This window comes from Lissotriton vulgaris, chromosome 6 (assembly GCF_964263255.1).
Source record: "Lissotriton vulgaris chromosome 6, aLisVul1.2, whole genome shotgun sequence".
Classification (NCBI taxonomy): Eukaryota; Metazoa; Chordata; class Amphibia; order Caudata; family Salamandridae; genus Lissotriton; species Lissotriton vulgaris.
In genome coordinates this window covers 640,496,336-640,568,424 of record NC_141694.1, presented here as the reverse complement: position 1 = coordinate 640,568,424, position 72,089 = coordinate 640,496,336, and the positions used below count along the sequence as shown (strand labels likewise).

The following is a 72,089-nucleotide window of genomic DNA, read 5'->3' as shown; positions in this document are numbered from 1 at the left end:
TCCACTTGAATTGCGCCCACTCTTGCAGTGCAGCGATAGGCGGCTGCCACAGGACTCTCAAAATGGCGGCCGGCTCTTCGGATTTAGGCCTGGCCCACTAAAAAGGCCCTGGGATACCTTGGAACTCGGACACTTGACTGCTAGGGCATGGACCCCATTCCCAAAAGCGTCCCCTCAGCCTTGAAGATTCTACAAAAGTCACCGGGGCCCCCGACTCCCGCAGACTTCCGGTGGTGAGTGACTGCCATGATTGCTCGCGGAATGGCCACGACGTAGCCACGGGGTGCTCTCATGCTGACGCCAGCTTCAATCTGAAACATCCAGAAACACTGTAGACTACCAATTCGATCAGTTCCGGTGGAGCCCCAACGTGACCCGGTAGAAAAGAACTTGCCCTCCCCTTTTTTGAGTGATGGTTCTTGTTTCCTGTCCCTTCTGTTGTCATTTTACAGAACTTTTTGGACTACTGAAAGGGGTTGTGTTCCGACCGCTGGTTGGTGGAGACATTTTGACTATATTCTGGACCTACATTGTCGCGTAATGCGTCATATGACGCGTCGCGTTAGCGCACCTGGAAGTGCTCCGGTGCGCGAGGTACAGCTTCCCGGAAGCGATCCAGAGCGCGGCGCGTAACGTAAGCATAACAGGTCATGTGACTTGTTAATAAAACTTTTCATTGGTTCATTTTACTTTTGTTATTCTAATGATGAAAGGCTTGGTCATATGACCTAAAAATAACGCTTTTCATTGCTTTCGAACATTTTTTTTTCCCAAATGATGAAAGCCCCACCTTTTTTTTTCTCACTCTGACTTGTAAAGCAAAGAACCCAGATGCATTTACAGTTTATCACTAACAATGTTCCAGGCTAATGTATTTTTCCGGGAAATTTACAACTGTCCTGCAAGTAAAATATTCCTTTTTCGAGAAAAAGGGCGTTTCTTCGTCCCATGAGGGAACCGTTGAGCAAAAGAGGCTCGGCCTGCTGTCTTAGTCGCTGATAGGCATGAATATCAGATTCTTATCGATCACTTTATGTTGCAAGAGTAGAAAACACAACAGCCCTTGACCATTTATCTTTACTGCGTTCCTGCGTATTATACCTTTTAACCGTCATGTAATTGGACTGCTTTATTTCACTTGCCTTTTACTGATTCGAAAACAGTGGCTATTATTCAAAACTTTACCAATGTAAGTACTACTACCATGTTTTGTTTTAAAAACCTTTATTGTGAAAATGTCAGTATACAAATACGGGCCTATAACCACGTGGGCCGGCCACGGAGCAAACTGGAATCGTATATGATGAGGGAACATTTACACTGTAGAAGAACGTAACGGGCGGGCCATTAGGTTGCAAGAACTAAGGTGTCTAACAGTTGCGGAATCGATGGACGTACATTTTATAATTAAAATACGACAAGCCAGTTACAATAAAATTATCTAGATATACATTTGCGGGCAAGTACCATGGGTGACGTTAATTCGAACTTTCAATAGTACAGTAATAAATAACACATCAGAACTTAATATCAATAGGGATGTCGAAATGTTCAATCAATTCTCGTCCCCGCCCGCCATGTGCTTCAAAACTGCATACGTATCTCGTGATATCAAGGTTGGGCAACCAGTACACAACAAGGAGTTACGAGTCCCATTTATACCGGCGCCATTTTGGGCGAGGCCGAGCAGGTCCAGGATATAGTCAAAATGTCTCCACCAACCATCGACTATGATGATGTTCATAAGCTCTATTGATTAGACTAACACTCCTCTCTCCACATGAAATTAATTTGCCGCAAGTTAAACATGTCATTTTCATTTGTCCAAAGTTCTTCTGAAGATTTAGAACCGTTTCCCTTGCCTCTGATGCTGTCACTGCCACTTCATTGGTGGATGTACTGGCAGGTCGGGGGTTATCCACCAAATCTCGAATTTGGGCAGCACTATAATTAATCGGGTGCCACCTCTCCATATGACGATGCATGGTATAATTACCATAACTATATATTTTTTTGGTTCCTCTGGAGAGTACATCGTGGCAGATGAGGCAGATAACGTACCGGGCATTTACCTTTTTTGCATGTGGAGGAAAGGAAAAAAATTCGAGCGTCCGAGTTCCAAGGTGTCCCAGGGCCATTTTAGTGGACCAGGCCCAAATCCAAAGAACAGGCCGCCATTTTGAGAGTCCTGTTGCAGCCGCCTATCGCTGTAGCAGCAAGAGCGGGCAAAACTCAGCTAGACGGCGCCCCACTGCAGATGAAGTGCCTCCACCTGGAGAGGCGGGAGAGGCTCATTTGCGCCACCTCCCCCCCCCGCAGCATTGTAGGATGGCCACACCAGTACGGCAACTTGCTGGACACCACCTCGGTGCCATCCAGATCTCGGCGCGTTGTGCTGCCTTCGGCCTACTGTAGCCGCAAGTGCGGACGCAACTCAGCTGGATAGCGAGTGAAACACCAAGGGGCGCCCCACTGCAGCCGAGGAGCCTCCATCTTGGGGGCGAGGCACCGCATCACATTGCTTTCCAATGCAGTCAGATCCTCAAACAGCCCCCACTTACTGACGCCACCTCACAGGCCAACAGGGCACCCCACGGCAACTTTCGGCGCAGCATTGTAGGATGGCCACACCAGTGCGGCAACTTGCTGGACACCACCTCGGTGCCATCTGGATCTCGGTGCATTGTGCTGCCTTCGGCCTATTCGCACATCGGTCCGCTACTGACGCCGCCTCACGGGCCAACGGATTTTTTTGGCTTTTTATAGCCCAAAGCCGCATAACAGGTCAAGTGACTTGTTTTTAAAACTTTTCATTGGTTCATTTTACTTTTGCTTTCCTAATGATGGAAGGCTTGATCATATGACCTAAAAATAACACTTTTCATTGGATTAAAACATTTTTTTTCCCAAACGATGAAAACCCCACCTTTCTTTTTCTCACTCGGCAATCCAAAAAGGTTCTGTTAGATGACAACAGAGGGGACAGGCAACAACAACCATCACTCAAAAAAGGGGAGGGCAAGTTCTTCCCTACCGGGTCACGTTGGGGCTCCACCGGAACTCATCGAATTGATAGTCTACAGTGTTTCTGGATGTTTCAGACTGAAGCTGGCGTCAGCATGAGAGCACCACTATCTCGTAGCTCCGTCGTGGCCATTCCGCAAGCAATCATGACAGCCGCTCCCCACCGGAAGCCTGCGGGAGTCGGGGGCCCCCAAGACTTTTGTAGAATCTTCAAGGCTGAGGGGACGCTTTCGAGAATGGGGCCCAAGCCCTAGCAGACAAGCGTCCGAGTTCCAAGGTGTCCCAGGGCCATTTTAGTGGACCAGGCCCAAATCCGAAGAGCCTGCTGCCATTTTGAGAGTCCTGTGGCAGCCGCCTATCGCTGCACCGCAAGAGTGGGCGCAACTCAGCTGAATGGCGGATTTTGGCACAGTGTACCAAAAGCGGGCGGAATGGCAACTGAAACAGTAAAGGGGCGCCCCACTACAGCAGACGAGCCTCCACCTGGGGAGGCCCGTTCACGCCGCCTCCCCCCCCCCCCCTCCCCGGGGCGCCCCACGCCGTTTTTCGGAGCAGCATTGTAGGATACCAAAACCAGTGCGGCAACTTACTGGACATCACCTGGATGCCATCCACATCTCAGCGCGTTCTGCTGCCTTGGGACTATTTGCACAACAGACCGCTACTGACGAGGCCTCCCCCCCCCCTCCCCGGGGCGCCCCACGCCGTTTTTCGGAGCAGCATTGTAGGATACCAAAAACCAGTGCGGCACCCAGGTGACATCACCTGGGTGCCGTCCAGAACTCAACACGTTGTGCTGCCTTGGGACTATTCGCACAAAAGACAGCTACTGACCATTGTTGCTTCTTTTTTCAATTTTTTTTTTAAATGTGTTTACTGTTTTTGTTGCGTTGTATATATTTATAAGTTATTAAAGTTTTATAATCCTACTACTTTGTTGGAGTGCTATATATTTTTAATGTGACACATAATTGTAAAAACTTTGATGTACAAAGAGGCATCCCTGGAATCTTCCGCTTCAGGCTCAGTCCCACACACCCTCACAGTGAGAATCCCCTCCCCAATCACAATACAGGATGGTTATCAGATAGTAGGAACGCGTGTGCTGTGCCGGATCTCATGAGGTGGGGGCCTTGATCTACTGTAACTCCTTTGAACAGGGGTGATTCTTTAAAGTTGGGGCCATAAACTACATCCGCACGGCCAGGTGATAGCCTAGGACCGGCCTGAACAATTAGACACAGAGGAAGAGCAGTGTCAGAGGGTGCGGTAGTGAATAGGGTGAAAGGGTGGTGTCGGGCGGGCACAGGGTGTGATTCTCAGGGAAGAACAGCGCAGATGGGGGGAGGTTTATGGCCCATGCATGAGAGAGAGAGCGGGGGTGACCAGTGCGTGGGGGAGATGCTTGCGAGGGTGGGGAGCCATGCTGAGGATCGGCGACGTGCAGAGAGTGGGTCTGGTCAAGGCATCTAAAATGGCTGCCGTGCACGACAAAATTGTGGCATTGGAAAAAAGGCAAGATGGCGCAGACAATGTTTATCAATACGGATTAATTTATAACAATTATTTTTAACAAAATATTTACTCGCAGTGACAAAATGGCGGTCAACACTTCCTGATTTCCTTCGAATCGAACGTTAACAGACGTCACGCAGCAAAAAAAAAAAACGCTCACGCGCAGCCGCTGGAAGACATGTATCAACATATATGAGCCTCCTCAGCCACCCTCAGAAAACATAAAGGGTCAGGATATGTCTCCCGTACCCCCTTATACCCTGTAATTTAATTAAAACGAAATACAAAATGGCGAATTCCCGTTTCGCTACCTGTTCGCGAACCGGGGAGCGCTTCTACCGTGAAAAATCAAAAAAAAAATGTTTTTCCCACGGGACCCTTTATTAACCCCAACATCATTCCTAGTGGGTCAAGAGGGGTCAACTTTCCCCCCTTACATTAAATTCCCCCTTCGTTTTTCTCCTCCTCTTTTCTCTCGATCCTACCGAGAGACAAGATGGCGGCCGCGCCGGACTGTTTAGAATGTTGACAGACACCGGAGAGCCAATCAGCTTCGCTTCGCAACGCTCCGTTACGCGACAAGTACGCGAACTGGAGCGCTATCCGGGACGCTGTCACAGATATATAATTTTTTTTAAACGTTAATTTCTCAAAATCCACTGGAGCACATATATTGAGACCCAGCAAAGGCACATCGGGCTAACAGTCCCTACAATTTTGCCAAGTTTTGTGTAAATCCATTCAGCCGTTCGAGCTAAAAGTGAGGCCAAACGCCCTATGGAAAAATGAATGGGAAAAACGCGTTTTGGGACCCCCCTTTTTTCTCGGCCCCCCCTTGACGAACCCCCCCCACATTTTCAGGGGCTGATCAGAAACAAAATGTGCCATTTTCCAGAAAATTTCAGCCGATTCCGTCCACAAACGCCAAAGTTATTAGACATAGAATTTTCAAAAGTTCCATTGGGAAAAAATCCTAACTATATATACCTACTGGCGACCGCCAGTAGGTAATATACACACACACACATATACATATTTACATGTGCTTATATGTACACATCAACTAACTTTTCATATAAGTGTACAATTTCTAGTCAGAATGCAGTCTCAGTTGTGTTTGTCTCCTATTGTTCATGCTTACATGATTTTTTCATCATATATTTCTAGAAATCAAAAATTAAAAAATGTAGTTTATGTAAAAACATGATTTGCCATAGGAACGGTCAACATATTGCTTCAGTATAGAAAAGTATTGTGTCTGACTGCAAGTGCAAAATAGTAGGCATTTACCTATGCATAATAAATGCATGTATCTTTTATCCATTTATTTGTTGTAATCCACTTTCACAGAACCTAAAATTAATATCACTGGAGCTTCTGGTGACGTTTTTTTTATAGTTCATTTCAGGTATGAACATTATTTTTTTAACTCAGGGAAATATAAACATGGATCCACTACCACAATAATCACACATTACATCAAGAAGCGGTGCACTGTATAATATTACCTATTAAACTAAGACAACTGTCAAAAGTGTCATGACATGCATCAAGGATAGCTATCTATTGATCTGATTAAGAATGAGGTGGTAAATTTCGATCCCTTGTTTGGACACAATTGAAAGTCTAAGATTTGACGTAAACGCTGAATTCCAAGGTTTTCCCTGATGAATTTCAGCCAGTTAGACCTTGTGTCATACTCCACTACATGTGGAATTCGGAGAAGAAAACTCAAATTCCACTTATAATTCCTAGATTTCAGACAAAAATGTGACATATGAGATATGTATCATACTCAATGCAATAAATACTTCATCCCATTCGGGTACACCCATAATCAGGTATTACACATTTGAAATTCGACTTCTAGATCCACAGGAGACTAAAGCTATATTTATCACAACAATGTTTTACAAATAATACAATATAAATATACAAAAAAATATGGTATGTGCCTACATGTACACAAAAAAATTATAAGGGATTTATTAAAACATGCATTTTCCTGAATCAAATTAAGTTACTTGTTATGCTTTAATTTACATTTTTAAATAGCACTCTCAATGGGGTAACCTGTAAATAGGCTCGAGGAGCAAGGTTACTCAGCAGGTCATTCTGAAACTAAGGAACACTCTACATTACATTTTTTCCATAAAAACAACTAACAAGAAATGTCAAATAGAAAGGGCGTTGGCTACACAATTAGGATCCAGCCATGGGTAATCTCCACTATCGGCAAGATGTACAGGTATTTCTATAAACCTTCAGCAGGAACAGATCTCCATAATGGAGAAAATTAGGGAGGATACCAAGAAATCTTGAAGTCGATATATAAGGATCTAGTACTATGTAACTAGTTTTGAGTCAACATCAGCATATTGAACTCCACTCGCACCTATGCTGGCTAACAGTTTAAAGCTTTTCTCGGGTTGGAGTATTATAGTGAGCTGAAATGCAGCATTATAGATGCTCTGAGGACCAGTTAATTGATGATGGAGGATGCTAGTAAAATGGGTGCTGTTATTGTCCTGTTTGGAGTTGTTAAACCTGGCTCTTATTGCAGGGTCTCCCCCAGATTTCTGGCTCCTGCTGCTTAATTTGTTTATTGCTGACATTAGTACTATGTGCACTTTACCACTGCTACCCAGGGCTTGTAACTTCATTGCTACTAGTGGACCAACAGCACTTATTGTGCCATCCACCAAAGTAGCCTTCTACAACATGTCTCAGGCCTGTCACTGCAGCCTGAAGTTTAGTTTTAAAAATGCCATTTCCACGTAGAAAAATAAACATTTTGCCAGGATAAACCTTTATTTTTAATACATATAAGCCACATCTAATGAATGACCTAAATGCTTGTCAGGCATGTTGCATTGCTTTTAAAAAGAAAGATATGTGTATTTAATGTTACTTGTCCTGACAATGAAAAACTCATAAAGTTGTTTTTCAGTGTTGCATGGCCTATCTCACCCTCTGACTAACACTAGGTCCCCTTATTATATTAAAAATTGATAGCATTAGATTGGGAGCAGAGAGAGAAAATATCTTTAAACTAAAAATAATTGTAATTTAAAATTCTCCTTAATGGTAAAGTCTGATTTTAGGACAAAATTCTAAAAATGCCACTTTTTGAAAGCTGGCATTTTCGTGTCCTAAACATTTGTGAATTCTGCTAGTGTTATGGGTCGCATGCCTATGATGGGTTTTGCTGTTGGAGATTGGATATTGCTTCCTGACAGTGACATAATTAAAAACTAGGTGTGGACAAGATGGGCCATCCTGGCAGGATGGCTGGAGGCAGAGCTGTGCCTTGCCTCACTTACTTTTCAAAGGGATTTCCTCCAGCACACACAAATGAACTTGACACTAGTCTTTTGTCACCCCAAACATCTTGGAGCCTTGACAAGGGAAGGGAAGACCTTTCCGGAACCAAATGTAGGAGTATTATAGGGAATCCACCCTCTTCAAAAGCTATCAGAAGATATAAATATTGGAGCCACTCTTCAGTACACTCCTGGACCTGTGGACATTACCTTGCCCTCTTCTCGAGAGGACTGTCCTGCCGCTACCGCTACCAGAGGACTGCCTTGCTGCTTGAGGACTGCCTTGCTTTCTGAGAAGGACGACTGGACTTGCTCCCTTCATTTGAGGCTAACCTGAGCAACTCCGAAGGTCAATTTGCTGACCTATTGTTTGAGCTACAGGGACTAAACAAGCTTCAAAGGCCTCCCTTCAACTGCCCAGGTGACCTGATGCACTGAACCTGCCTGGACTTGCAAGTGGACCTGCCGCCTGAGCCCATGTAGCCTCTACTGGAGTGCATTCCTGATTCCTTAGATGTTCCTCCACAGGTCCTGGATGTTTTGCTGGCATCAGTTGAGTTCCTACTATTAAGCAACTCAAACCCTGAAGTTTGATTACCTAGTCACCAAAAATGGACCTGTATGCCCCAAGACCTTACCACCCATGACATCCACCAACGTGAATCTCCGAGGAACCTGATCTTTGTAATGCAATAACTACCAGTGATGACTGGCACCTCTGGGCTACAGCAACAACAACCCATGGATACAGCCAACATGAAGCTCCATCAATGACCATCCATTATGCCCAAATGGCTTTTCTCACTCCAGTGGTCACAGTCTCCACTGCCCCACCTGTTCTATCCATGACACTCTCCCTGCTCCTTACGGCTTCCTCTACCGGGAACGGAACTCTTTGTACTGCAGTTTCAGAAGATAACTTTTCGGCAGGACTAGCCTGGCCCCTATATCCATCCTGCACTCTATCGCGGTGGGCCTGAATATATTATGTTTTCCCATAACCCATACTGGAAGCACAAGTGATGTATGAGGCTGGAGAGAGAGGAGAGAGTGAAGCAGCAGAGAGGTGGAATGGCTAGTGCAGCAGCAGCAGACCTAGTGGACCTCAGACTTCAGACCACGTCGTAGCTGTGAGCCACAAGCCACAGCCCAGCTACAGCCACGTGTCTGTCATGAGTCAACCGCACGTCAACGTGAGTTAATGAGTACAAACAGCAAGCTGTGGTAAGCGGTGAAGTGCTGTGCTACTTCCAACTCCCACCTGCCACCCAAGAACTGAGTCAGGGAGGGGTGACGGGGCAGGGCTCGGAAGGTGAATGCGGCAGCTGTAGTTAGCTGCTGCCTAGTGTGAGCCCCTAGAAGACCCACGGTGGTGGCCTGCCTAGCACTGGGTGTGGCGTGTGGGTGGCTTCTAGGCATGCCCCACTCGCCATCTGGACCTTCCATCCATTCTTGGCACACCCAAACCCCTTGGGCTCAGGTGCCATTGAACCCCGCACCTCTGCGCAAAAAGCTCCTGTGTCTGCGCACCAGGAGTCACTGTAGCCCTACTCCTTAGCTTGGCTAGATGGGATGTGACCCCCTGTTTTTTGGGACCCGTTTCTCCCCCCCTATGGCGCTACTGTTGAGATAGCAGTGAGGTAGTGCGTGGAGCCCCATAGGAGGTGCTGGGTCGCTGGGCCCCAACATAGGCCTTGGATTGGGGTACCTGACCAGATCAGATAGGGTGGGGTTGCAAGCCCCCACCCTCTTCTATCACATTAGTCGGGGAAGTTTTAGTGGAGCTGGGACCCTGGAGTAAGGCAACCCTTTGAAGCCCTAGGAAGGATATACAGCAGAGAAGTGGTGAGGTATTTTACCTTCAAGGGGACCCAATTAATTAAAGGAATGAGATCCGAGAAGGCCCTTGCAACCTCAAAGCAAAAATATCTGAGGTCAAGATCATCAGGACAGGATGGCAATACAGCAACCTCCCTTAAACAACTCTTGGATATGTCCATTTTACATTCATTATTCTCTCACACACATGCTCCTGCATATTCTTTTTTCCAATAATTTTGTTATTGGCTTTTTCTTGTTTTAGAGCACATAACCAGTACAGCGTGAATGATTCAGCTCAGTACAAAATGCGTACAAAATATATGCTCAAGAGAATTGAAAACAAAACCAGTACAACATTATGAGTACAGGCGGTCCAAGCATGTGGACCACCTATGCGTGGGTGACAGTATGAGAAATTAATTGTGTCAACAATTGAGGAGGCAAGAAACATGTCGCTGTTGAGGTCATTTGCATTGAATAAACGGTCCCAAGAACAATATAGGGTGTTAATAGGAAAAAGCAGCTACAAACAACAACTAAACTGGGTAAAAAGCATAAGGAAGGTAAATGAAGGCAAAAAAATTATAGAATTCAGAAACAGTGCGTGAACTTGTTCATTGTGATAATGTAGCAGAACACAAATCCCACAGAGACAGCAAGGGTTAGTGGGGGGAAAAGAGGAGAAACAAAATAGAGCGGAGTCTAAGTCCAAGTAGGGGAGAAGTGAGGCAGTGGCAGCACATTTCTCACCAGGAAACCAGCATGGCATTACTGAAGTTGGGAAGCCCAGTAGTAGTGCTCTAAATTGGGGATATTGAGCCTGCCACTGTCCGTTGGAAGACAGAGATTAAGCAATGCTATTCTGAGACGTGTATTGTGCCAAATGAGATCACCCATCATGCACTCCAGGGAGAGGTAAAAAGGTTGGTGTATAAAGAGTGGGGTTTGTGAAGTAATACAGTAGCCGCAGCAGAACTACTATTTTTGTCAGTGCCACGCATCCCGCTAATGACAGTGGTAGATGCTGATCCGTCTGGAGTCTTGACATAATCACTGCCACGATACAGTATACATAACGGGTTACCTTACCCGTGGCCTTAATATGGGCTGTTGGGTCTTTGAACTTTGCTAACGTGGGATTTAATGGAATCACTGTCTATGAACATTTCTCCTGCCTTATTGTGCATATACAGTATTTTAAGAGAAATTTGAACATTCCATCAAATTATATGTGAATAAAGCCCTGATGAAGTTCAAGTGCAAACTGAGTAAAATGTGGTGGCTGGTTGTTGTGCGTTGGATTTGGATTGAACAAATAAAACAAAGATTAAAAGGATCACTTGACTTTATGCATATTCCTATTGACTGTGGACAACAAGCTTGATGGTGCACCATTCCAAGATTCAATAATGACAGTGGTAGTGACTGCCAAAAGGACATCCGTGCATGTATCCCAGAGCCCTCAGGAATCAAGTTGCCTTCTAGAAGGACTTCCAGTTTGTGATATATGCGGATCCCCAAGAAGCAAAATGTTGCAGTCTACCATTCAAGTTCAATGCCAATCATTGTACATATGAGGTTTAGAGTGTACATATTGAAAGGAAAGAGGCAAGATTTGGTCCGACAAACCCTGAGTCTAGGGATGGCGGTAAAGTCAGTGAGTAGTTATGCAATAGTGGAAGGTATTGCTCTAACATCTCTAAGATAGAGGATCATGCCATCTGCAGAAAGCAATACTGAGTGTGTGTCATCTCCTACGGGCATCCCCCAGTGTTGGCCCTGTGCATGTAGGTGGTGTGCCCAGTTTTCAAGTGCCAAAAAGAAAGAGAAGGGGAAATAATGGACATCCCTGGTAGGTTCCTCATTGTATTGTGATGGGGTCCGATATGCAGCAGACAATTCGCACCCTAGCTTTGGAGTTGGTATATAACAGTTTAACCAGTCAGAGGAAACGGGCCCAAAGTCTGTATCTGTGTAGCACTTCAAATAGAAAGGGCAGTGCGAGGGAATCGAAAACCTTGTGTGGGTCAAGGGCAGGAGCACCCTGAGTTGGGAAGTTTTTGTGGGGCATAAGTGAATATTGGAAAGAAATATTGGAGATTCAGTGAGGTATATCAAGCTGGCATGAAGGCATTCTGGTCAAGGTGGACTAACTGTGGCACTAAAGGGGCCAGGCAGTCCGCCAATATTTTTGCAAGGATCTTGTAGTCTGTGCTCAACAGCACAAGTGATCTGTAAGACACCAGATCCAGGGCGTCTCTGCCTGATTTGGGTAATGAAATAAGTAAGGCAAAACTCATTGTGGGTGATAATGTTACTGAAGTAAAAGCAGCATCATATAGCATTTGTAGAGGGGGTGCCAGCAGTGTGGCATACACTGTATAGAGTTTGGCCGGTAGGCTATCCGGCACTGGGGGTTTGCGGGTGGCCAATGCACATATCTCTTCTTTCACCTCCAAGGGGGTGATTTCTCTGTTGATCTTCTCCTGGGATTCCAGTGAGATCTGTGGGAGCGTGATATCAGATGGGAAATCACAAATGGCTCCTGGGGCAGGTACAGACATGTATAGTTGTGTGTAGTGATGTGTAATGGCAGAGTGTATGTCTCTCTGTGTATAGAGGAAATGGCCTGAATCAGAGTCAAACTCAGGATTGGGAATAAGTCTGCTTCATATTTTATCAGCCAGGCCAGTAAATTGCTTGGACGGTCTGAATCTGTCTGTGTGGCTTTGGTGTGTTCTGCATAGTTAAAGCATTGGAGTAGTTCTAGTACCAGAAGGTGGTCACGTCGGGATTGAAGTAACTTCTACCAGGCAGCGGCAGAAGAGCAGGCAAATTCTTCAAATCTCAACAGTTGACCCTCTAGGTGAGTGATGGCAATGGTGAGACGGCGGTTCATGTTGAGTGCGGTACCCATGCAGTGTCCTCTAACAATAACTTTAAATGCATCCAACTGTATTAGGGGTGAGAAGGCTGAAACAGTTGTAAAAATATTCTGCTATAGTAGTGCGATGGAGGCAAGGAATGGGGAATCCTGTAGTGTGCAGGCCTGTAGTCGTCAGGTGGGTATGGATGGCGGGAAGTGTTCCCAACAGAGTTGTAATTGTAGTGGATTATGGTCCAAATGTGTGTGGCCAAGGTAATCAGTGTCTGTGACATGTGGGATGATATCTAGGGTGCATGCAAGTTATCTCTGTGGATGTGTAGTTTATGCACATAGAAGTAGGGAGAATATACTTTAGAGTGGGGATTACCAAGTGGTGTAGGCAACGGTGTAGCCGAGTGGTGAGAGTGAGTTCATTGGACATAGGCAGGAAAGAGCAGTCAAGTCCCATATTCAAGACACTTTTGAAGTCTCTGCCTGGTACCCAGGGAATATCACTCCAGTGGGTTAGGAGTGTGGTGAGGGAGTGGAGAAAGGGAACTGGTCCACATTGGGCACGTATATCGCCTCAAGGAGCAGACATCTGCCATCCAGGCAGCCTTACACAAATTGATACCAAATTGATAGTCAACAACGGTTTGAGTGACATCGAAGGAAACCAGCACAGAGTCCAAACTGATATTCTCTAAGCATAGTCAGAATAATTGTTAGAGAACATATGACCTCGCCACCTCTTTTGAAGTCTGGAAGCTTCTAATTTTGCGATATGGGATTCCTGAATGCACGCTATGTTTTTTTGTCCACGGCGGAGGTAGGAATAAACTGCATATCGTCAAGATGGAGTACAAATTCCTCTCACTTGACGATGTTACTGGTGGCCATGAGTGGGCATGAAGTGGTGTGTGTGTGAGGAAGGGGGTCACAGCTCCCTGTGGCATGGATACATGTATTGTAAAAAATTGTTGCAGGAAGAACGAGTGCGTACCATTATAATAAACATACAGAAAGAAAGCAGTGTGGTAACAAACAGAGAATACCACTCAGAGCAGGAGTATAACAAATTCCTGCTCAAGCAAGTTGAATTAAAGAAAAACAGTAAGAAGGAGTTAGTCTAGAGGGTAGGCAAGAGGTGCAAGTTGTTGAACATGTGCCACTTACCATTGTGAACAGCAAGCAGTTTATTGGTCTGCGCAGCCATACATGCCCCCTTGAAAGTGTAAGCGCCTGGCCCAGAGATCACAACAGGCAGCTCCCAGGACTGTGAGGAGATTGCAAGGGGAGAGAAAAAACAGTTGGGATAATTATTTTCCCCACCCAAATCCGGAAGCAGTGCACAATAAACTGTCAGAGGAGCAACACAGCAGTTAAGAACAAGGCATAAGTATACAGACTCGCAACTGGGCAAAGAATATCACTTGAGGTTTGAGGAGTCACAGTCAGCATCCCATCAGTGCTCATGGGGGAATTTTGTCAGATGTGAGAGAGTCACTGTCATCTGAGGATCCAGATTCTTTGTCATCTGCTGTAGCATGGCACTGGATCTCTGAAGTCAGCTGCCACCTGCAGTGCCCAGCAACGTTCTTGGAAAAGTTCCTTTAAGTTGGGGGATCTGTGTAACCGAGAGGCCTCAAGACCCAATCTTCAGGTGCGTTTCCTGGTCTCCGTCCTCGGTGATGGTGGTTGCTTGTGAGTGTCCAAAGAGGGGTCTGCACCAGCCATTCCTTTTTGTTTCAGTCATGACCAAATGTCTGAAGGGTCAATGAAGAAAGAAGTCTTACCATTGAGATGGACACAGAGAAGCGCTGGGAAGAGTAAATTGTATTAGATATAGTGTTCCCACAATCTACACTTCACCTCCAGGAATGTGTGTCATTGGCATTGGACAGCTAGTGTGTAGTATGGGAACACCATTATCCGGACATCGACCCTGAAGTCATCCTGTTTGCGTGCTTTTTTCAGCCCAATATCTCTACCTTGATAGTTCATCATGCATGCAACCAATGGGAGGAATGGGGCACCTGTTGGGGGCTGCCATGTGGGGACCCTGTTTGCTCGCTCAACAGAAAAGAACGGAGATAAAAGATCTGTAGGGATGAAACTGTGAATTCAAGTGTCTAAGTTCGACTCTGCATTATTGCCCTCTGTGGCACCAGGAAGGCCACTGCTCGAATGTTGTTCCACCTGGATCTCCCTTCAGCATTCTCCGACTATTGTTCCAAGACATGTACCTTGTCCTGGAGGGTAGTGAGATGGATCTGCAGGTTCAATGATTACGGCTGAAGGATTGTTACTATTTGTTCCAACAAGTGCACCTTATACGAGAGCTACCGGTGGTCGTCTCGTAACAGAGTGAGGTCTGTGGCAACAACCGATTTATTAATCCATGGATGTGCATGTTCGTTCCATCGCTCCATGTGCATCAAATTTATCGGTTAAGGTCACTGCAGCCTTTACATGGCCGGGGGGGGGGGTTTAGTGATGTGTTGTGAGACTGGGGGGGCGTAGATGGGTGGGAGCGTGCAGCTGCAGCGCCAGGTCTAGGACGCACCATCTTGATAAAACTCAGATCTAATTGTTCAGTATTCCGATGTAAGGGCGCAGTAGGTGCAGGCCTGCTTGTGAGCATCAGGGTGGATCTTGATCTCTCACAGCACGAGCAGCCTGATACAGGAGCCCAACAGAGGTGGAAGAAAGATTTCTGAACAACCATTCAACAGTAAGTAATTGGTGGGGTTAATATTGCAGCACATGGTAGACAAGATCAGTTCAGGTGGGTCTTTGGATGGTATGTCCTTGCAGTAGAACATGGCAGTGTGGAGAATCAACAGAGAAGCAGGGGGCAACGCTGCAGTGAAATCATGTAGTGCGAAGCGGCAGGTGGTAGGGTTCACATTCGAAGAGAGCCCGCCTCCTCCAAAAGAATGGTGCCTTCTAGTCCGCAAGAGAAGGAGGTGGGTGTGTCATGGTCCATGAAGGAGCTGTGTCCCTGGGTAGCTTGGGTCAGGAAAGTCTGCGGACTGTAGCGGTTAGTGAATGACCCTGTGGTGTTTGGCATGTAGCCTCATTTTGACAGTGGCTGTATGCAGTTGTTCGATGCCCAGGACTTGTTAGGCTACTGCATGTGTACAGGTTGGTGTACGGGGCTGTTAGTGGTGACAGTCACCAGTGTCTGCGGAGATCTCTTGACATCCCAGGGGGGTAAACGGGCGGTGGACGAGGAGGGGTGTACCAGTGGAATCTTCAAGGCCCCAGGGGGTATGCAGAAAAAATGAGGTGTTGGCTGGATATTTTTAAGTCTCTCCACTGTGTGCTCATAGATGGCGAAGGTAGAGTACTTGATACTATGGCCTCCCTGGGCCCTTACTTCTAGAGCTGTCTTGTGCCCCTTCAGCCATGTCGCTCATGTCTAGTGGAGCAGATGTATAATATGACAGGCTCTTATGACATTTCGTCAATGCTGGAGGAGGCAGGGTGGATTACAATATTAGGCAGCTTCCTGGCAGCCTGATGAGGCTGGCGGCTCCCCAGCTCACGCCACTCACTGAAGGCTTGAATGTGCCACCCAATGTCAGAGGGCCCAGTGTGCATGGGGCACAGTCCCTCTTCCCGTATCCGGTGCTCAGGCAGAGACAGCACCAGGAATTATTACCCACCCTGACCCCTCTGCAGCAGCCACAAGAGTATGAGATCACCCAGCTGCATCAACGAAGGCCCGATGAGCAGGTCCCAGTAATTTAGGCATCAGCCGGGCAGCGTACGGGAGCCGCACACAGGGGACAGACAGTGCCAAAGCCCTCCGAGTGTGATGTGGTCAGAGCCAGCACGCTTTTAACTCACTGCCTGCACAAGTTGCAGGCACAGTGGATGAAAGCCCCAGTTGCAAGACGGTGATGGAAGGCATGGTCCAGGTGCGTCAGCTCTGCGTGGCCACCCAAGGGCCCAGCAATCGACTTGCTTGACAGTGGGTAGCAATTTATTCTGGTCATTATGGGCTCTCTATATCTCCCTTAGTGTGGGCAAAGAGTCTGGGAGCCAGATGGGCACCCACTGCAACAGGAAGCCAGAGATAATGCAGAAAGCGTCACGGAGCTCTCTCATCTCACATCCACCACCTTGGCCTCCTAGGCCGTGCCCAACCTTCAGCCTCAACTTGTGACTTTCTCCGTGGTCTAGCAAGATGGAATGACATGGTGCTGGAATTGGTGCTATATTGTCCTCTATGGATATATTCACATCCTAAAAGTTCAGCAGAACTTTACATTTGAAGTAAGACAGTACTCCACGAAAAGCAGCAGAAGTAGTTGAACTAGACTAGCAAAAAGGAGAGGAGTTATGGTGCTTGACCCCAGAAATACCACCTATGTTTTCTCGTACTGAAAATGTATTCATTTTTGTCTCAATCAATGGCCAATCTTTGTCTGCTGAATCAAGTTTGGTGAAAAAGTTAGTTGGGTCCAACACCTCAACTAGAACTGGGTACCATACATATGCATGCAAGCCAAAACTGAATCAGATAGATCAAGGGTCAGAGAAAGATATTTAATAAAAGCTCTGAAGGTCAAGTATGCCACAATCAATGTTTTTGGAATTTCACAAAAACTCCCAAATTTGCACATTGAACATGGTGCTCTAGGAAGGAGGCAAATCAACTAAAGATCAGGTCACAAGCCCAGTAACCTTCAAGTTACTGTAATGTGAGTCAATGATTGATGATGGTGTTGAAGGAGGCTGACAAAAAGTTGAACAAAGACTGCAAGAAGTGCTCCTCCATTCTTTGCATTGATTATCAGTTCATCCCAGATCTTAATGTAGGTAATATCAATCACAAACTGATATAAATCTAGAAGGAATTGTCCTTCAAGATGCATTTTTAGCAGACACAGAACACATTTTCTATGGTCTCAGCTTTCTAAGACAGTCCTGCAATGGGTATGAGTCTTTTTTTTAAATACTGTAGGAAGCTGGCTCTCTATATACTATACCAAAAAGTGGTATATTGTGAGGAGAGACCAGTGGATCCCCAGAGGCTTTATTGAAGATAAAACAGATCATACTGATGCTCTCTTTTGTGGTAGTGTGGGCGAACAGTTAGTCAGTGTTAAGCATATGTTGTACACACAGTGGCTATAAATGAGACACACATTCAATGAATAAATACAACTTGGTAATATTTGTTTTGTAGAAACACAGAACTTTGTCATAGGCAAATACGTTTTTCAATAAAAAATATGTTTCAGTTTCAAAAATGGACGTAGTACAATTTTCAGACTTTGCAATGTTAACCTAGGGGAGAAAACATTCAGCATACATTGACTTACAAGACCAGTCTTCAGAAGTTAAGGTCAGCATTGGGAAAGGTTCAGTTCAACACCAACACTGCGCCACCAGCATCACAGGGGCGGCCAGGTGCAGGGTGCAAATGTGTGGTTGGGCATCCAATACAAATCATTCGGGAGTGGCGGTAATTGGATAGAGGTGGCTTACAGGTAAGTAGCGACAGCTTGGGGGCCAGTCTCTAAGGGTTGAAACAAGCAGTGAACAGGGCCCAACGCAGCACTAATACTACACCAGCAGTGGCATAGAGCGGCCAGGTAAAGGGTGCCAGCAAAGCATCAGGGCCCAACTCAAGGCAATGGAGAACGGTGAAATCGAACATGGTCTGCAGGCTAAGGCCAGGAGGACAGTCAAGGGAACCAACAGCAGAGCAGGTAAGTTGTGACACTCGGTTTCATAGGGACACCTTTGCTCCTCTTCATCAAGGCCCAGAATGGACGAGTGCAGGGGAGTCTCTTGGTGACCGAAACCACTTACTGGAGCAGGTAACGGTTGGGAGTCTCCATGCAGAGACTGCAGGAAACATCAAGGAGTCCAGGAGAGGTCAGCTCCTTGTGGACTTGGAATCTGGAGCACTGGGGAACCTTGCTGGAACCAATGGGCCTCTTGGACTCGGGCCGGAGACGTTGGGTGCAGAGATGGAACTGGGGCAGGCTTCGCAGTTCTTCAGGTCAAATAGTCCTTACTTTAAAGATGGTTGCTTGGTGAATAAGTACGCTGTTATTGGGAGTCTTGATCTTTGTTGGAGGGAGGCAGTCCTCCCATGGTTTTGGAGGTCACTGGACTGCAGGGCGAGTCATCTTTTAATGCAGGATTGTCGAGGACTGCAGACAGGGCAGTAGGGCTGTGGCCAAGTCAGTTGGTGTCTGCATTCTTCTCTGCTGGTAGTGTCCAGATCTTGTTAGGCCATCAAGAACTGAAGCTAAGGGTCTGGGGGGCCACCTAAATACTCGATTTAGTGGTGTTATAAGGGAGTGACAGGCAGTGCCCAATGGGCCCCTTACCTGGCAAGTTTACATCCTCTATTTTTCCAACCTCCTGTGGGAGAGGGACAAAGACCTAGCCCTTCTCATTTTCAGGATGGTGGGCACTGAAAAGTGTACTTCACCTCACCTGCAGCACCTGAGGTGATGAGTTCGCAGAGGAGAGAACACCACCTATTCTTTCTACGCTTTATCACCTGTCCTCCTGTCAAAAAAGGGGGAGAGGACACAAAGGGGGTCTGCTACCTCTAACAGGAGAAGCTGGGCTTGCATTACTAAGGTGGCCCGGCCTTTGAAGCTCCCCACTATGGATGACTCTTCCTGACCAGGGGGGAGTGTGAATACCTCCACCAAGGAAATTCATAGTTCTTTGCCTTAGAATGCGCAGGCACTCTCCCAATGAGTTCAGAACACTGTCTGGCAGTATCAGGCTGGCTCAGGCAAGTCAGTGATAGTGCAAAGATAAGGGGTTGCCGTGCTAACTAATACAGTTCCTAAGGCAGGGACAATAGACAAAAATATACAAAAAATCTTAGGCAACAATATATTCATGAAATATCACATCTATCATAACAAAACTAGGGGCAAAATATGCAATGACCAGAGGGAAAACTATTATCAGGTTTGATACATTTATTATTCAAAACATATGCTATATACCATATATATTACAAAAATAGCTTACATATTATTAAAAACCACCATAAAAATTATAATTCAATAATATTCAGGCCAGTCAGTGACCCCACTAAGGATTGATAGGTTTCAGGGAACCCATCTAAGGTGTCCTCTGTGTGCATTTGTTAATAAATCTGACACTGGAATCAGTGCAGGTTTATTATGCTGAGATGTTTGGCAGCAAATGTACCATATTTCAGTAAAGCCATCACAGAGCTGGGGAGCTTGTAATGAGTGTCCAGCCCATGTACTTACTACAGCTTCCTTGGTCACTTACAGTATCCAGGAATCAACAAGGAAATTGCAGAGGCATATCTGCTCCTGCACGTATGCTGTCTGGTTCACCTCTCGGCCATCACCTAGGTTTAGCCAGACCTTGGACATTGTTTTCCTCGTCTCCCGTTGTGTCGTCCACCTGCATTCCTAAACCCTGTTTACCATTCCCCCTCTACCTTTCACTCTCCTTAACATGTGTGTACGCGGTAATAACTCATATTATTGTGTAATCTCATGTTTTTCTCTTATGTCTATACTTGACTATGTAATTATGTAACCAGTAAGTCGCAGATCCTCATGTAGAGCGCTCTCATACCTCTGGGTCTAGCCAGTGCTATATAAAACTTTGCAAATAAAATAAAAAAATAAATAAAAATAAATAAATAAATAAAAAATAATAAATAAAGTTACAGCTAACTTATATGTGAGCTAAAGGAGTGCCAATTGTGGAAATAAATGGTACAGTTTAGGGAAGGAGATCTTGCAAAAAGGACCTGGTTGGCAGCCTGGTTCCAGGCAAAAAGTATGGGCTAACCATGTCCAAAAGAGGATTTTTCCAACACATACATGCAAGGGAATTTGCAGGGGATTTTCCTACTTTACTCTGTCTCTTCTGTGCAACAAATACGTACTAAACATCACAGTTAGGAGTTGTTTAGTGCAAACAATTTTGTGTAAATAAACTATTTGAAGTCACCTGAAAGGAATGCTTAAGGAAGTTTTGATATCAAAGGCCACAAAACTACCACATACCTTGGAGGTACTAACACTCTCAAATCTATAACGATGAGCATCAAATCCCAATAATTCCGTAGAAGAATTATGATTCAGTCGCTTTCACTGTGGATAAAATGTACCCTACTATCTATATTTCATAAAAAAATCTCCAAAAAGACTTAGGAAATAAAGTAAACAGGCAACGGTTATTAATCTTACCCATAAAATATTTAAAATATAATAACATTTAAATAATTTGGAATCAGCGTAGTGTGTAGTCTACCTAGAAATTCTGCCTTTTACTTTACCAGTTAAAATTGTCAGCAAAATCCAACCACATCCAGGTACTCACAAAAAATATCAACCATAGAATTGCAAGCAAAACCAAAAACAGCAAACACGGTTTTGGAAATATCTAGATAAAATCACTTAAGGGAAATGTTAGCAAATCTTGAAAGAAAACCTTCTAAATCTGCTTAAACTCTCATCCATGACAAAAAAAAAACCAATCAATAAAAACAGAAAACATGTTAAAATATTATGTGTACTAGCTCAAGGGGGAAACAGTTTTCAGAGAAAAACTCAAACTCCCCATTCTTGAAAAATGGAATGAAAAAGAAAATTTAAGAATTCAAAATACTTCCACTAACTTGACTCCACTTTTGTAAGCATCATTCAGAAACACCTTGAAAAAATACAAATGCACAAAAACTAACGTTACATTCCTCAAAATAACCTCAATCCACCTCTTATAATAATGCTATCTAAATAAAACAAAGTCCAAAATCAACCTTTAACTCAAATCAACCTGCACCAAGAGAACTAGGATTTTCACCTCCAATTTTCTACCACTCCAATCTACAGCAGAAATGTAAAAATTATTCACCCATATTTGTTTGAGCAAATAAAAATGGCAGTGTAGATGTTTTTAGCACTATATTGTTCACCATTCAAGTGAATGCATTTATTTATATATTTATTCATAAAATTGTTATACCTTCTATTTCAAAGGTTGCATTACTTTTACATTGCTAAATGAAATATGTAATGTATTGATCACGCACGTAACCTGGGCTTCATCCTTGACTCCTCCCTCTCGATGACCAGACAAGTCAACGCAGTCTCATCTTCATGCTTCAACATCCTACGCATGCTCAAAAAAATCTTCTGTTGGATCCCCACCGAAACAAGAAAGTCAGTCACCCACGCACTGGTCACTAGCCGACTGGATTATGGAAATACCCTTTACGCCGGAACCACAGCCAAACTACAGAAAAAACTTCAACGCATCCAGAACGCCTCAGCAAGACTCATACTGGACATCCCCCGTCAAGCTCACATTTCCGGTCACCTGAAAGACCTCCACTGGCTCCCCGTCAACAAGAGAATATAGTTCCGTCTCCTCACCCACGCACACAAGGCCCTCTACGACCTAGGACCTGAATGCCTCAACACACGAATGTCCTTCTACACACCCGCCCGCCAACTACGATCATCCAATCAAGCCCTCGCCGCAATTCCGCGCATCCATAGATCCACCATGGGAGGAAGATCCTTCTCCTACTTAACGGCAAAAAACCTGGAATTCTCTCCCCACTCAGCTCCGCCTTACACAGAACCACCTCTCCTTCAGAAAACAGCTAAAAACCTGGCTTTTCGATAAATAATGCACCCACCCTCCCTCAAGCGCCTTGAGACCCTCTGGGTGAGTAGTGCGCTATAAAAATTCCTGAACCTGAACCTATTGAAAAATATTGAGCTACATTTAAAAAAATGCAAGTAAAAAGTATTTATTAATAAATCAATCAATCAACTCTGAATTGTAAAGCATGATAAATCACCCATGTGGGTTTCCAGGAGCAAGGTCTTTGCTGGAATAAATAGAAGAATCAGGCCTTGAGTTTTTTTCTGAATTCCATGATAAAGGATGAAGTTCGGGGGTGCAGGGGAAGGTTGTGTCAGGACTTCGGCCGATGCAGGCATGTGAGTGAGGGTTAGGGAGTTAGAGAGCAGGTGTCTGTAGGGTTGGTGGGAGTTCAGGCGGTGGATGATATATGCTGGTCCTTGGTTGTGGAGGGACTTGTAGGCATGTGTCAGCATCTGGAATTGGCATATTTTCGACATGGGGAGCCAGTGGAGGTTCCTGGCGTTTTAGGTTGATGTGGGTCCATTTGGGGAATTCGAAGATGAGTCTGACAGCTGAGTTTTGTATCATCTGGAGTCTCTTTGCTGAAATCTGGCTGGCTGGTGACTAGTGCTTGAGTGACTGCTTTTCTGGGGTACACTGGGTGCCATGTGAAGATCTTTTGGAGCATGCAAAGGGTGTGGGAGCAGGCAGTGGTGACTGCATTGATCTGGCATTTCATGATGAGTTTGCTGTCTAGGATGATGCCAAGGTTGTGGGTGTTGTCTGTAGGTGTGAGTCCTAGTTTAGCAGGCCACCAGGTGTCATGCCACAGTGAAGTGTTGGTCCCAAAAATCAGCACCTCCGTTTTGTATGTATTTAGCTTCAGGCAATTGGTCTTTATCCACTCGGTGACACTTGTTATGCAGTTGTGGAAGTTGGTCCTAGAGGTGGAGGAGTCTACAGAGCGCGAAAGGATCAGCTGGATGGTATCTGCATAGGATATGATGTTGAGGCTGTGAGTTTTAATAATGTTGGCCAGGGACATCATGTACAATTTGAACTGGGTAGGGATGAGGTATTAGCCTTGAGGGGTGCAGCAGATGATGTTCCTGGGTTCTGACTTGAAGGGTGGTAGGCAGCTTCTCAGTGTTCGTCCTGTGGGGAAGGATGTGATCCATTTGAGGGTGTCTCCCTGGATTCTGATGTTGTATAGTTTCTGGATGAAAGTTTGGGATACAGTATCGAAATCTGTTGAGGAGGATCAAGGCTGCTGGCTGCTGTCTTTTCCTGGTCGAGGAGGGTCCTGATGTCATCAGTGGTAGCGATCAGAGATGTCTTGGTGCTGTGGTCTAATGTGAAACTAATAGGTGCTGATGCCTCATCATTAGAACCAATAATGGTTGAGGGAATGGGTATATCATATACAGATTCAAAGTGTTCGACCCATACCGTATTTGGGATGCTAGACTGTATAGCAGGTTCTAAAGCTGTCTTAAAAAATGAGCGATTAACAATTTACCAAAACTTGGCACTATCCCTAAAATGGTTTGCAGCCAACCGCTCTTCCCAAGCTTTTTCTCTCAGTAACCTCTTCGATTTCTCTATGGTGCTTGTATCAGTGGTACAGCATATAATAACCCATTCACTGTCTCTAGGGACAGCCTTGAGTGCCTGCATGAGGACTTGATGTACTCTAGAACAGTTGGAATCAAACCATTTAAAGGGATTTCGTTTTTTTTTATTACTCTTGCTTGATAACAAAGAATGTATGCTACAACAAAAGACATTAAAGTCAAAAGTCTCTAAGAAAGGCTTCAGGAAGAACGGTGCTCCATTTCAGGTGCCATCCTTAGGAGGAGAGACTCATGTTTAACATAGCCAAATGCACCAGGCCCTTCTGGCTAGGATCCAAATGAAAAAGGTCTGAAAAGGGGTTCTGAGCACTCATTATGCTCCAGGAAACCTCAGATTTTCCTAAAGGTTTATTCAGGGGAGGGGTATGCACTTTTAGCACCCCAACCATACTATGTCTTTCTATACAGAACTCCCATTTATAGTGAGAATCCAATTTAATTGATGAGGAACATAGAACCAAATGTGTGAAATGATTGGTTGAAAAAGAGGTTGTAAATTGTGCACTTTCATTTGGAGAATTGTGTTTGATTTTGCAATGTAATGTATGTACTAATGGGTGATTCATGTCCTCCTGTAGGGGGGCACAGAATGACCTGCTTAATTAATATTAATTAGGTAGATTACACCTCCCTGTATTAGCTAGAAACACAGGGATAGTGGCCCTCAAGGAACAGCAAACCACCATTATTGTGAATTTCTAAACAGGACCATTTTCTTTCATACATCCCTTGTGCCTTCAGGTAATTGTTGCTGATTTAAGCAAAGAAAATACACCATTTGAGAACACTTAGAGAGGAGCAAGCAGGGTGACTACTACCTGCTCTCCTTGAGCTGACGTAACACGATTCTCAAAGGAGAAGATGACCAGCAGGGACAGCCTTCCCTTTGCAAATTTTTACCCACTTCCATTGAGGAGTCAAACATTTTTCAATGGTTTACTACTGCAATTGAAGACACAAAGCTCTGATACATACATTCCTTTCAATTCACACTTCCCATCCTAATTGTGATTCAGAACGATTTGCAAATCAAAGTGTTTTTTATCACATAGCAAAATGTCATGTTGTGATGACAGCCCCTGTGATTTTCCCAAATCCATGGTTTGTGCCTGCAAAATGGCTTTGCCCATATGACCTCAATATTCTGGTCACCGGTAACGCAGTGCTAGAAACGTGAAAATCATGTAATCTGTAAGTAACAGTGTAGCAATGTAACTAAACTTTTTTAATGTGCCCCATGTTGAACAGCGCAGGTAGGATTTATTTTTCTTTTAAACCATTTATACCATTTTTTAGCACTGTTCAAATTTCAATGCATAATATTTTTTATATAATTAATCTTGTTGTAAAAATGGGTATTTTTGATTTGGATACCTTGTATTAAATGGAAACAAGCATTGAAATAAAAACATACAACACCTCTCTAATGCTTAACCTACGATTTAAAGGCCTACAATTGGGGTACTACTTCCCTCCCCCGGTAGGGGCAGTGGCCCCTTTTGATCATGTCTACATGCTCTCTCTCCATGCCTTTTTATTGCAACATGAATACTTCATAAAATACTTTTTTTATGTTAAACCTAGCGCTTCTATGTGAGATTTATTAGCACATAAAGGGAAAATCGTTTCCCTTACATTTCTTAATCAATATATGTTAATTCACAGTTAATCCTTCCTTGTATGGGGTTGACCTGCTGTTGACATTTAGCCATACCTCCAAAAGATTTTTTAGATTACTGTGACAAATCCTGCCAATCATATTCACACAAAGGATCTTGCGGGAAAGGCTCAAACAGATTTGTACTACTGTCCCAGAACTCATAAGAAATACGTATGGTCAGAAAACAAGAGACAGCACAGTACACACCAATATAGTCCTATATATGTGGTTGCTTATGTGTATAGTGTGTTAAGTAGCTGTCAATAGAGAACTTCTTTCAGGACAAGAACCCTCACTCACCCGAGGGTGACATGCTTCAACATTGGGTTCCCTCCTCATACCTGGAGTGCAAGGTCCATGGTGTGGGCTGCAACTCCCCACAGGGGAGGAGCTGAGGTATGGACTGACTCGGGAAATTAATACAAAAAACTACATAATGACTGTGGTTCAAAATGACATACAATCAGTTGATATTGTACAATGAGACTGGCAAAAAGTGAAGGAATAAAAAAAGAGCTACTCAATGCATAAAAATAAAAGAAGTATGAGACAGCAACCATGAGATAATATTAATGAACTTAATAAATACAATGCAATATGTTCATCGACAGGTTTTCAAAAAAAGTGGAAAAAGGAGGGATTATGTATAGCATCCTTATGAGATAAATGGGCTCCTTATCAGGTGAAAATAATCCAGGTGTGTACTGATAATAGGTAGACCTGGGTGTTATCTTGCTCAAAATGTCCTTTTGCGTATGCAGGAGTGAGTTATTGGGTGCTCGCAATCGCCAACAAGATTTCAGAGCTATCTAGGAGTGCCAGAAGATTTGGAAGCCTACCATAAGCTCCCGTGACATTTTGCGGTCGCCAACATGTCTTTCAAGCATGCCAGCGATTTCCTGTGGCTGTTTTGTGATGTACACAGGCCCACACATGCAGAATCTACAGCTTCAGCAATCTGGGGAAGATTCTCTCCTCAAGAGGCATCAACATTTTCCCAAAATGATGATTTGGAGTCAGAAGCCTCCTCAAATAGATAGTTGGTGTTGTTTTTTATGTGCGAGGAGTCCTTTATTTTCACCAGGAAGGAAGTCACTTTTTATTGGGATTTGGAGCTGAAATGATCACTCTCCTTTTCTGCTGCATATATACCATTAGATTTAAGGACTTTGTATTTCAGATTTCACAAGTAAGTTGAAAAACTGGTTTATAAGGGTGTTGTTTGTTTAATTGGGAGCATGCACCTGGATTTATTTGTACTTTTAGTCATTTTTTAAAATTTAATGTGGTGGGTGGCCTGCAGTTTCAGTAGGGGCTTTGCTTTTTTTTACATGTATTGTTTCTTCTTTTATACGGGAAGAATGTTGTATGGTTCATTACATTTTCTCCATGTTTTTAATAAATTTGCAATAATTATTAATTCAATATGTGGCTTAGTCATGACTGCATGAAACAACTGTTTCTGTGGTGTCTGAATTGAAACATCGTTTAGGCCATGGATGATATCGGATTAAAATACAAAATGTGTATTTTCACTTTTATTTCTTCCCTGCAAACCGTGTATAGGTGGGGTAATGCCTTTGGAGAATGTGTGTTGTTAAAAACATTTTTATTCCTGTTAATTTTCGTTTTTGACATTGCTGAATTAATGCTGTGTTCTCTGTGTTACCATGTCTCCTCTTACTGGCAAGTGTGTGACTTTGTTTGTCATAGTCCATCAATTGTATTTGTTCCACATGCCATGTGGCCAGTGGTCATTTTGTGTGGTGAATGCCCATAGGCCTGCATGGGTGCTTTGTTTTCCAGGCCTCCTGCTTGTTGTTGTGATCATGTGGCTGGCAGCCATTTTGCATAGGCTGCCAGTGTGCTTCTGCCATAGCGTTGCATTCATTCTTTGTGTGTGGCCATGCCTCTTTGTTGATTGACGTTGCTGTAACCATGTGGTCGGTAGCCATTTTGTGCATCCAGCCAGTGCATCCCTTTCCCATAGGCTTGCCTGGATGGTTTAGAAATGAGATAGCATTTTAATAAATTGTATATGCTTGGGAATAATTTCACTGATTTATAAAACAAGTTATTTTTATTTATTTTATTACATGTTTATATATATTTTTGTATTTACATTTTTTAGATTCACTTTTTATGTTTTTAATTTTCTTTTGTAATTAATTTGAAACATTTTTTAACCATTTTCATAACATCTGGCAACAATGAATCAATCCTCTGTCTGCTATAAGTGCACAACAACATTTATTATCTTGATGTCTTGAAATTATTCCATTGTCATTATTTGTCAGCTGCACCCACCTAAATAACTCATTCCACATGATGCACATAAAGCAAACATTTACATCTGTATGTTTTTGCTCTTGCTCTTTCTTATACTTCCTGAGTGTACACATCATTAGGGTTTTTGTAGGTGTGGTTTTACGAATGGATGGTGGAGTGGATACACTGTATTGTTATTTAAATAATAACTTAGGTAACTAGTGACCACACTAAATGATATTGTTTATTTGGACTACTAATTGAAATGCAACAATTCCACATTTCACTGATGTTCTTGTTGCTTGCCTACTTTTAGGTGCACAAGAGACAACATCACCCATAGTACTGCCAGACAGAAGGCATGTGCACGATGTGATGCATGACCTGACCACACATCAGAGACATCTCTTCAATGTGTGAAGCTAAATGCCACAGAAAACTGACAGATTCAAGATGGGCCAAAACAAAGGTGCGACCAAGAAGGTGGACAGTGATAAGAAAAAAGAGCTTACAGTGACTAGTATGTCGACCCCAGGCTTTTTTTGTGAAAAAAAAACCTGTGCCTGCCACACAAGCCTCCCAGAAGCATCAGCAGCACCACCCCAACCTAGACCCAAGGTCATGTCTGTCCCAGAGGCAGCCAGTGTAATCACAGCAAAGGCAATTATCAGTGGCATTGAAATTGCCTTATCTCTTTCAGAAAGAAGTACCAAACCTTTCAGGAAATCAGATAAGAGGACAACAACACCCGCAGCTAGCAATATTAGTTCCTCCCGAAGTTAGAGCAGTTTAGGAGATTGAGATTCATGCTGAGGAAGTAAAGGAAGCCACTCTTTCAGAAGATCCATTGCCTTCCCCAGCAAGAAAAATGAGGGGTTTACACCATTGATGTGTAGCCTTTTAGGCTCCGATTACATTTTTCCCAATATATGCCCTTTAATAGGTACAATTCACATTGCCCTTATATAAGCATAGAAATCAAGCCCTTATTTAGGCATAGCCCATGCTACCCAAATATAGGCATGGCTACTTCCATCCGTTCACCAAACGTCACAACAATTTCTTGGAAAGCCTAAGCTGTTAGGGAACTTCCCCTACAATGTACAACTATTCCCCGGAGGTTCATTTATGACGTTAATATGCCCGCCTTTACGTCAAACTATGGCATTCCTAAACACCTTCAAGTTATATATATATATATACACCTTTCCTTGCTCTAGCAAGATACGGTGGTTCAGAGCAGTTCGAAGACCTACTTGCCCGATGCAGCTCGCTACAGCAAGTGCCAAAGGAAGCCGACTCTCCAGCTGACGCACTGATCAGAAAGCTGCCTTTCTCCTGCCGAGAATCCAGCTCCAGTGTTTCTGACTCCCCTTGCGGGTTGTTGGGAAATCGAGTCCCCGAGAAAGAGATACCAGACCTCCTTCATTCTAAACAAGGTATGGAGCTGATTAACCTAGAGAAACCTTTGGTAGATTCTTTTCAAAACTAAACCTATGCTAAACAATACGTACTTCTTCCCACCCACTAGACTTAGGTTAGGTACATTAGGGTGGGCGTATTTTAGAAGCGCCAGTTGAATATTTTAATAACATGTTATTTATGTATGTATTTTTATATGGCTTAGAAACCATACAATGCTCTTACAGTATTATATCATATTACTGTTTACTCTGTACGCATTATACTTTGCAGTATGCCTGACGATTGAAGCAGTTCACTTCTCTTGCATGAGAAAGAAGGCTGTTCAATAAACCCTTTTTATTGAAAACGCCCGTCTCACTATTTTTCTGCAACTCTGTAGAAACGAAGCATGCACGATTGACAGAGTGAATTAGTTATCTATTGTTTCCGTGACTCTGAGAGATTTATTCTTATTCTTGGGAAACAAAGTTGTCATGTTTATGCGGTTGTCAGAAACGAATCCCTTCTTGTGTATTCGAGAAAGTTTCTAGTGACCTCTGAGTTAGCTGGCCACACACAATTAAGTTTAGTATATTCGACAGAGACCTATTGACATAAGTCCTACGTCAAATCTATAGGATATATTATTCCAATGCGCAAAGCCTATTGGGAACATAGGAACTACACTATATGGCGCCCAACGTTTGGTAAGGCACTAATTTAACTGCCCATTTCCTTGCAACTGCAAGGAAATGGGCAGTTGCCCAGGCTACTGCATTATATAAAAGTCATGTAGGATGGGATGAGGATTCTCCTCACCAAAAAATCCAGGTAAAAAATCAACCAACTGCACAAAGACAATATCCAGTTAAGCAAGAAGCTAAAAAACAGGTAAAGGAGATATTAGATCAACTTGAATACCGAGGGGTTATTGAAACATGCACCTCGTCAATGAACAATCCTTTGTTTCTTGTCTCCAAACCAGACAATACATATCGTCTAGTATTGGATTACAGACACTTAAACTCTTGTTGCAAAACTTTTGCAGTACAAAATCCACATAGTGCAGCATTAATAAATAACATTAGATATTTCTAACGGTTTATTCTGTCAAAACATTGCCCCAGAAAGTAGGTATTTGACCGCTTTCTCAATTATGGGCACACAAAAAACAAGGAAACCCTACCCACTAAGGAACCAGGGTACATATTTTATATAAAAAAACATTGGTTCTAGTGGAACAATAAAAGTATATTCGAAGAATACAGAGCAATGTCTAATAATAGTATGAAGGTTACCGAGGATGTAGGAAGGAAAAACAAAACTCATATCACCAATTGAATACCATCATTTGTTATTTTTACAAAAATTCAAAAAGTGTACAAATATTTACATATTGCAATTTACATATACCAATGTGAAGACTTTTGAAAAGGAGTCCCAAGTGTAAAGTGTGAACCGAAAGAGTGGTTTAAGCACACATAAAGATGACAGCAAGTGACAGTTATGTACACGGTTTCAACAGGGGTATTTTTACAAGGGAACGGAAAAAAAAGCCTTACAAACAATATTCAATAATATATACAATGACTATTAAATTCATAGACATTGATTAGTAGGTTCATTCCCAATGAGCGTCGACGGCGTTTTGACCCTTTACAGGATGGAGGGTCTCATCAGGACACGGACGGTGTGGGACATCTGTGGGGGGGAGAAAGGGAAGTGAGCTCCATGTGTAGGAAGGTGATTTTACAAAAAGGACTGTATGTGAAGGGCCTGGTACCTGTAAGGATTCAATCAAGGGCTTGTGATGGAGTAGGTGCCAACCATGCGTGAAAAGGGAGAGGATAAACGTACTCACAGTGAACCCAGCCGGGTACTTTAGTACAGGGGAACAAAAAGAAACAAGAATGTGGTCACAGAAAGTAAACAATGGCAACACGCTGAATGGGCGAGCTCAGGTAGGGTACTTACCGCTGTAAGTAGCCGAATGATACGATGTGAATTAAATCGTATGTGGCAACAACACGAAACTTGCCCGATTATTTGAAGGATCGTGCCACTTAAGTGCTTCAATGAGCACGGATGGGGCGCTGGCCAGGAAAATGCCTGCAAAGATTAATTAGGGTTAGAGGGGGCTGCCCAGGGGGTGTTGCTACAGGGTAAGTTGAATGTGGAGGACCAGCGTGTACCTGGGAGTAAGCGCGGTCTGCCTTCGTCCGACTGCTTCGAGGTGATGGCAACGCCGTACACAGGGGATTAGCCGTATAGCGTGTGCGCAGGCAGAACTGAAGAGAGCAGAGCGCTCGATCTTCTAGACGGAAGGGGTTAGACAGGGAAAAAGGTTGGCCCAGAGTTAGCGATGAGCTCTGATAGTGGGAGTAGGACCAGGCGGGAACAGAATTACATAACACAATTATCTAGCAGTTATGCATTACAATTTAGTAACAGTGATTACAACCATATTCCAATGTTAAACACAAAACACCATATTAAATCGTTACATAGTGTAAAGTTATTTTACAGAGAGGAAGTATAAACAACAAGGCTCAGGATTTTAAGGAAAATAAAAGTTGAAATCAGAGGGTTTACAGGGTACATGTCAGCCGACATGTCCCCAGTTGGTTATTGTCCTAGAGTAGCGACAAAACTTCTCCATTCCTCAGAGGAATTGAGACCCTCATTGATGGAATTGGTCTTATCGATCCAGTGACATTCCCGTCGTTGCAGTATTTGTGATATACTGCCACCTCTTTCAGGTAGTCTAGCAATGTCAATCACCTGCCATTTTATTTCATCAGCAGTGTGATTTTTGTCCATGAAATGTGTGACAAGGGTTGCAGAGACAATAGACCTTTTGATGCGGCTGTGATGTTGTCCTATCCTTGCCTTGATAGGTTGTTGGGTCTGTCCAATATATGGGAGACCACACGGACACCAAATGCAATACACAACATTGCGTGTGTTGCAATTGGAGAAAAAATCAAGTGTGTGTTCGCAATTGCTGTATTTAAAGGTGGTCATATTTTCTGTAAAGGGACAGTTCACACAGTTCCCACATCTATGATGACCAAGGACGGGGGGAAGGCCCCAGGCTGATTCTAACGTGCCCGTCTTCTTGACAACATCAGTGGAGGATCTTACCAAGTGATCTGTGATGTTTCTAACTCTTTTATAAGCAAACAGGGGGACCTCCAGTAAAGGATCTATACTTTTAATGATGTTCCAGTGGTTGGTAATGATGTTATGGATCTTATTCATGTGAATCCCAAAGGTGGTAACACAGACAATTTTATTCATCTGTTGTTTGGTCTTTGTTATTAACAACTCATCTCTCGGACAATACCAGGCACGCTTTAATTACCTTTTCACAAGTTTATTGGGGTAGCCTCTCGATAGTAATTTATTTTTCAAAATTTCAGCTTCCTTCATATAGTCTTCCTTGCGGGTACAGTTCCGACGAATCAGCAGGAACTGACCGAAGGGAAGGCCATCTCTCAGCGCTCTGGGATGTTGGCTGCTGTAAGCTAGTAGCGTATTTCTCTCAGTAGGTTTTCTGTGAAGTGAGGTAAATAGTTTGCGCTCAGCCTGTTCGATGTTCAAATCTAAGAAAGCTATAGTAGATTTGTCTAGTGTTGAGGTAAATGTGAGGTGTGGTTGGATTTGATTTAGATAGGTCACAAATTAATTAAAACTCTCTTCGCTGTTTCTCCAAATTAAAAAAATATCATCTATGTACCTATACCAACCCCAAATATGGGTGTGTTGAGGATTGAGACTACTCAATGCAAAGGTTAGTTCTATATAGTTCATATAGATATTTTCCAAATTTGGGGCAAAAACTGCTCCCATACTGGCCCCGCTGCATTGCTGGTAATATTGTACATCTGATACAAAGTAGTTAGTCTGTAATGCTATACGGAGTAATGAAATTATGAACCAGGTGGGTACAGTGAATGGTCTTGGTCTAGTATCTAGGAGTTGTTCGATGACTTGAATGCTTTCGGATTGAGGGATGTTGGTATATAGCAAGGAGATATCTAATGTGGCCAGCCAGTCTGTGTTGGTATCGTACTTGAGTCCTTCTACTAGGTTTATCATGTGCATGGTGTCTCGCACATAACTTTTTTGTAAGGGGCAAATTCCCTAATGAAAAAGTAAATATAGCGACCAATAGGTTCTAAAATAGATCCGCACCCTGATAGAATTGGTCGACCCGGTGGATGGGTGATACTCTTGTGCACCTTTGGAGGGTATATAGAACAGGAGTTCTGGGATTCTCAGCATTAAGGAATTCGAACTCTTTCTTAGTCAGGAAACCTAGTTCTAGGCCTTCCGTGGTAATCTTTAAAATCTCATCACAAATTTCTGACAGGGGATTCTGGCTAAGTTTTTTGTAGTGTTTTACTTCTGAGATTTGTTTAGTGAGCTCTGTTTCATAGTCAGTTCTCTCCTGACTAACTATGCCTCCACCTTTGTCTGCTGGCTTAAGAATTATAGAGGAGTCATGTTTGAGAGTATTAGGAGCTTGTCGTTCAGCTAGCGTGATGTTATAGGGAGTGAATTGTTTAGTATTCCTGAGATTGTCTACACCTTGTAGGACAAGTTTTTCAAAAGTGAGTACCTCAGGCGGCATCATTCCATTGGTAGGGTAGAAATTGGACGGAGGCCTAAGTCCTGTGACAGATTCTTGCTTGATGAAATCCCGGTCTTTAAAGAATAATTTGAGGGGGATTTTCCTAAAAAACTGAAATAGTTCTGCTTTTAGATTGAAAAAGTTACTTTTTTCGGTAATTACAAATGAAAGACCTTTGCTTGGAAGAGAGATTTCTGATGATGATAGAACATGTTTGGATAGATTAAAAATGGGAATCGTTTCCATATTATTCATAGGAGAGGTTAGTAAGGTGGTTGTCCCCATTGATTGCGTTTGGTCCTGGTTTGGCGTTCTCCAGGATACTGGTGCCATAGAGTATGGCACCAGTATCCTGGAGAATTACCGAAAAAACTAACTTTTTCAATCTAAAAGCTGAACTATTTCCGTTTTTTAGGAAAATCCACCTCAAATTATTCTTTAAAGACCGGGATTTCATCAAACAAGAATCTGTCACAGGACGTAGGCCACCATCGACTTTCTACCCCACCAATGGAATGATGCCGCCTGAGGTACTCACTTTTGAAAAACTTGTCCTACAAGGTGTAGACAATCTCAGGAATACTAAACAATTCACTCCCTATTACATCACGCTAGCTGAACGACAAGCTCTTAATACTCTCAAACATGACTCCTCTATAATTCTTAAGCCAGCAGACAAAGGTGGAGGCATAGTTATTCAGGAGAGAACTGACTATGAAACAGAGCTCACTAAACAAATCTCAGAAGTAAAACACTACAAAAAACTTAGACAGAATCCCCTGTCAGAAATACGCGATGAGATTTTAAAGATTACCACGGAAGTCCTAGAACTAGGTTTCCTGACTAAGAAAGAGTTCGAATTCCTTAATGCAGAGAATCCCAGAACTCCTGTTCTATACACCCTCCCTAAGGTGCACAAGAGTATCACCCATCCACCGGGTTGACCAATTCTATCAGAGTGCGGATCTATTTTAGAACCTATTGGTCGCTATATTGACTTTTTCATTAGGGAATTTGTCCCCTTACAAAAAAGTTATGTGCGAGACACCATGCACATGATAAACCTAGTAGAAGGACTCAAGTACGATACCAACACAGACTGGCTGGCCACATTAGATATCTCCTCGCTATATACCAACATCCCTCAATCTGAAAGCATTCAAGTCATCGAACAACTCCTAGATACTAGACCAAGACCATTCACTGTACCCACCTGGTTCATAATTTCACTACTCCGTATAGCATTACAGACCAACTACTTTGTATCAGATGGACAATATTACCAGCAATGCAGCGGGACCAGTATGGGAGCAGTTTTTGCCCCAAATCTGGAAAATATCTATATGAACTATATAGAACTAACGTTTGCATTGAGTAGTCTCAATCCTCAACACACCCATATTGGGTGTTGGTATAGGTGCATAGATGATATTTTTTTAATTTGGAGAAACAGCGAAGAGAGTTTTAATGAATTTGTGACCTATCTAAATCAAATCCAACCACACCTCACATTTACCTCAACACTAGACAAATCTACTATAGCTTTCTTAGATTTGAACATCCAACAGGCTGATGGCAAACTATTTGCCTCACTTCACAGAAAACCTCCTGAGAGAAATACGCTACTAGCTTACAGCAGCCAACATCCCAGAGCGCTGAATGATGGCCTTCCCTTTGGTCAGTTCCTGGGGATTAGTCAGAACTGTACCCGCAAGGAAGACTATATGAAGGAAGCTGAAATGTTGAAAAATAAATTACTATCGAGAGGCTACCCCAATAAACTTGTGAAAAGGTCATTAAAGCGTGCCTGGTATTGTCCGAGAGATGAGTTGTTCATAACAAAGACCAAACAACAGATGAATAAACTTGTCTGTGTTACCACCTTTGGGATTCACACGAATAAGATCCGTAACATAATTACCAAACACTGGAACATCATTAAAAGTATAGATCCTTTACTGGAGGTCCCCCTGTTTGCTTATAAAAGAGCTAGAAACATCAAAGATCACTTGATAAGATCCTCCACTGATGTTGTCAAGAAAACGGGCATGTTAGAATCTGCCTGGGGCCTTCCCCCCGTCCTTGGTCATCATAGATGTGGGAACTGTGTGAACTGTCCCTTTACAGAAAATACGACCACCTTTAAATACAGCAATTGCGAACACATACTTGATTTTTTCTCCAATTGCAACACACGCAATGTTGTGTATTGCATTTGGTGTCCGTGTGGTCTCCCATATATTGGACAGACCCAACAACCTATCAAGGCAAGGACAGGACAACATCGCAGCCTTATCAGAAGGTCTGTTGTCTCTGCACCCCTTGTCACACTTTTCATGGACAAAAATCACACTGCTGATGAAATAAAATGGCAGGTGATTGACATTGCTAGACTACCTGAAAGAGGTGGCAGTATATCACAAATACTGCAACAACGGGAATGTCACTGGATCGATAAGACCAATTCCATCAATGAGGGTCTCAATTCCTCTGAGGAATGGAGAGGTTTTGTTGCTACTCTAGGACAATAACCAACTGAGGACATGTCGGCTGACATGTACCCTGTAAACCCTCTGATTTAACTTTTATTTTCCTTAAAATCCTGAGCCTTGTTGTTTATACTTCCTCTCTGTAAAATAACTTTACACTATGTAACAATTTAATATGGTGTTTTGTGTTTAACATCGGAATATGGTTGTACTCACTGTTACTAAATTGTAATGCATAACTGCTAGATAATTGTGTTATGTAATTCTGTTCCCGCCTGGTCCTACTCCCACTATCAGAGCTCATTGCTAACTCTGGGCCAACCTTTTTCCCTGTCTAACCCCTTCCGTCTAGAAGATCGAGCGCTCTGCTGTCTTCAGTTCTGCCTGCGCGCACGCTATACGGCTAATCCCCTGTGTACGGGGTTGCCATCACCTCGAAGCAGTCGGACGAAGGCAGACCGCGCTTACTCCCAGGTACACGCCGGTCCTCCACATTCAACTTACCCTGTAGCAACACCCCCTGGGCAGCCCCCTCTAACCCTAATTAATTTTTGCAGGCATTTTCCTGGCCAGCGCCCCATCCGTGCTCATTGAAGCACTTAAGTGGCACGATCCTTCAAATAATCGGGCAAGTTTCGTGTTGTTGCCACATACGATTTAATTCACATCGTATCATTCGGCTACTTACAGTGGTAAGTACCCTACCTGAGCTCGCCCATACAGCGTGTTGCCATTGTTTACTTTCTGTGACCACATTCTTGTTTCTTTTTGTTCCCCTGTACCAAAGTACCCGGCTGGGTTCACTGTGAGTACGTTTATCCTCTCCCTTTTCACGCATGGTTGGCACCTACTCCATCACGAGCCCTTGATTGAATCCTTACAGGTACCAGGCCCTTCACATACAGTCCTTTTTGTAAAATCACCTTTCTACACATGGAGCTCACTTCCCTTTCTCACCCCCACAGATGTCCCACACCGTCCCTGTCCTGATGAGACCCTCCATCCTGTAAAGGGTCGAAACGCCGTCGACACTCATTGGGAATGAACCTACTACTCAATGTCTATGAATTTATTAGTCATTGTATATATTATTGAACATTGTTTATAAGGTCGTTTCCCATTCCCTTGTAAATATACCCCTGTTGAAACCGTGTACATAACTGTCACTTGCTGTCACCTTTATGTGTGCTTAAACCACTCTTTCGGTTCACACTTTACACTTGGGACTCCTTTTCAAAAGTCTTCACATTGGTATATGTAAATTGCAATATGTAAATATTTGTACACTTTCTGAATTTTTGCAAAAATAACAAATTATGGTATTCAATTGGTGTTATGAGTTTTGTTTTTCCTTCCTACATCCTCGGTAACCTTCATACTATTATTAGACATTGCTCTGTATTCATCGAATATACTTTTATCGTTCCACTAGAACCAATGTTTTTTATTCTCAATTATGGGGGCACAGCGTCACTTCTGTCGTCTCCCACAGGGATTCAAGAATAGTCCAGGGTAACCCTGGGCGAAGAACTCCGCTCCGTTCGCGGAGTTTGCGGAGTTTCGGCAACTCCGCGTTCCGCGGAGAACGCGTAGCTGTCGATTACTCCGCGATCCGGTGCGTAGCGTAGTTCTCGTGCGCTGAATAACATTATCGCGTGCGCGGCAATGGCTTACCTTGGTTCTGCGTTCGCTTTTTCCCGGTCGCGTGTGCCACCATGTTTGTAAACCCTCCCGCACAATTCCGTGCGACTGTGCGAACGCGATAACGTCATTTGGATGCGCCATAGCATCATAAGGACGCGCGAGGATGCGTGTTGGTAAGATCGAGTTGCCGAACACGCAGAAACTGCAATCTTGCACGGAATAACTCGCGAGCATGTTAAAACCATAATAAATTACCATTTTGGTTAGCAAAAAAGTGAAAAACCCCTTAAAGTTATACCTTTGGCTGTATTTTTTGGGGGGAAGGAGTCCTCTTTTTGTTTCTACTCTTTTTTTGAAGAGTAAGGAGGAAGGGCCCTTGAGTTTACAACTTCCTGTTCCTGTCCACCAGGCTCCTCCCAGTGCTTTTTCCATGTGGTGCTCACTTTCATTTGGATTTTGAGCTGGAAGGATCACTTTCTGTGTGTGTTGGCTGCATTACTGCTTTTTCTTGGATTTATTGAGGACTTTTGGATTTGGAATTCTCTTTTTCAAGTAAGTTTGAGTAATGTATGAGTGAGTATGATGTAGACTTGTGTTTGTTTGATTTGAGATTTTTTTTAACTACAGTATTCAATCCTGGATTTAAATTATTGATGGGGGCCTGTACTTTTATGAGGTCCCAACTTGTATTTCTTTTTAAATTTCATCCAGGCTACATAGAGAGGTACCCATGGGTCCAATCATGTTTCTGTGGTCTGTGTGTAAATTGTTATTCCAGTTTGTAAACAAACATAATGGATGGCATTGGATTATGGTCATTAATTATGCAATAGCAATGTCTGTTGTGGAATTTCTGTTTGTGCAATTTAAATGTTTTTATTTTTTTTAAGCCAATAGCTGACCCTAGTACTCGATGTAGTTAGTGTGTAGGCATGCTTGAGTTCATTGTATTATTTTTCTGTGGTTGACCTGGCCATGTGTTGGCGGCCATTTTATGTTTCCAGCCACTTTGCTCTTGCCATAGGCCTCCAACCTTGTGGCCTACTCTGCCAGTAGGCCAGAGGTACTGCTCATAGGGTCATGAAAGTTAACCAACTGTTTTTGTGGTGTACCCTTAATTAGAAAATCATGGGTGGCTTGGATTGATTTAGAAAATCTTATTTTTATGTGTGGGGTATTTCAGGTTTTGGGTGTGTTTAACTAATCTATCAATTTCTGCCATTAGGTAACCCTAGGAATACAGCTTGGGTAGTTTTGGTAACTTCGCACAGTGTGAGAACGTGACCTTACATTTTTGTCTTGTTCGCGCGCTCAATGTTCGTGCTCGGGAACTCGATAACGACGTTTGTACAATTTGCGCTGCCAAACACGCGGAATTTGCAATCTCTCGCACAAAAAATGTCCCGAGTTGCATAAAAGTTTCTCGAAAATGTTTAATGTGTTTCTTGTGCTACAAAAAGTCCTCATTTATGTGTAATTTGGTTGTAGTTTTCTCTTATTGGAGCATGGACCACTTCCAGTTTCTGTCCTCTATGCAATGATTTCTTGTTTATGGGTGGGGTGACCAATTTGGGCGGTGGTGTGTCCATTTTGTGAAGCTAAGCATTGTCCCTTTGCCTTAGGCATTTATTGTCTGTCTTCTCTTTCTTTTCATGTTGTTGTGGGTGGCCAGGCCATGTGGTGGGGGCCATTTTGTGTGTACTTCCTTTGTGATGATTTTGCCATGTTGTTGTTGGTGGCCAGGCCATGTGGTGGCGGCCATTTTGTGTATGCTTCCTTTGTGATTTTTCCACGTTGTTGTGGGTGGCCAGGCCATGTGGTGGAGGCCATTTTGTGTATACATCCTTTGTGATTTTTCCATGTTGTTGTTGGTGGCCAGGCCCTATGGTGGCGGCCATTTTGTGTGTCCTTCCTTTGTGCTTTTGCCATAGGCATCCAAGGTTTATGACTATTCTGGCAGTAGGGCAGAGGTACTACTACTCATAGCCATAGGTGCATTAAAGTTAATCAACTCTTTTTGTGGTGTATCTTTAATTTGTACTTCGTGTATGGCTTTGGATTGCTTCAAAAAAAAATTTATGTGGGTACTTTCAGCTTTTGGTTGTGTGTAACTAATATGGCACTCCCTGCCAGTAGGTAACCTTAGGAATGCAGCTCTCGTACTTTTGGTAACGTCGCACAGTGTGGACACGCGACATTACAATTTTTGTCTTGTTCGCGCGCTCAATGTACTTGCTCGGGAATGCGATAACGACGTTTCATTCAATTCGCGCTGCCGAACACGCCGATTTTGCAATCTCGCGAACAATATATCCCGAGTTGCATAAAAGTTTCTCGAAAATGTTGAATGTGTTTCTTGTGCACCCAAAAAAACTGGAGTTGTCATTTGATTGTAGTTTTTGGAGCATGGAACAATTCCTGTGTCCGTCTTCTGGTTTCTGGGTGGGCTGACCACGTGAGCAGTGGTGCAGCTACTTTGTGAAGCAAAGCAAAGCATTGTCCCTTTCCCATAGGCATTTATTGTCTGTCTTCTCTTTTCTCTTTCTTTTCATGTTGCTGTGGGTGGCCAGGCCATGTGTTGGCGGCCATTTTGTAGGTACTTCCTTTGTGCATTTATCATTGGCCTCCCAGCTTTTGGTCTGATCTGACAGTAGGCCAGAGTCCCAGAGGTAGTAGTTAGCGGGGGTGCTTTATGTAGCTGTTTCTATTCGGTCTATTCAATTAACATCATTAGGGCATGTGTGTATGGCATTGCATTCCCAAATGTGTTGTCTGGGCAGGGGTGTAGGTAACTTTTTTGTGTGTGTAATAATTTTATGCCTTTGTATGTGTTTTTGCGGTGTAGGTTTCCAACCTCTTAGCCATGGGGTATTTTTATTCCTTGCATTAACCTGTCATGTGTAGCAGGCATCCTCCTTTTTCTGTCCATATTGGTATATATAGGCCTGCTTGACTTTATTGGTTCTTTCTGGACTTCATGTGGCTGGGAGCTGTGGTGCTGGTAGTATTAGTCTTCTGTTTTGTGTTTTATACATTGGCCTGTGTGTCTTTCAATTGTTCATGTTGGCTTACTGCTTGTTTGACTGATGTTGTTCTGCCTTCTTTGCTTGTAGGTGCACAAAAAAAGACTGAGGAGGTGCTGGTTGTTTTCATCCATCGCCCGTTCTACTGCCAGACGGACGTCCTTCAGTTGTACGCCACGTGTGGTGTGTGACTCATCTGACCAGACATCTCTGCAATTTGTGCTACTGACTGAGTGCTGCTGTGTGCTGACATCAGAAGAAGATGGGCCCTAAGAAAGCAGGTACCAGGTCCTCCACCACCAAGAAAGTTGCTGAGAAGAAGGTACAGAAGAAGGAAGTGTCACCTAAGTCTGGTATGGACCCCAAAACCTTATTAGGGCCCCCAAAAGGTACGCCTGCAGCAGCGGTGTCCGGGGTGCAAGCTGGGGCCAGCACATCCGCATTAGTGGGGGAAAGCCACCAACCCAGGGCCAAGCACATGAGGGTCGAAGAGGTAGCCAGCCTAGTGTTAGAAAGCAGTGATACTGAGCCTGAACTAAACTTATCGCTGTCTCAAAGTAGTACACAATCCACGCAAGATGGAAGTGCTCAACAACCACCGCCAGCAGTAGATGTTCAACAACCACAACCACTTCCCGCAATAGTTGTTGAACAACCACAACCACCGCCCGCAATTGTTGTTCAACAACAACAACAACAAAATTCCACAATAGTAGTTGTTGAAGAAACACAGCCCGCAATAGTACTTCCTCAAGAACAACAACCACCATCTCCGCACGCAATAGTAGTAGTTGTTCCTCCCGAAGTTGGGGCAGTTCAGGAAGTAGAGCCTCATTCCGAGCAAGAAGAAGAGGAAGCCACTTCTGGAGGTGATCTATTGTCTTTAAATTCACCAAGGGAAAGGAGGGTTAGTGGCAGTGCATCGAGTTCTTCGCCAAGCATCCCTTCAGATGACCTTGATAAGGATTGGCATCCACAACTATCTGAGCATTCAAAGGAGAGACATCCCAAGACTAGGCTAGGAAAAAGGAAGGATCCAGCAAGGCTTGAACTTATGGAGGTTGATGTAGGTGAGCAGGATACTGCTGGTGATAAAGACGGGTCTGACACTGTCATCATCACGAGCGTTATTCCTGGTGCAGAGGATGTAGAGACCAACATTTTCACCCTATCCAGAAGGGCTGCGATTAGTGATGAGCAGGTAGCACGTATAACTCCTACACACTCAACACCCAAAGTAACACCAGCTCCCATTTTTTCATCAGCGAAGGCCCGGCAGCGTCCGACATCCAGCACAAGCGCCACCTCAACAGAAGGAGGTAGTGGCAGTACTAGTACTGAGCTGTCACATAGGGAAATTCAACAAAAATCCTCCAGTTCATCCGGCATTGGAAGTGGGTCCTCTTCCTATGGCAGGAGACAAAAGTTTACCTCCCCAGTGTGGGACTTCTTTACGGTTCACCCACATCAGGAGAACATTGCTATATGCACCATTTGTCATGTCAATGTTAGTCGTGGTAAGATTGGTACAAACTATGGTACTGGAGGCCAAACGACCCATTTGAAAAAAACACACTTAATCAGGTGGGAGAACCACCTTGCAAGCTTAAAAAATGTAAGCACTGGTGTTGGTGGGGATACAGTACTACAAGGTCCACTCATGGTTGACCAGGAGGTAGAAGAGGGAGACGATGACCTTCTATCTGGGAGTGGTACACAAATGAGCCCTGTCGCCAGCACTGGAGTGGTACAGTCCACATCCTCGGCATCAGCAACTTCTCAGTGGCACCAGAGTCAGCCGGAGACACCAAGGAGTACAAAGTCTGCGATGCAAGGTGGTCCGTTTAGCATAACTGAAAGAAATACCAAGCAGCGTACCATTGCTAGCATGTTTAGGCAGGAGGGAAAGTACGAGCGGAACCACCCAATAGCACGTTTGTACAATGCGAAACTTGCAAAAATGTTGGCACTCGACCTTCTCCCATTTTCATTTGTTGAGGCTGTGGGATTTCGGGAATTAGTGGCAACCCTCTGCCCAAAATGGAACGTTCCCAGCCGCTACTATTTTGCAAGAGTTGCTATTCCAGCACTACACCACGACGTGCTGGAATTGATTGGGAAAGCCTTACAACAGAGTGTTGTCCATTGTATCCACCTGACAACAGACATGTGGAGCAGTTGCGAAGCCACAGATTACATGTGCATCACCGCACACTGGATCTCTTTTGCAGGTGTTAAAGACAAGTTAACTTCTGGCCTTAACGTTGCTGGGATTTTTAATGATACTCGCAGACATGCAACTGTAGCCATGTTTGGTATGGAGAAAACTCATACTGCTGAAAACATTTTGTCTGAGTTTAACTGCAAGGTCTTTGAATGGCTGCAACCAAGAGGCATTAAGATTGGTTTTGTTGCCACCGACAATGGCAGTAATGTAGTGAAGGCAATGAGAGAAGGACATTATTTCAGGGTACCCTGTTTGGCACACTGCATTAACTTAGTCGTGCAAGACTTTCTGAAAACTGAAGCCAAAGTCAGCAACATACTGACCATCTGCAGAAGAATATGCACGCATTTTAACCATTCTTTTAAAGCACGGAAGCTGCTATGGGTCATTCAGCTTGAGCATAAATTGCCAGTCAAAGCACTGATCCACGAGGTCCCAACACGTTGGAACTCTACTTATTTCATGCTTGAGCATCTCTTTGAGCAGTACATACCACTGAATGTTTATGTCATGTCAAGAAGATTAGGGGATCCTACTGTTAATCTTAAAAACCTGACCGTTGAGATGTGGCAGTGGGACATCATTAAATGCTTGACAGAGATGCTACTACCTTTTGAGGTCTTCACACGTGCAGTTAGCAGGGAGGACTGTACTATAGGCCAAGCCATCCCATTGTTGTACATGCTTGAGCAACAGCTGAAGGAGGTCTGTGAAACATACGAAGGTGACGAAGAAAAAGTTGATGCATATACCTTGGCCAAGGCCTTAGCCAACCGCTTTTCTCTAAATGCAAGGCTTCAAATGATTGTGTCAGATCAACATTACATAACTGCAACAATGTTGGATCCACGGTACAAATTATTTGTCAGCAGTAGCGCAGTAATTCCTTTTTCAGATGGGGATGTTGACAAGTGCAAAACTTCCATAGCTGCGGAAGCTACTGATTTAGAAACTGAACGGCTGTTACTTAAAGACCTGCCAGTGCCAGCCCAGGACAGTCAAAGTACTCCAGGCCATCCTCCTGAGGCAAGTTCTTCAGAGCATGAGAGCAGTGCATCTGCTTCCCAGCAGGCACCAACAGTACCAAAAGCAGCACCTACACGATCTGATTCAGCAGACACAACCAAAAGCATAACTGCTTTTTTTCTACAGAAATGGATGGGTAAGTCCGTTGCTGTTGCAAAGGGGAAAGAGGACCCGCAAAGCCGAGCACCAATGAACACTGAGCGGATGGTTCAGGCCTATCTGGATGACACAACTGAGGTGTTCATGGAGCAAAGCCCATTGGTCTATTGGTATGAAAGAAGGAGACAGTGGCCAGTGCTGAGCAGGCTGGCGATAAAGTATCTGGCTTGTCCTGTAGCCAGTGTCCCTTCTGAGCGGGTTTTCAGTGCTGCTGGTGCCATTGTGACATCGAAAAGGACCAGTCTCTCCCCCAAAAGCGTGGAGAGGCTGACAATGATAAAAATGAATCAACACTTCATACCACTAGACTATAAAGTACGTGAATCAGAGCAGGATGAAGAAAGCGAGTCCGAAGACATCATCACTACTGTGTTACATGACCTACTTCTGTCCGAACCCCCAGAGTTTGAGGACGAGCTCCTCTTCTCTGACAACTAGGCTTTTAAATTGTTACTTTCTCCCTTCCTTTATTTGTGTTATTTATTTTCTTATTAACAATGGCTTTCTGGTACAAAACTGCTAATAAAAACCACAACCAAATCCATCCCCACCACTGATTCTTTTTATGTACCTACTGGAGTTGCACGCCTGTGCATTTATTTTCACTGTATCTTTTTATTTACCTCCTGGAGTTGCACGCCTGTGCATTTATGTTCCATGTTGACTGCACTCCTCAGAGTCTTGCTCCATCTTCTTGACTCCCACTCAAGTCAATACAATTCCATCTTGCCAGCCATACATTGGATGTTGTAGATGGAGTATAGTACAATAATGTAGCCTCTAACAGTCCCTCCATAACAAGTGAACCGTACATGACTACAGCCATCCTCTATTTCATTTGAAATCTGCAACTCATCACTGTCTTACTCTTAAGGCTACCACCTCTGTCTGCAGGGAATTAATAGATGACTCTTCAGTGTCAAAAACTTGAGCAGGCATCCACAACTGAAGTCAACTTGTTGTGACTCGTCATTACTTTTAAAAGGCTCGGCAGCATCTGTGATCAATCATCTGACAGTGAAAGAGAAGAGCAAGACAGGTATATTAAATGAATGATGCCATGCATTGCATTGGATGTTTTGCTGACTCTGAGCAAATGTGCATGGAGTTGAAGTATACTAGTAACTTCAGACTCACGTGATAGCCAATTTTTCCATGTTATTTAATAATATAAATTATTTACGCACTTGTGTTCCTACTACTACAGGTGCAGTCAGGACTTAATTTATCATAGTCACTCACTACAGACTGAGTTGCTGTTGCTGTTGGACTAGACGTGCCACACCTGATAATGATGGTGACCAACATTTCTTTGCACCTTGTCAGGCATATGGATCTGAGCTGATTGATGTACGATATTTCTTGGAGTGGAATACAAGGTAAATACAAATAAGAGGCACAGCACAGTAGACCCAGGCTACTACATGTGTGTGCACTGTGCAGTGGTAGAGTACAATAGTGGTATGATTGATGACTGAGAATGACGCATTGATTTTGTTGATTAATTTTAAAAATGCTAGGTTGCTTTTTTATGCCCCTTTCTGTGGCTCAGTGAAATTTTTAGGGAAATGCAGTTTGTGTTACGGGCGACCCTGTGTCGTGGGCCTGTTCTGTGCTGGCTCCTGTCTTTTCTTGTACTTCTAGATTTATAATGATGTGCAACTAGTAGACTTATACATATTGTATCAAAGCCGCCTCAGTCTGAAAGTCCTCTCTTACGACTACTCCTCTTGTATTATTTGTTTGATCTTCACTGTATTACAATTTGTTTAGGTCATTCACATTCTTTTGTATTTGCCTTTTCTTTTTCAGGCTGGACGTTTTTCACCCACTGCTATCATACTATGAGCATCAACTCACCCTTACCACTAATCCTCATCATCAAGCAATTGGATGGCGGGAAACCAAGAATGATATTCAGCGTGTCCTTTTCCTACGTTTATTCCTTACATTCATTGGCTAGTGGATCAACATCATAAATCATCGTCTTCATTGTTTTGCTTTTGTTGTCTCCATGCGTACTGTTTTTCTTTCTCAAACCTTTCCCAAAACCCCCGTACCCATCCATTCAACAAACCCTAACCCTCTTCCCCCGGGCTGCGTGGTTTCATTGAGGTGTGATGTTTGTTACATTAAATATACACCAACAATTTGATTATGCGCTTGCTGGGGCAGATGTGGTGAAAGCAACAATAGTGAAATTTCAACAAGGCATGGCCAGGATCTACTTCTGCTTCCCAACTCAAGCTCTGTGTATAATGCCAAATAATTTACCATTACCATCAAACAACGAATACATCTAATGAATTGGCGTCATTGTTTGGGTTTAAGTTTACAGCATTATGATTTAGAAAAGTTTGACGTTGCCGTGAGTACTATAACTACAGTTGAACTTCTTATCTTCTCTTGCACTTAGTTTCCAGTCCCCAACACCATTGTTTTGTTTCAGTTTAGCAGTTGCAATATTGTTTTTGGGTCAGTCGTGTAATGTACTGTACTTAATACTTATACTACCCCCACATTGTCTATCACGCAAATGACTGCCTCTTTCTTTTTGTCTCAAAATGCTACTGGCAGGGTCTGTCTACTACTAGTACTATCACAGAAGTTCAGAACCACAGATTCTTCTCCATTGTCTTGGGAAACAATTGCAGCCCTTGCAGTGCCACACTTCATCATCAATCATCATAAGCAATCACAGGTAAGATAAGTTTGCTGTGAGGTATAACGCAAGACAGACTCGTAGTTCTTCTAATACTACAAATATAACTCGGTGAGGGTTTACCGCATCTATCTGTCTGCATGTTAAACATGTGGCCAATATATTTTTTTAGTCGAAAGCACTGTCCACTGACCTGCATGGCCAATTAAACCTTGCGATGTTGCACAACGTACATTATTTGGTGAAACAGTCCCCCCTCCACCCCCCCAACAAACACAAATGAACTTCAAATGTTTTCTTTTGAACATAACTTTGTGTCTCATTTATTTGACCATAATATAAAGAAAGATGATACAAAAATAAAATATATATTAAATCTTACCCCACAGCTGTCCCTACCCTCCCCTAACCCCAACCAAATTTCCACGTTCAATGTAATGTAAACCCCAACACCCAATTCCCACCCACCAACAAAAGGATTTAAAAAGGGGCAAACAAACAGGGTCCATCTCAAAGCCGGCGGGCTTTCAAGTGTTTGTCCACAATGAGCTTCACCCTCTCCTCTATTTCATCCTCAAGCCTCGCTACCCGGAGGAGAATCTTTGCTTGGAATTGACGGCACCTATATTGGCATGCATGTTGTGGGGGGGTGGCCGATGATGAAAAAATCTGGCGGCGGGCGGCTGCCTGACCACGGCGACGTACTCCTGCAGGCTTGGGGGCCGGGGCATTAAAAGAGGCAGCAGCTGCTGCCGCCGCCTCCTCCTCCTCCTCGGCCTGAGCCACCAGCCGGCGGTAGGCCTCAACGATGGCCTGCAGTTTCCGCTGCCGGGCCCGGACTGCCAACTCCTTTCGTGTTGGTTTTGAAGGAGTAACTATAAAGAAAGAGACAGAATTGTTGTAATCCAAAATCCCAGCAAATCAAGAACACAAAATTTATTCAACACATAGTGGCACAGTAGCACTAGCAAGCAAGCTGAGTACAAAAAATGGTGTTGTATCTATCTTGAACATTCTACGGCCTATATAATTAATTTGTTGGACTTTTTGGCACGGCATTATGCCTGCCCTAGTAGCATGGGTGTACTTCAACGGTCACACACATACGAACACCTGTCTTTTTCATATCTCATTTTATATCATATACTCTGCTTCCGGGAACAGTGACAGTCTTAAACTAACATTAATTAACAGGGGCCAGCTAGTAGTAAATGTCTAGTAGAGACTATCATTCTTTATATCGCGCAACAAACCTTAGGTGGTTAGTGTTTCGCCAGCAACGACCCGGCATGCATCCAGTCGTCCCCTCCTTCCCTTGCCTTTGGGTTTGACCAAAACACCGCTGCTGAGACTATCCACTACCCACCGATATTGGGTGTGTCTCCCACCCACGCAGGCAGCTGTGTTTTCCCCTTTCCATGCTTCCACAACAACCCATGCATCTGACTGCTATCAGCCACCTGCATTGCTGATTCCAAAGTATCCTTCTATATTAGATGATTGGTGCTTTTTCCTTGCTCCTTTCATCATACTTAAAATCGATCTCCTTAGTGTTAATCCATCGTGGTCATGTAATGTTGTGGATAAGACTTTTAGTCTGCCATTAACCTTTCACAGCTGAGTTGTAGTCAGATAGAAGAGGGCTGTTATTTTATCAATTCTCGCCGGTGGTAATGCTAAGCTTGGTAATGACAAATAAAGGTGGCGTCATATATTGTCCAGTAGAACTTCAAGTTCATTATAAATCTCAGAGTACAGTGAGGAAGTTTTCCCCTTCCACCAAGTAATGCGGATCACTATTGAATGTAACTTACCATCGCCCACCGTTGTTGGCTCCTCCCCCACTGCTGCTGGTGCTGGTGTAGGTGCCTCTGGTCCTGTCCCCTCCGGGATTGCCTCTGCTGATGCTGCGCCGCTGTCCCCGACGGCACTGGTGGATGGTACCGGTTTTGTACCTATAAAAATAAGTACACCTTTTTAGATGGATGCACAGCCCCCATTGTACTTGTTCACCAAGAATGGAGTTCTGCGAAACAGTTAAGTACAACGTAATAATCAGTAGTAGTCCACATTGCCTAGTACAGCAGAGTCACTACACATATTAGCATTCATTTGTTATGGTATGGTACTCAAGCTCATCTTATCTCTACTGCTACTCTAGTCTCTTGGAAATTTAGACTGAACCATGTAACAAGTTTGTACATCAATGTGTACAGTTTTGCGCATGCTACCTCGCAGCTTGTTGCGCAGTACGAGAAGACGCCTTTGAGGCCACATGATTGTTCAATGCATACACCTGAAGAGTTTGGAAAATAAAAAGGCCCGTATTTACTTTTTGTATGTGGATTGTGGAATCGAGTTTGCTTACAGGTTACACCTTTTTTTTAGCATGACTGCAAAAAACTTGCATAAATGTATTTATTTTCATACTGTCTAACTTGCACCACTTTTGTCATTATTTTTCGGCAGATGAGAAGATTTCCTTCTACGAAGCAGAGATTTCCAGAGCTTATCAAAAAGAGGCATATGTAACCAGTATACGTTCAATGGTGAGGGGTCTCCGACATTTCCCACATTTCCCTATCGTGCACTGGTAGCTGTACAAATGTAGATTACTTTATTCAGCCTTTTTTAACTGGTGGGCCTTGACGTATTTCACGGAACAACTTAAAAACATTGATATTACTTACTTAGTTACTTCTAACAAAATAAAGCTTTTGAAGTACCACATTGACTCGGAAGTATATTTTCAGTGCCTGTTGTCTTGTAGACTTACATGAGTGAGTGAGCAAAAGGGGGTTACTTAGGTTATGGATTGTGTAATAAAAGCATTGGGCATCTTGGTATTGGGGTTCAGGGGTGGGATAATTGAATAATTGACCAATGACTGAGCCCATATAGGTTGTCGTTCAGTGAATTGTGGGTTCCTCAGAGTTCTGTGACTGAGGTGTAAGTAAGTAAGGTCCAACCTGCCTATCACCAACATCCAATTTTCTGGTGCATACATAGTTATGTATGTGACTGCATAGAAGAATACCCACAAGAGTAGTAGTGGTATACTAACGTTTACAAAAACTAGACAAACATCTGGATGCATACTTGGTTGGTGTCAATTGGCAAAGCAGAGACATTACAGAGGAAAAAGCATAAGACAGGAATGGACCCTGTGCCTACAGCTATTCTATCACAGATTTTTTGAAAAGATTAATACCTTAACTAAAGAGTGGGCAACAGGGCAAGCTTACCTACAGACAGTCTAGTAGTAGCACAGAGAGTCATAGCAGAGGCTCTTTGAAGGAACAGAAAGGCAGGGACAGATACCCAAAATTTTGAAAACATAATGAAAATCAAAAAAGCATGTGTCAAAATTTATTTAGGAATGAAAAGTCATTAATCGGTTGGAAAAAAAAGCTCCGTTAGAAAGTTAGGGAAATATCATTGTTCCAAAAGAAAGCACTGTTGGACTTACTGGGGACAGCAGCAGGATCCTCAGTAGAGGAGCTCTGTGCCTGTGGTTCACCTGCCGACTCGGTCCCAGCCTTCTGCTTGCCCCTGGGTTCTGTGGTTCATGTAAGAAATAATAAAGAAAGAGAAAAACATTGAGTGCTGTGAAACATAGACATCATTTCAAAAACCACTGCTAGAACATTAAGAGAAACAAACATTGATGTACCAAATGACTACTGCCTTGCAGGATTCACTGACTGTATACTTGGAGAAAACAAATCAAATGTTCCATAAACATTCTGATTGCAGATTACTAAGTAACACAGAGGCAGTAACACCTGGACAACAACACCACCGATTCAAGAATGGGGTAATCAATTATCTGTAAGTAGGCATTTCTTTTTTATTTTTGCCAGCAAAATGCATAGATCACAAGGAGGAGACATGCTTAAATTTGTGCATACTAACATGAAATTGTACGTTCGTTGCATCATATTTTGTTCTGCTACTGACTGAATGCTACTGCTGCTAAGCCTACCCACTCACTAAACAAACTACATCAGTTCTATGGAGGGCTGAGGCAGGGGCGGCTCTAGGCTCATGGTGGTCCTGGGCAGGGAGCGTAGGTAGGGGGGGCCGGAAGAGGAGGTCGGGGCGGAGCACGGAGGCCAGTGAAGAGGGGGGAGTCAGGGTGTTCGGAAGTGGAACAGAGCCGGAGGCACCAAATCCCTGCCAGGGGCCGCCACGCAAATATGTATCCATCCTCAGAGGATTATTAAATTACGGATATATATTGGTGTGGTGGCCTCTGGCGTTTGGTGGCCCTGTGCAGTTGCACAGCTTGCACATGCCTAAAGCCGGCCCTGGCTGAGGTAAGAAGAACAAAGTAACTTTAGCATTCATTGCCAGAGGAGGATTCATGCAGAAGAGAAGGCCGTGAAAAAAAAATTATACAATATGCAAACTACGTACAATTATCCATCCACCGCTATTTAACTGACGGACAAAGGAAGGACAAGACTCTATTAATAGCATTAACTAAGTTCAGTTCTCTACAATAAAGAAAATCTCACATCAATAAACAGCAAAAGCTAGCGCCAAGTTGAAACAACACGCAAGAGTCAGTGAAGAAGCGCAGCACAGACCAGTGTCATACAATTACAGTAGATATAACGGAATACATCAGAAATGTAACTAGGAGCACCAGTCATCGCGTTACTTATTCAGCCAAGATTTAGAAAGATACAATAACAATACTCATACTACTATATATATATATATATATATATATATATATATATATATATATATATATATATATATATATATATATATATATATATATATATATATATATATATATATATATATATATATAATATATATATATACATATATATATATATATATATATATATATATATATATATATATACATATCTATATATATATATATATATATATATATATATATATATATATATATATATATATATATATATATATATATATATATATATATATATATATATATATATACACACTTTTTTTTGGGGTAACCACTCACCAAGACCCCCGACCTCGACACCAAGCAGGTCCATCAGGTCCTGCTCCCGGTCCAAAATGTCTGCCCAGCGATGGGACAGCTGATGGTGGGTACGCCGGATACCGGAGCAGCGGAAGACTGCGCGGCGCACCTTCGCCCACCGCCAGAGACGCTCTTCAATCTGGTAGCCGGAGCCGGGCCTGCCGCCTGCTGCAAAGATCAAGGGGAGGTGGCGCTGGATAAAAAAGACCAGGGCAGCCACCTCCTCCTCCCCAAAAAGTTGGCGGGCCGTCACCCCTGGGGGCGCATTCTGCCGCAAGGCAGCCGGGTTTTTTGGGGCACAGGCGCCTTGCCCTTTGAGCCGCCGCTGCTGCTGGCACCCTTCACCATGGTTCTGGGTGGAGGGGAGAAAAAAAGTTCAAGACAAAAAGGTAGGGGAAAGAAGAAGCAAGGTAAAAGAAGGAAGTAAAATAAAACAATAGAAAAGTTGTAAAAGTAGAAATAAAATGAAAAATATAAACCTAGGCACAGAGAGAGATAGGTAATAACTAAAGAAAGTTTGAAAAAGTGGGTAAAAAGACCAGGATTGAAGAGATATGAGCTAGATGCTAAAGTAGGCCCAAAACCATAGCCAGAGTGTGTGATCCAAGATGGCTGCGCCCATCGCGACCGCGTGGGTAGGTTTGCGCGATATTTAGCGCGATCACGCACTTTTGTAGTGCGAACGAGAAGATGAGTTCCCGAACATGTCTTGCACAACCCGAACACGTTACTTGTGACCCGGAACAGGAAATAAGGGAACGCAAGCGGGCGGGACAAACCTCTTGGGTAACTTAGCGCGCTAGCCATCCCGAGCATGCAGGCAGCGCCCCGAACACGCGCACCGCGCTCCCGAAGACGAAAAACGGCGCGCGAACGGGTCTAGCAAGCAACTACGCATGCCTGCGGAGCTACGCGTAGGTCGCGGAGTGCAAGTGCGTCTTCGCGTAGCTCCGCGGAGTGCGACTCCGCGAACTACGCCCAGGTTATTTTCAGCCAGAGTAACAGAGTTACTACGAACCTATGATGATGAGGCATTATCATATGTAGATGACAACTATCTAACTTACAATTACTTGGATAGGCACTTGAACAGGGTGAACATCATCATACTTGGCTTCACCTCTGAAGGGTATAAATTCAATTTTAAGAAATCAAGAAATTGCCATTTAAACGTCCTCTTTCTTGGATATGAATTATCAAGTGAAGGCAAAAGCCTGGCAGCCAACATTCTAGAGAAATGTGCGCTGCTCCAACCTCCAAAAACGCTGAAAAACTCGATCGATTCTAGGTTTCCTGAATTTCGGAAGAACTTACATTCCTAACTGCGGAGAAAGGGTTAAACCTCTCTATGAACTAATCAAACCTGATTTCAAAACAGTTAATTGGACTCAAAAACACACCGAAAGTTTGCGTTCATTACAAACAGACATGTTAGCAACAAAACATTTACAAACATGCTCCGAATTATTCCAGGACAATACGGACTCACATACTTAACCTTTAACGAAGGAGAAAAAGTACCAATAGCTTACAAATCACACTTGTACACACAAGCAGGAATAAAATTCACCTCAACAGAAACAATTCTGACAGTGGTTCAAACTGCAGTAGAAGAGAGTGCCCTCGCACAGGGTAAACGCATTATGGTCGTTACACCTGTACCTGCCTTAGAGGCAGTGACAAAAGCGAGCATTCCGAATGCTAAAGCTTTACATCCAAATGGATACAATGGGTTAATTCTCTTGCTGCAGCAGACGTTGAGTACGTTTTGACCCATACTTGAAGACACAAGCGGTTCTAATATACGAACAAGAATGTTCTCTGTCTACTGAAATTCTGCCTCTAGAGCAGTATGAATGTATAATTTGTACTGACGGATTAGCCCAACCCGCTACGGGGGGAGAACAAGCTTATAGTGCGGCGTGCGTGATCGTTAAACGTCGCTGGCGAGATGGCAAATTCCGACCACTGGTCACTAAAATGCAATCTCTAGGAGATTGTACAGCTCAGTGAGCTAAATTACAAGCATTTAAGATGGCGCTTGAAAATACTGATTGCAAATTCCCCACACTCATAGTGTGCGATTCGTATTAATGTGTTCAATCTTACAATGAATACTTGCAGAACTGGTTCCAAAGAAGCAAAAGGTGGCACAATCAAGCATAAATTGCTTTGTGAACAAGTAGTTTAGTTACGACAAGGACTACAAAACACTCACGTGATACATACACTGAGTCATCAATGTGATGGCATTCATGTTGCAGGGAATTCATTAGCTGATGAAGCCGCAAAGGCAGCTGTTCAAAAGACTTCCATAGCTGCAATCACTCATTCAAAAACAAAAATAGACATCAAAATAATGCTAGCTGCCAATGCTTCAAGCAAAGACAGTGATAAAACATTACCAAAAGGCTTTCCACTCAAATACTCATATATAACTGATGCAAATAATATACCGTTTGCTTGAATCCCTGGAGTGGGGGATAGAGTAATTCCAAACATGGAACATAGATTAGGACTAATCTTAGCAGCACATGCAGGGCTCGCCTCTGCACACACAGGTGTTTCCGCCACAGTATCATTATTAAAACAGAGATACTGGTGGCCGCGCATGAGTAAACAAACCAGAAACTATGTTTTGGAATGTGAAATCTGCCAAAAGATGAAAGTCTCTACAGTGAAACGCCCTGCGCAGACGCCCCTGTTCATTTTAGATAAACCATTAGCTTGCGTTTACCTGTACCACTGTGGTCCCTTGGAGAGGGATGGTAACTATAAATATATCATGGTCGCAGTGGATTCGTGCACAAGATTCATTTGCATGTGGCCTCAGCATTCGGCTGATGCTCGAACTGTTATACAAGATTTGCGAGTCTTTATCGGCTCATATGCAGTCGGCCCGCTACATTCTGACCAGGGTCCTGCGTTTAGCTCTCGAGCTTACAAGGAGGCCATGGCCAAATTGGGTGCTGCATTGTGGAGAGAAAAAAACGGACATAAAGCAATCTATAACAGCTAGGGTATTAGGCTTGGGTGACGGGTGGGTCAAACATCTAATAAGTGTCCAACGTAGTCTTAACAATCTTCCAAGAAGTTCTCTAGGGGTATCCATATGAAGTCTTTTTTGGAACCAGAATGATAATTTCAGATCTCGATTGTCAGACTTCAGTGGTGTAACAAAAACCCTTTGATATTCGGCTGTTCTGCAGGATTTAAATGATATAAGAACTAAACAAAGTAACGTGTTCCTGAAGCCAACAGCCAATGAAGAGAAACCAACCATCCCAACAGGGCCTGTCTGGATTCCTAAGCTTGGGGATCTAGTCAGAGAGAAGATCGCGGACAAGAAGGAATTTGGGCCTTCTTACAGACAACCAGTACTTGACCTAGCAATTAACGGATCAAGAAGAGTATTACTGCCGCCCCTTACTGGTAAAAAGGAGAACAGGTTTGTGTCCATCGACCTGGTCAAAACACATAATGTGGCTAATCAGAAGCAGTAGGCCAAGTGGACTCCAAAGATGTAGCAGACGCCCGAATCTGGCTACTTTCCAAGAATTTCAAACTGAGAGACTCATCACCTTTGAAGAATCTGCAGTGCCAAATGAGGAACTAAGCAATAAAGCTGTGGAACGTGTACCTCTTGAGACCCAAATAACAGTTTGTCGAGAAACGCCTGTCTACAATGAAATAGCATCTGACTATACAAATGTAACAAGTGATCAAGAGGTTCCAGCGATTTCAACGAATCCTGATGCAATCCCTACAATTGACAGAACTGCCTCTGGCTATTTCATTAACTTTGATATGTTTTCCGAGGATCCCAGTGAGCCTGAAACGATACCAGTAAAAAATAACTTTTAAAGAACAAGCAACAGAACGTTTTCATCACCTAGAAAATACTTACCTGGTTTCACCATGGATTAAACTTTGGATTGTGTTGGGTGTACTTTTTCTTTTACTTTGTTTGACTCTGGTGATAACTTTGGGAATGCTGATAAATGAAAGATATGTACAAAAGGACACAGCAAGTAAGAACATCAACTTACGCCTCAAGCCACACAAATCATCTCATCGTGAACAAAGAGACTTGTCATCAGTGAACATCACAGCCGTTCCTATACCTGGTGGTATAGCTTGGGACAGAACTGAATATGACATTTTTGGTCCGGTGGAACTGTTGAAGATTCCACACCAGTTCAAGATTTCCTTGAATGACTTTGTTTCATCTAGTAACTTTTCTGATGATTGGGACCTTGAGACTGTTAATAATATGATGTCAGACTTAGAAATGTCTGCTGCATTTACAAATCATGAATACTTAGAAGGTTCATCAGATTATGAACAAATGTATTGTTATAATCACTATAGTCATAATTTCTTGCACAAATCTGCAAATCCTAGAAATGTGCTGATGTATAACCAATGGGAGCACTGTCCGACGCCACCAAAGGGTAGATCAAAAACATTTTATGGCAAATTTCCATACTTTTCAGGTTTTAGTGTATCCAATCCAGAATCATTTTATTTTAAAAATGTTAATAGGAAAGGAATGAAAAGTATGTTGACAAATACCAAACAAATTTATTCTGCGGCCATTTATGCTCAGCTGTCTTCATTAGGTTTCGACTTTTGGAAAGACAACATTGAGACAAAAACTGTCTGGGGCACAAAAGACATCTTATCTTGGGTTACCCAAGATAAAAGACCTTAACAATCTGTCCATACCTACACCTACACCTGATAGTCATTGAGAAAACCGTCAACAAGCAGCTGACAGCCTTCCTGGAGACGAACGGCTCCCTCGACCCATAGCAGTCCGGATTCCGAGCAAACCACAGCACTGAGACCGCCCTCATCGCGGCCACCGACGACATCCGAACCCTGCTGGACAACGGAGAAACCGCCGCCCTCATCCTGCTCGACCTTTCGGCTGCGTTCGACACGGTCTGCCACCGCACCCTGACAACCCACCTCCTCCACGCCAGGATCCAAGGAAAGGCCCTGGAAAGGATCACTTCCTTCCTCTCTGACAGAACACAAAGAGTCCGTCTCCCGCCCTTCCTCGCAGAAGCCACCAAGATCATCTGCAGCGTACCTCAAGGCTCCTCGCTCAGCCCCACCCTCTTCAACGTCTACATGAGCCCCCTCGCAGCCATCGCGCGCAAGCACAACCTCAACATCATCTCTTACGCCTACAATACCCAACTGATCCTCTCCCTCACCAACGACCCACCTCCGCCAGAGCCAGCTTCCAGGACGGAATGAAAGACATCGCAGACTAGATGAAGCTCAGCCACCTGAAACTGAAATCAGACAAGACGGAAGTCCTCATCCTCGGCCCATCCATCTCCGCCTGGGACGACTCCTGGTGGCCCCCTGCTCTGGGCCCCCCACCCAAGCCTACGGACCACGCACGCAACCTGGGCTTCATCCTTGACTCCTCCCTCATGATGGCCAGGCAAGTTAACGCCGTTACCTCCTCCTGCTTCAACACACTCTACATGCTCCGTAAGATCTTCCGCTGGATCCACACTGGAACCAGGAAAACGGTCACCCAGGCCCTCGTCACCAGCCGTCTGGACTACGGGAACGCCCTCTACGCTTGGACCACTGCCAAACTACAGAAAAGACTCCAGCGCATCCAGAACGCCTCAGCACGACTCATCTTGGACATCCCCCGACACAGCCACATCTCCGCCCACCTGAGGGACCTGCACTGGCTCCCCATCAGCAAAAGGATCACGTTCAGACTCCTAACCCATGCACACAAGGCTCTCCACAACTTGGGCCCCGAATACATCAACAACCGCCTCACGTTCTACATGCCAACCCGCCAGCTCCACTCCGCCAGCCTCGCCCTCGCCACTGTCCCACGGATCCGCAGAACCACCACCGAGGAAGATCCTTCACCTACCTGGCAGCCAAGACCTGAAACACCCTCCCCACCCACCTCCGACTCACCCAGGACCATCCCTCCTTCAGGAAGCAACTCAAGACCTGGCTTTTCGAGCAGTAGCAGCCCCCCCTACCCCCCAGCACCTTGAGACCCTAGCGGGTGATTAGCGTGCTTTACAAATTCTCTTGATTGATTGATTGATTGATTGATAGCAATAACACTTCAGAGGTAAGGTCGATGTACATACTATTTTGTATCACAACAGAGCAGATCCAGATTGGGAAAAATTATTAATCTGGCCCACAGACACAAACGCCTGTCAAGATAGATTCTTGAAAAAAACACGGAGGTTCACATTTACTAGGCCAGATCCAAGATATGTTCAGAGACAGCATTCAGGAATAGTAACAACATACAGTGTACGGAAACTGTGCCTTGAATGGTTACATAGATCTACACTCAAGGATGTTAAACAACACTTATCTTTACTTAAAGATGGCGCTGATCTAAGGGACTTCTTGCAAGGACCGACTAAACCGCGTCATAAACGTTTTATATATGCCGGTATCTATGGATTGTATAATGAAGCATGGAGAATTACAAGCAGAGACTGCAGAACGAATACAAGAAATTGGTCGTACTAACTTAGAGAAATCTCTCTCTGTAGTTGACAATGGGTTAACGACTCTGTTTTCCAGGATATATACTTTGGACAGCATAGTATCATCTGCCATAGACATCATGGAACAGGACTTGGTCATGTTGCAACATGGTCAGTCGCAATTACGTTTTATCATGCTATTAGGTCGGACGTTACAAAACCTTTGCTCAGGCTATGTGCCTTGGCGTTTAATCACTACTACCTCACTGTTTTCAGAATTCAATCTCACTGAAAAACAGATCAAACTGGCACAGAGAGGAGCAGACTATACGGTGCTGATCATCTAAAAATTGGAAAGATTGCTATTTACAGTCGCTGAAAAACCAGCTATTGAATGGATAATACACGGAACAATCACTGTGCCTGTTACTATTTTCCATTTTCAGTATTGCTTAAAACATATACCAGCAGGTACATATGAAAGGTCGGGTAAAGATTACATCAAGATATCCTGGGAATTACCATACACACACAAATGTTGGAGTGGGAGTAGAGAAGTTTTTCTTAGTGGTAAAAATTGCAAAAATGCACTAAGCGGTTCTCTTCTTTGTCAGGGTATTAATTTACACGGGGCCTGCGATGGTTCCTCTAACAACTTATCCTGCCACCTGCAAGGTTCACCAGCTGCAGTAATTTTTGGACAACTTTCTAATGGAAGTTACCTGCTGTTGAATGATCACAGCTGCTGTGGCATGTTGCCAGGTTTACCCTATCTCGTAACTGTGTCAGCCAGGGTCACTTGCTGTATGCAAGTATTGTTTCCTAAAACCAAGACAGACCGGGAGTTGCCGTTATGGCATTCACTGAACATCTCTTCTATACAAATTGATACTTTAAGCAGAATGAAAGCCATTCTTTTACAAAAAACTGTGCCAATGACCTCGGCCAAAAAGACCTATGATCTGCAAGTCGCAAGGACTTCTGCAGAGATACATGCCCTGTTAACTACAAATTGCCCTATACATTTCTCGGAAATTTTAAGTTGTATCTTAAACATGTCTGATACGAGTGGTATTGTACATGTATTTAAGACATTTTTTGGGGGGACTGTTAGCACCCTTGGAAGCAGTCCTAGGAATATTTCCAAACTTCGTGTTTGGCGGATTGCCGCTCATTTTGAGACTCGCTGCAGGGATACTATTTTTGCTCCTACTGCTTCGATATAGCAAGCTAATCCACAAGCGACACCCAGTTCATCGTAAAGAACACTCTACTGGCGATGAAGAGTCGTGAGAGCATAGTCCAAATTTTGGGATTAACTCGTTTTAGTGAATTAAATGCAACATGGTTTCTGTCATTCGGACCAATTTGGCAAGATTGCATCTTACCTGTTCTACGCTGCCTGCTATGCGGAGAAGAATGCATGTTAGACATCTGTCTCACACTCCCATCAGTCATGCCAATGGATGTTGATACTTTGCTGGACCCGATAAAGGCCCATGTGCAGTGTTGTCCCCAATGGCTCCCAATTCTGATGACAGCATTCATTGAGATCTCCCAGACGCAAAATGCGGATGGTGAGGTACGAGAGGAATCAGGCACGCAGGTATCATCCACTACAAACATTGCTAATGCAACAAATGCTGATGGCGATGCTTCACATCTATGTGCGGTTGATCTTCTTAATGAGGTAATCCAACTCTCACCTACAATTGTAGACAAATTATTTACAGAATTAGAAGATTTGATGTTTTCTCCGAACAATAATACTGACTTTTGAATTGGCACACGTGTTCTGAGAGACTCTGAATTCAACCATAATTTTTCAAAACAAAGTTCTTTCTATGATTCAACTTTTGCTTTTCCAAATTTGTATTTTTTTTCATTTTTTCGGCACAAAAGTAATCTGCTTAAAGTAGAACTATTCATAGAGAACTAGAATTCACTGAGAACTTCCAGAGACAATATTTGACCTTGCCCACATTCATACAGTTTTAAAATCTTCCATGAAATGGTCTCAACTATTTCTCTGTATTTGAGAGCCATTTCATAAATGTATTTTTTTGTGATTCATTCGGTTAGCATTTTCAAATGTCAGACTATATGCTTTGAATGAAACATTGCTTTAAATGTGTACAGCACAAATGCTCTTTTTGTGTACAACCAGTACCAATGCATAGAAAAAAGTCCCGTGCACACGTAAAGCTTTAAAATGTGGTCATGATACTCATGGTAAACAAATAACTGCATTTAATGAAACAAGGCAGACAAATCTGAAGCGCTGTTTTTCAAAATGAAATATATTGTTAGTCTTCCTGATAGGAAGGGTGACATTAAAGCAACCAACCAGTCGACACGTCATGTGGTCATGCGGGTGCTATACCCATGACTGTTCAGGGCTTTCAATGGTCAAATAGTCATGTGATCCGATACACAGCACAAGAAACCACCGGTCCCTGCTGAAGCACTACTTCATAGATGTACATAGAGACGGCTGCACCCGACCGTCTCAAACATTCTCCTTCATTTGGAGACAACTCTATACCAGGATACCCTTTCCTAAAAAAACACGTACCTGCTGGGTCGGAATTATCACCGGCATATCTAACCCATGACTATTTGACCATTGAAGCCCTGAAGAGTCACGAGCATAGCACCCGCATGATGAAACACGTGTCGACTGGTTGTTTGCTTTAATGTCACCCTTCCTATCAAGAAGACTAACAATATATTTCATTTTGAAAAACAACGCTTCAGATTTGTCTACCTTGTTTCATTGAATGCAGTTATTTGTTTACCATGAGTATCATGACCACATTTTGAAACTTTAAGTGTGCACAGGACTTTTGTTCTAATCATTGAGTGAGCCCCTGTCACTCCCTACAGAAGTTTTAGGGTCTCATCTGACCTGTAACAAATACTTTTCATCAATCAATCGCTGCTACCAGCCAGGGCGCCAATCAGAAACCCTACACAGAACCCTCAGTACCAATGCATTGGTTTTAACACATCATGTTTAGATATGTTTAACTTGTTTAGAAATTAGTAATGTCCTACATCAGAAAGTGTAGTGGGTGTTGTGTGGCGTTTTAGGCTCCGATTACATTTTTCCCGACATATGCCCTTATATAGGTACAATTCACGTTGCCCTCATATAGGGATAGAAATCAAGCCCTTATTTAGGTATAGTCCATGCTACCTAAATACAGGCATGGCTACTTCCATCCGTTCACCAAACTTCACAACGATTTCTTGGAAAACCAGCTTAAGCTGTTAGGTAACTTCCCCTTGCTTGCATATTGATTTCTCCACAAACTCAGTTACTTTACAATGAACAACTGTTCCCCAGGTTTTCATTTATGACGTTCATATACCGAACTTTATGTCAAACTATGGCATTTCTAAACACCTTCAAGGTATAAATATAACTTCGCTTGCTATAGCAAGATACAGTGGTTTGGAGCAGTTCGTAGACCTACTTGCCCGATGCAGCTCGCTACAGCAAGTGCCGAAGGAAGCCGACTCTCCAGCCGACGCACTGATCAGGAAGCTGCCTTTCTCCTGCCGAGAATCCAGCTGCAGTGTTTCTGACTCCCCTTGCTGGGTGTTGGGAAATCGAGTCCCCGAGAAAGAGATAACAGAACTCCTTCATTCTAAACAAGGTGTGGAGCTGATTAGTACCTAGAGAAACCTTTGGTAGATTCTTGGCAAAACTAAACCTATGCTAAACAATACTTACTTCTTCCCACTTACTAGACTTAGGCACATTGGGGTAGGCGTATTTTAGAAGCACCAGTTGAGTATTTTAGTCTATGCTATTTATGTATGTATTTTTATATGGCTTAGAAACCATACAATGCTCTTACAGTAATATATCATATTACTGTTTATACTGTATGCATTATACTTTGCAGTCTGCCTAATGATTGTAGCAGTACACTTCTCTTGCTTGAGAAAGAAGACTGTTCAATAAATCCTTTTTATTGAAAACGCCTGTTTCACTATTTCTCTGCAACTCTGTAGAAACGAAGCATGCACGATTGACTGAGTGAAATAGTTATCCATTTTTCCGTAACTCTGAGAGATATATTCTTATTCTTAGGAAACAAAGTTGTCATATGTATGTGGTTTTCAGAAACGAACACTGTCCTGTGTATTCGAGAACGTTTCTAGTGACCTCTGAGTTAGCTGGCACACACACAATTAAGTTTAGTATAATTGATAGAGACCTATTGACATAAGTCCTCCGTCAAATCCATAGGATACATTATTCCAATGCACAGAGCCTATTGGGAATATTGGAACTAGACTACACCATCTTCTTCTCCAAGCGCCCTTCTAATAATCTAGACACCACTTGGATCCCGCCTCACTCTTAGAGTGAGACATGCCACAAGAGGCTAGGGAATAGGAAGGTTCCTTACAGCCTTAGACTTATGGATGTAAAGGAAGAGGTGGACAATGAACCAATGATCATGGATGTTAGTCCAGCCCCAGTGGAGATTGACTTTAGCCCATCCCAACCTGCTATGAGGAATGTAGCACCACAGATACCACCACCACTAGCTGTCATATTTACAAAGTCCCTGCAGGGAAGTACACCCACAACCATCTCAGTAAAGTAGGTACTGCAGAGAGGCAAACGTTAAAATGCCTACCTTCTGACAGTTCATCTGACATTGGCAGTGCCACTAAAATCCGAAAGTGGACCTCTCCAGTTTGCCATATGCTCCATTTACAGAGCAAGTGTTAGTCAGGGCAAGATTGGTACAAACTTTGGTATCGACAGGCCAAACAACCCATTGGAAAAAACACCACTCAATCCAGTGGGAGGTATACCTTAGCGACCAGAAACCTGAAGTGGTGTTGATGAAGGGGATGAAAGGCAGTGCAGGGAATCCGATCCGATCACGGTGGAAGGTGAAGAAGAGAAAAAAAAATTCATTATACAAAGCAGCCCTGTCCCCAGCAGTGCAGTAGTATCACCCACATCAGTAACATTGCAATGGCACAAGCCTCAGGTCGAAATACCAAGGAAAGGAGTACAGTAACATACCCACTGAGACGCACATTGAGCCTACCATTGTCTGCTCTCAAAAAGTCACCTGCATCAGTGGCACCAGAAAAAAAAATCTTGGCTACTCTTCCTGACATGTATAGACAGGAGGGGCAGTATGAACTGAACCACTTAACGCATAGTTCTACAACGAGAAGCTGGACGAAATGTTAGTGCTGTATCTCCTCCCTTTTTCTTTTGTGGAAGGGGTGGATTTTCTAGAATTTTTGGTGCCCATATGCCTGAAATGGAAGGTTCCCAGCCGGTCCTATTTTGCCAGATTTGCTGTTCCAGCGCTATATCACCATGTGCTGGAATTTCTTGGGCAAGTTTTGCAGCAGAGTTCTGCTCACACTATCCACCTGACAACAGACATGTAGACCAGTTGCCAAGCCACTGATTACATGTGCATTACTGCACAGTGGATCTCTTTTGTGGGGGTTAGAGAAATTATATCTGCAGGTGTTGACACTGCTGAGATTTTTAACGGCACTCAGAAGCATGCAACAGTAGCCATGCTCGCTTTGGAGTAATCCCATACTGCTGAAAACATCTTGGAAGGCTTTAGTAAGAAGGTCTTTGAATGTCTGCAACCAAAGGCAGTAATATAGTAAAGTCATCGAGAAGACCGTCAATAAACATCTGACTGCATTCTTCGAAGCTAACAACTCGCGCGACCCCTCCCAGTCTGGCTTCTGAGCCAACCACAGCACTGAGACCGCCCTCATTGCAGCCACCGATGACATCTGGACTCTGATGGACAACGGAGAGACAGCCGCCCTCATCCTCCTGGACCTCTCGGCAGCCTTTGATACCGTCTGCCACTGCACCCTAATAACGCACCTCTACAACACTGGGATCCAAGGAAAGGCCCTGGAATGGATCACATCGTTCCTCTCCGACAGAACCCATAAAGTCTGCCTCCCTCCCTTCCGCTCCGAGGCCACCAAGATCATCTGCGGCGTACCCCAGGGCTCCTCACTCAGCCCAACCCTCTTCAATATCTACATGATCCCCTTCGCCACCATCGCACGCAAACACAACATCAACATCATCGCCTACGCCCACAACACCCAACTGATACTCTCCCTCACCGAAGATCCTCTCACCGCCAAAGCCAACTTCCAGGATGGAATGAAAGATGTTGCAGAATGGATGAAGCACAGCCGTCTGAAGCTCAACTCGGACAAGACGGAGGTCCTCATCCTAGGACAATCCCCATCCGCCTGGGATGACTCCTGGTGGCCCACGACGCTGGGCACCGCACCAACACCCACGGACCACGCAAGCAACCTGGGATTCATCTTGAACTCCTCCCTCACGATGACCAAGCAAGTCAACGCAGTCTTGTCCTCATGCTTCAACACCCTGCACATGCTCCGAAAGATCTTCCGGTGGATCCCCACTGAAACCAGAAAGACGGTCACCCAGGCCCTCGTCACCAGCCGACTGGACTACGGGAACGCCCTATATGCAGGAACCACAGCCAAACTTCAGAAACGGCTTCAGCGCATACAGAATTCCTCCGCACGACTCATCCTCGACATCCCTCGCCACAGCCACATATCCGCCTACCTGAGAAACCTTCAGTGGCTCCCCGTCAGCAAGAGGATCACGTTCAGGCTATGCACACAAAGCACTCTAAAACATGGGCCCCGAATACCTCAACAACCACCTCTCGTTCTACACCCCCACCCGCCAGCTCCGCTCCACCAGCCTCGCCGTTGCTACCATCCCACGGATTCACAGAGCCACCACCGGAGGAAGATCGTTCTCCTACCTGGCAGCCAAGACATGGAACTCCCTCCCTGCACACCTACGACTGACCCAGGACCATCTCACCTTCAGGAGACACCTCAAGACCTGGTTATTCGAGCAGTAGCGGCACCCCCCCCTCCTCCCTTCAGTGCCTTGATACCCTCATGGGTGAGTAGCGCGCTCTACAAATCTATTGATTGACTGATTGATTGACCATAGCAAATGGTGGCTATTTCAGGGTCCTGTGTTTGGCACACTGCAGCAACATCATTGAACAGGACTTTCTCAAAAAAGAAGCCCGAGTCATCAACTAACTGTCCACCTGCAGAAGAATCTGCACTCATTTCAGTCATTATTTTAAAGCCCGGAAGCAGCTTATGATCATTCAGCATGATAATAGAATGTCAGTTAAAGCACTCATTCAGGCAATGCCAACACGTTGGAACTTGACCTATTACATGTTGCAATGTCTGTTTGAGCAGTACAGACTGATAGACTGACCAATGAATATTTCATGCAAAGAGTGGATGCAACTGTAGAAGGCATGATCATTGAGATGGACCAATGGGGCCTAGTCAAATGCCTGACAGAGATGCTGCTTACTTTTGTGATGTTCACAGAGGAAGTCAGCTAGGAGGACAGTACCATGGGCCAAGCTATCCTGTTGGTGCACATGTTACAGGAACAGTTCAAGGAAATGTGATGCAGGTGTGGAGGAAAAAAAGATGATTGGTGGAGAGATTAATCCTTCGCTTATCTGTTAACGTGAAGGTGCAAAGAGACGTTGTTCATACAAAAATAACATCAGTTCCACAATTCTTGATCAACGGTGCAAACCTTTACTGTCTACTTTTCATTCTTTTTTCAAACATGAGAAATGTAAGGAAGACTACTGTGGTAAATTTTAATTACCTATACTTAATTTATGCGGTAAAGTTCAATAAGAATAACTCAGTCAAAATGAGAAGGCAGAGTCCGTGGTATTTGAGGTTTAAAGTGGGGTTTTATTCCTTAACAAAGGAATTGGCTCGAGCCAATGGTAGCATGACCCATCGCCACGAGGGTTCAGGGTGGGAATTGCAATGGACATGTACAATGATTTATTAACATGAAACCATATATATAGTCATTTCATATAGTAGCATTGAATGCAGAAGGCGTAACAGCTGAGAGAAACGAGATAAGAACAGAAATACGTAACAGAAGGCGTGCACTAGGGCGTACACGGAGGTGTGTGCTGGAAACGTCACATAAAGGTGTCATAAGTGGGTGGATCCCTAGAAGGATCCTGCAGAGTCAGCAAAACATGTGGCAGGGATGCGCGCGCAGCAGCATGACATATGATTGACGTGAAACTGGAGGGTGAAGGGGACTTGACATTTAGCCCTTCATGAGGAGACAGAAGTCTGGAGTGTCAGAACAACCTAAACCCAAATCATATCTATATCTTGTGTTTAAGGAACTGTATTATCTAGAAGGAAAGGTCTCTCGGGCAGAGGCTATTCTATACTGACTGCTAGTGCGTGCGTATGCAACTACGTGTCTACGTGTAAGGCAAGGGGCATGGGCCTACCATGGTAACGGGAGCTATGAATTACTTGCATGGAGACAGTGAGGCCGGGCCCTTTGCTCTGCAGCTGGGAAGGATGTTTTCCTAAACTGCTAGACAGGAATGTATTTTCGAGGAGCGGAGCAGATAACTTGAAGGTTGAATACAGTCTTGGCAGGCAAGGCAGGCCGAGCTAGGCACCGCTCGTCACACAGGGAGTAAGTCAAGGGTCAGGAAGCAGCAGGCTGCGGCTCTCAGAGGCAGAAGGGAGAAAGAGGCTCGATGGCAGAAATCAGGGCCTAACTCGCCAGAGCTAGAAATCATGAAAGTGTACCACATAAAGACGTTGGCAAGGCACACTTAGGAACTGAATATCGGACCCATTCTTGGTGCATCTGAAAGAGGATATGTTAACGTTGGACGCAAATGTATTTGCGTCTTCATAGCTGGTTAGAGAGGGAACTTACATGTACTAGAAGCATGTACATGGAGCCGTTGGGGTCTACGATAGGGGACACAACTGACCATGAAAATTCATATTACCTCATTCCCTCCTTGTCCCCTACGGACCCTTCATGATATATCAATCCTCATTAATCTATCAATCTGTTCGTGTAACATCATTTGCTCTTCTTTCTTCTTATGGCGTTTCGAATGAGGACTCGAATGAGGAATACATGATGTGGCGCACAAGCCGCAAATCGCTGGCCCACATTGCAAACATAGGCAACAACTGAATACTATGAGAAGGCCAAGACCTAGGAAGGATAGGACTTTCCATCCCCAGGCTGACAACGTTGTCCAGAACCAACCGGACCAAGTCTGGATTCTGATGTATCAGACTTGCAATTTTATGTAGACGGGTAATAGCTTTATATACTGAAGGTGCGTTTTGTGGAATGAAAACACAGCAGCTCGACCCGATGACCTTACAGGCTCCGCCCCTATCGGCCAGGATGACGTCAAGGACGAGACGATTTTGAAGAACAACAATCCGCATAGCAGACTGCTCCTCTGTTACCTAGGGCTGAAGTAGTTTCATTCACTACAGCTTCAAGGGTTCTAGTTAATTTCCGTATCAGTTTACTATTAAAGACAGCACCTAAGTAGGGAAAGAAACCTTTATTGAAATCTGTGTATTGCTCCCATGCCGTTTCAGTATAGTCGACAATCGGGAGATCTCTCTGTGGTCTATTGTGTACTAGATGAGTGTTCCTATGATAGTCAGGAGGGGCTAGGAAAACAGGTGGCAGAAGGAATGCAATGTAACAGGTGCCATCTCAATCTAGAGGTAAGCGTATATATGCGGTATGACCACAAACGAAGTAGGAATGACGTGAAGCTTTAAAGGTAGACTTGCCCTTACCACTGAATTCGATCACAGTAGTACATCTACTATGACCCAGGTGTACTGAACCATTCTTTCTGACACATAATTCACCTTTAACTGGAAGTACGGACATGGCGGGCAAGACTGGTTCTACTTCGGATTCAACACTGAGAATCATAAGGTTAAGTGTAAAGTTATCTAATCCATATACTTCATTTTCTAGATCAGTTCCTGTCCTTTTGGGAAGACCCTCCTTGTCAGGGAAACATACTTTATGCAAAACAGTGTTCAGGTTTCCCCATACCCAGTTACCCTGGTAAACTACGGAGTCTGAATCCAAGGAATTAATCAGACTAAGCCATGCACCACAGGACCCATTATGTGTGAACGGGTACGGAAAAAGAGGCAGAACTCCTTTGTATTTCTGATAGGGAGGGAGTCGGCCACATATCCAACAATTAGTAGCATTGCTGGTCTGATGAGAATGATGTAACATGCTAATGAATGTATTGTTGCGCAGCGCAAGTCTGTAAGACAGTTCGTGTGGGGGCAGTTCGCTAAAAGAATGCTCGGCAGTGGCATTGAAGGAAGAATTTGCACGCTTGAATATAGGATAGTATATGTGTAAGAGCACACTTGCAGCAATAATCAGAAGGCTCAGAAAAAACATAACCAATAAAGTCACAATGCAGTGGCTGCGAAGAGATTTGCAATACTCACGTTTCTTGAGCTGTTTCTGTCTATCTCTCTCTCTGTCGGGGTCTAGGGGATACATATCAGAAAACACGTTCAACCGATTCACCTAGGGGAGGACTTAAACAATTAAACTGTCTGACTTGCTAGACCTCAATTTCATTTTATATTCCTGTTGTGGAGTTTTCTCTATCAGGGGAAGTTTAGAGTCACTAGAATCTGGACAGTCCTTAGAGGGGGAGGGTGAGTCAGTCTCTGGCAATGCACGAAATTTCTTCACGTGACTGGAGTGCAGCCACCCTTTGCGGCCCTCGACCTTGATTGCAGTCCTCGTGGTGAGAAGTACCAACTTCGGCGCCTGCCACCTGGACTCCAGCGGACTTTTCCTGTCGAAATTTCTTATAAGCACAGTATCTCTGGGAACGACGTCGTGCGGTTTCACCTCGGTGTTGTCGGGAAAAGCTGCAGCGACCTGTGAACGACATGATTGGAGTGCAGACATCAAGGAAGCAAGGTAATCTGACAACATATTACAATCGACATCAGTAATCTTTCTGGGCAAAGGCGTCCCCCACATATTCGGTGGCCTACCAAAGACCACCTCATACGGGGATAGCCCTGTTCTGGAATGGGCGACCATCCTCATGTAAAAAAGGGCGACTGGCAAAGCTACGATCCAGTCGACACCCTTCTCCTTACAGATTTTTGCTAGACGAGTTTTCAGGGTTTGATTGTGTCTCTCTACGAGACCTGCTGCTTCAGGATGTCGGACACAGTGGAACTTCCATTGGTAGCCTAGCAGGAGTGATACCTGCTTCATAAGCTCGGACGAGAATGGCTGACCGTTGTCTGAGTATACGACACGGGGCAAACCATATCGAGGGAAGAATTCACGAACCAGCTGCTTGGCAGTGGTCGGAGCAGTGTAATCTGGGACTGGATATGCTTCTGTCCAACGGGAAAGTGCACATACAACTACGAGGACATATTTGAAACCTCGACATCGTTCCATCTGAATATAATCCATCTGGAGGACTTCAAAAGGGTGATCGGGAGGATGAAAACCACCTTGTTCTACGGGAACACCTCTACCTGGGTTGAACTGACAACAAATCATGCAAGTACGCACTTTCTGTTTGGCTGCTGCCCGTAAGTGTTTATTGAACCAGAGATGTTGAATACTGTCTAACATGGCTTTTTCTCCTAAATGTGCTGGACTGTGTACTGTATTAATGATAACTTGAACCATAGAGTCGGGGAGAAACCATATAGATTTTCCCTTCGTCATCCATCCTTGTTCTGTCTGGGTCCCTCCTAGTTCGATCCATTTCTGGATTTCATCTGGTGTAGCATGTGTCTGTATGTCAATTACATCTAGGGCGGGATCCTTAACTGTCATGCAATGTGTCGGTGTCGTGACTATTGTCTTTGTCAGGTCAGTGGCATGAATCTGATTCTGAGCTGTATGTTTTGCGGTTCGGTCTGCCAGGTCGTTACCCTGGGAAACAGTATCTGTAACCTTTGTATGTGCCTTACACTTCATGATGGATATTGCTGTAGGCAGATGTATTGCATCTAACAGAGTTTGAATGAGGGGACCGTGTTGAATTTTGGCACCGTGAGAAGTCAAAAAACCTTTCTCTCGGCAGAGGACACCGAAGTCGTGAACAACTCCGAATGCATAACGGGAATCTGTGTATATGTTAACTCTTTTGTTCTCAGCTTGAATACAGGCTTGTGTCAGAGCAATGAGCTCTGCTGCTTGTGCTGACAGGATGTCAATACGATTTGTTTCTATGACTTCAGTTTCTGTTGTGACTGCGTAGGCGGCCACTAATTCTCCTGTACTTGTTCTCATACATGAGCCATCCACATAAAGTGTCAGGTCTGGGTCTGGTAATGGAGTGTCTGTCAAGTCTTGTCTGGGTTTCGTCGTGATAGTAATGACTTCAATGCAATCATGTGCCAATGGGTCTGTTTCAGTTAATGGCAAAAGTGTAGCAGGATTCAATGTATTGCAACGTCTAATTTCTATGTGTGGCTGAAATAATGTTAATTCATAACCTGTCAATCTTGCTATAGTCAAGTGTTGAGTCTGTGTTCGATTTAAAAGAACTTCCACGGAGTGTGGAACTTGTACTGTCAACTGATGTCCTAGCACTATTGAATCACTTTGTCTGATTGCTAGAGCTGTTGCTGCCACTGATTTTAAGCACGCAGGCAGAGCCTGGGCTACTGGATCCAATGTACTAGAAAAATAGGCACACGGTTTGTATGAACCTGCTTGATCCTGCGTGAGTACCGACAATGCAGTACCTTCAAGTTCTGTGACAAAAAGTGTAAAAGGCTTGCTGTAACATGGTGTCGCTAAAACTGGTGCTTGACATAAGGCTTTCTTTAAGTCGTCAAAAGCTTGTGTATGTTCCTGAGTCCAGGGGAGGACAGTCGAAGACGCTGCCTCCTGAGTTGTCAACTGAATGAGTGGCTTTGCTAGAAATGCATACTGAGGGATCCATTGTCTGCAGTAAGAAGTGAGGCCTATAAAAGCCCGCACCTCCTTTTGTGTCTTGGGTTGTAACATGTTTGCAATTAACTGGATGCGATCGGGCGTTAGCTGTCTCCCCCATTTGGACAGCAAGTGGCCTAAGTAAACAACTTGCTGAACACAGAATTGCAGCTTCGAAGGGGATACCTTGTGCCCCTTGTCAGCCAGGAAATGTAAAACCGTCAGCGACGCTAGTTTACATTCAGGTTCACTTTGGGCGGTGATCAGTAGGTCATCGACATACTGGAGTAGGGCAGTGTTTTCAGGCATGTGTATACTGTCTAGTTGTCTTTTCAGTGCTTGGCTATAGATGCTGGGGCTTTCTGTGAATCCTTGAGGTGCGCGTGCAAATTTGAAGCTTCGTCCATTTAAACAGAATCCGAACAAGTATTGGCTTTCCGGATCAATAGGGACACTAAAGAAAGCGTTCTTGAGGTCAATTACAGTAAAGAACGCTGCCTCAGAATCAATGGCTGTCAATAGAGATGAGATATCTGGGACCACAGGATACTGTGGTACAATGCATTTATTCAATTCGCGCAAATCAATAACCAATCGGTAAACTGGTGGTGCATTGGGATCTGTACGTTTAAGAATTGGAATGATAGG

At 43.8% G+C, this 72,089-nt stretch overlaps 1 protein-coding gene across 1 annotated transcript; it reads right to left on the bottom strand.

Moving 5' to 3' along the window:
* Window positions 1–47,524: 47,524 nt before the first annotated feature.
* On the bottom strand, window positions 47,525–55,969 carry LOC147707806 (uncharacterized). The gene is made up of 4 exons (XM_086925673.1): window positions 55,957–55,969; window positions 50,484–50,573; window positions 48,829–48,969; window positions 47,525–47,889 (listed from the first exon to the last, which is right to left on the bottom strand). Exons 1-4 carry the CDS (start codon window positions 55,967–55,969, stop codon window positions 47,525–47,527), a joined length of 609 nt encoding a protein of 202 aa, XP_086781799.1.
* Between the last annotated feature and the right edge of the window lie 16,120 nt (window positions 55,970–72,089).

Bases quoted from the DNA above. Each gene is read 5' to 3' on its own strand.
- LOC147707806 (XM_086925673.1), bottom strand. The intron at 48,970-50,483 runs GTAAGTCCAACA...TTATTTTTATAG, and splicing joins GGATCCTGCTGCTGTCCCCA to GTACAAAACCGGTACCATCC. The intron at 47,890-48,828 runs GTAAGTTACATT...CTTTCTTTATAG, and splicing joins GCCAACAACGGTGGGCGATG to TTACTCCTTCAAAACCAACA.